This window comes from Pituophis catenifer, unplaced genomic scaffold, assembly GCF_029215685.1.
Source record: "Pituophis catenifer annectens isolate HBS135680 unplaced genomic scaffold, rPitCat1.0.hap2 SCAF_13, whole genome shotgun sequence".
Lineage (NCBI taxonomy): Eukaryota > Metazoa > Chordata > Lepidosauria > Squamata > Colubridae > Pituophis > Pituophis catenifer.
Window position 1 is genome coordinate 8,349,260 of NW_027256893.1, and position 67,100 is coordinate 8,416,359.

Below are 67,100 nucleotides of genomic sequence, written 5' to 3' on the forward strand. Positions count from 1 at the left end.
AAACACCATTCCACAGTTTATCACTGACCTTGGGATAATTAGGCAAACTGCCAAAGGCTTTTCTTGGCAAAAGTTCAGAAGCAGAAGATGCCAACAAGAAATGAATACAGTGAAACAAGAAGCAAATCTCTCAACGTCGTTTTCCGGCAAAGAGCCCAAGAGCCGTTGCTGGTCTTTTAAGCCTTATGGGAGGGGCCAATCATCTCTTGACCCTGCTCCCGAGTCGTCCTCTCTGCTTTATCTGCTCCTGCCTTCTGGCGGCTCTTCTCATACGTGCATTAGCAACAGGCTCCTCCTATTCCTCTGCCTCTCTACTGTCAGCCTCTGGAGGCTCCGAAGTCCGTGCATCACTCCCCGATGGCCCTGGCCCCATCTCTGCCTCCGACGCAGAGCCCTCGTCCGGGCCTTCCCCAGCCTCCAAGACTGGCCCATGTTCTTCCTCAGCCTCATCGCTGTCCGACTCCACTGCCAGCTCCGCAGACTGCGGGCGGACCACAACAGCTCCTTACTATACTTGTTGAATTAGCGAGGCACTCGCATTTAATAGTTTGAAACGAATGAACTCCGACCTCTTTGAATTCTCAAGGAAAGCAAGAAAAGACCCTTCCTGACATCATTCAGTTCAAAGTCTTGTTTTTATAGGTACACCTGGGCAACAATCACTTGCAAGAATCAGGAGAGAGCTTGCATGGGGAAAAGAGAAGAGAGCTTTGAGTCAAAGGAATAATAATATAAAGCTAGCTTCTCCATCTGCTCTTGCTGGGGGCTTCCAATGGAGGGGAGACAATTAATCCCCCCAAAAAAATTAACTTAAAAATGGCAGACTTGAAAACACACATTTCCCATCCAAAAAGGGAAACTGCCAATAAAAAGCAGAAACTGAACACCGAATGGATGAGCACCAACATTTCTTGACGAATGTATCTTTTATGTACACCGAGAGCGTATGCACCAAGGCAAATTCCTTGTGTGTCCAATCACACTTGGCCAATAAAGAATTCTATTCTATTCTGTTTCTATTCAATTCTATTCAGCTCATTTCTGCAAACTAAGCAGGTGACAAATGCTTCTCCTTTTCTTCTTCCTTTTATGCTTTCCAATCTGTTGTTCTTATTTTGCTCCCATCGGAATGGAATCATACTGGAGGGAATCCCAAAGAAAGACAATGAACGAAGATCCAACTGGATGATTCTCTATGTTTTGGATATTAGAAGGTCACGAGATAAAAAGAGAATATTTGTGTAGCTCAGGGTGGAAAGGAGGGGTCCTTGGTGCTCTCTGAGCTTGGCTGTTTTCTTGCAGGCGTTTCATGGCCCAACTAAGTAACATCATCAGTGCTAGTAGGGAGTGATGGCCTCTCTCAGATTATATTCTGGTGGTTTACCCTGTCAAGTGTTGGTGAGGGTGACCTCAGGGGTTCTTTGGCTGGGCTGTTTACTGTCGATTTATGTGGCACTTCCTTGATTGGGGTATTGCTTACTTCAATTGTTTAGATTAGGGGTTGGCAATCCATGGCTCTGGAGCCGCATGTGGCTCTTCTGTTGCGGCTCCCTCTCGCCAGTTGGCACCACAATTTTGAGAGGAGCTTCCGTTTAGGGAGAGGAAAAGCATGGCACGCCAGGAGGAGACTCGATGGCAAGGGGCGGGTTTTCTAGTCAGCTCCACAATTGATAGGGTTTTTGGTTAGGACAGGTAGAGGAAAAAGAACACCGCGCTAGGAGGAGACTCTATGGTGGGGGAACCGGACTGCTAGCCTGCTCCAGAAATGAACGGGAGGCTTCCGGTTAGGACCTTTGTGGTTCTTTGAGTGTTTAAGGTTGTGGATCCCTAGTTTAGATCAAGAGAGCCAGAAGCATCTCAAGGGAAGCTTTGAAGAATGTCCTTTGCATTAAATTGCCAGGTAAAGTGGCTGGGGATTGTAAGGAGGGGAAATAGCTGAAGGAAAGGACCCCTATTCCACTAAGACACAGAGAACCATTAGAAGACTTGAGGATAGAGGAGTCCAACCTTGGCAACTTTTAAGACTCGTGGGCTTCAACTCCCAGAATTCCCCAGCACAAGTCTTAAAAGTTGCCAAAGTTGGACTCCCCTGCTGTAGAAGAAGGTGGAGCAGCTACTCAAACCTTCCAAAATACTTCCGACATCGAAAAAAAGCAAAACTTGGGGAACCATATTTGCAGCCACTGTGACCTAAATGTGTATCTTTTATCTAAATGTTTGCACGAGTTTGTCTTTTTGAAAGAAGAACAAGATCTGGCTAACACGCGGAGAAATACGGTAAGCCTGTGCTTCTGATGTGAAAACAAGCCCTCAACAATTGGATCGTTGTAGATCTGTGAGTAGATCTACGAAGGAATGCATAGCAGATCTGTACTCGCAACAGAAACAAAACTTTTAAAATGTGCTTAGGATTTGCTCTTTAACCCCAGATGTTGTAGTCTTACTGTTTGTGTACCGATGACAGCCTTCCTGTCAAAATATGGACTTTCTAAGATCAGGTGGAGAAAGGCCCACAAATCTGGAGGCCTATATTCCTCCTCCAGAAGGAATGGGGGTCTTTGCATTCTGGATCCACAAACGCTGAAGCCCCAACCTTCGAGGGCACGAAGGATGATGGGAGCTGTATTCCAGGAACACCTGGCAGCCCTGAGATGTGCTCCAAGACATCCACATAAATTCCATTGGATTCACGTTACTGTAAACATCTGGCCCAATAATATGCATTACTGGGCACACACATTCAATGGAAAACAACGCCATTGTTGGAACAGCGCCATTTCCAGAATCTGCAGCGCAAGAACATGGAATATTTCAACAGTGTGACCTCTTTTTTTTTTTTTTTTGTTTATAGAGCTTCATTAACAAGGTGTAACAAAATAACGCTTAAGTAGAAAGGTAAAACAGTATTGTGACTAGCAAATTATCTATAGTCTAATTAAATATTAATATTTATGATCAAAAAAATAAACTTATAAAACGGAAAATAAAAATAAAACCTTCACTGTAATAAGTATCAACAATATTCAGCACAATGTTCTGAGAAAGAGGTAATTTTTACACCAAACGTTGGATTCCCCCCATATAATTCTCCAGACAGTGACTGAAATGTATTAATAATTTCACCGCCCCTTCCCCCACTTTACAAGAAGATTAAAAAAAGAAAAAAGTTATCTTCTGAGCCTTTCATCCGTAATACAACCGTTTAGGAATATATTTTTTTTACTCCTGAAAACTTGCATTTTTTAATTCATCATGTTTGGAAATATTCTCCTTGTATTAATTGCTCTTCTGCCCCCCACCCCACTCCCACCCCAAATACCTGCCCCGTTCATAATAATGTATGGCACTTCTGACATTCATTCTCACCCATCTCATTCATTGAGATCCATTCCTGAAGTCCAAAATACCTTTAAGGTCAACCACAAATAATAAAAGACCTATAGTATGTAATCATATTTAGTTCCCTTTTTTTTTTTAACGGCACAACGCTGAGCTTAGTTTTAGAGATTAGTCCATTTCGTTTAAAAAAAAAAAATTCCTAGGAATAAAAAAAAGTGTGAAAGATGGCTTTACGTGTCATTCCGGGCAGAGGCCTCCCAATTGCAAAGAAAGCTGTGAAAATAAAAATTCACCTGCCCATTTTTCTCCTCCTCCCAGTGGATCTTAAAAAAAAGTCTCTTTTGGCATGAGAGAGAGAGAGAGAGAGAGAGAGAGAGAGGAGAGAGAGAAGAGAGAGATTGATTTTCATTCAGTATATTGCCTGCCAGCCGGGCTTCCCCAGCTCACCACAACATTGTTACTCACAACCATTCCCCCTTGGTGAAAACACATCCTGCAGATGCTGCCCCATTTTTCCGTAAGTTTTCTTTTGACACTATTGTTCTTCGTTGGAAACCAAGGGACGGCCTCCAGCCGCATGGCTTAACACGTGTTAAGTAACGGGACCTCTTCCATTTTTCTCCCGTGAGCTCCTCCAGAGACAGGCCGAGGCTTAAGCGTTTTGAGCAACGAAAGGAAAGTTAGAATGGTTATCATACCAAAAGCCGAGTATACGGTTTAAATGTCTGCTTGCAGGACGTTGTTGGCTTCTCCGTTTACATAAAGCGGGTTTTATCAGTACAGTGGCCTTTCCCCGGACGCTCTTGCCGGGCCGCTGCGTGAAGGACGGTCAAGGAGAAGGGACGCGGGCGCGGAGGGAGAGGAGCAGCCCCTGCTGGAGTTGGAGGCGGAAGAGTTTGCAGTTGGCGATGCGCAAAGCGGCGCATCCGGTGTGGCGAAGGTAGGACGGGAAGAGTGGTTTCGTCGGGTGCCACGTTCCGGTGCTTCTTCGGAATTCCCGAACGTAATCGTAACTGGTACCTAATCGCAACGGCAGGGTTAGTTTGGGAAGTTGGGAGAAGCAGCTTTGAAGACGGAAAGCCAAAATACCGAATTCAACAGCAAGGCATGCAGTAAAAGAAGCATTTGACATCTTTTAGAAAAGGAAGGCATTAGATGTGTTTAAAGATGAGAGTCACCTTGCTGAACACCTAATTCCCCCTGAAATGTCTTAGGCCTAAAGATATTTACTCATGGAAGTAGGCTGTATTGCTATTATCCTTCTCATCTTCTCATTTTTCTATCTTTCCTAATACCTTCTCCTATTGGTAGCTATGATTTATCACTTCAGTTCAACTTATTACATTCATAGACCAGAGACCAGTGGGTGTGGCTTGGTGGGCGTGGCAGGGGAAGGATACTGTAAAATCTCCATTCCCTCCCCACTCCAGGGGAAGGTTACTGCAAAATCCCCATTTCCTCCCAATCAGCTGGGATTTGGGAGGCAGAGAATAGATGGGGGGCGGGGCCAGTCAGAATTTTTACTACCGGTTCTCCCAACTACTCAAAATTTCCGCTACCGGTTCTCCAGAACTGGTCAGAACCTGTTGAAACCCACTCTGGTGTGTTACCATGCTTCAGTAAGCCAAAAAAACAGGGGGATGAGATTGTGGGTTACTGTGATGTGTCAAATAAAAACAGATCAACTTGGTTGTAAAGGGGGAATATTTAACATGTTAAGGGCAGCACCTGTAGGTCAGTGTAGCTTTCCAAAAGACGCTAAACTGGAGTAGTTGGAGTAATAACAACCTTCTTGTGAGCCAGGATATATTTGCAGCTTGATTACAGAAGAGAAGCTTACGTTTTTAAACAAAAAAATAATTGTTTTTCACTTATCCAGCGGAGTTATTAAACTCAAGATGTGAAGCCCCCTGAAAGCCCCCTTTTTAATTCTGAATTTTAAACATTTTCTACTTGTTTTAATCTGCCTTTATTGTTTCTATATCTTATTTGTAGTTGCGGAAGGACTACAGGAAGGTGGGCAGTTTCTAAACGTGATAAATAAATAAAAAACAAGATGACCCTTGAAAAGTTTGACAAGCCTATCTTGTAGCAATGTGATGTTTGATTAGAAAAACAACAATCATGTTACTACTGGTTTAGGCACTAACCTGTATCCAGATCCCCGATCACATATATGCTGGCCCCAATGGGCACAGCTCCGTACACAAACGAGGAACTGGCTGGGATGCATAAATTCTGATCACTCAGATAGATCCATCTGCAAAGAAAGGCAACATTTTAGGAGGTGAACATATGTTCATTAACGAGTAGAAAGACCTAAAAAGACATTCGCAAATGGCTCACACGGCACACTAAAATCCTTTGAAGGAGTTTAAAACTGATGCTATATTTCCCACTGAGGTGACTTATCCCGTGGACACGTTTCTCACAATGTTTCTCAAATATTCTCAAAATTCAACCTTCTCAAAACCCCTGCAGGCAAGCCATTTCACATTGCAGAAACAGGTGGATGCGGCTCTTATAGAATTTGCAGCCGAAAGCACCAGAAATAGATTACATGCTTCCTGTTTTGGCTAATGCTGCACAACGTTTTGTTTAATAGCTGCCGACATTCATATGCTGGGTGAATCAGTGACAGAATGCAAGTTCTGTACACAGAGGGTTTGGCATTCAATTTCCTGTACCTCCTGATCGAAGTGTTTCAGGAAGCATCTCTGGCAAATATTTCTAGCTTGAATCTCAAAGAATCGCCATCAGGTACAATAAACAGGGCTAGACCAAGCTCGGCAGCAGCATAAAGCAGTGGTGAAATGTAAAATTTGTTATTACTGGTTCTGTGGGCGTGGCTTGGTGGGGGGGGGTGTAATGTGACTGGGTGGGCGTGGCCAACATTTTTTTTTAACTTTTACAACCATTTTTTCTACAACCTCGAAGAGGTTGCAAAAAATGCTTTTAAAAGCCTCTGACGATCCCAGCTGAGTCGAGCGATCATCAGAGGCTTTTTTTTTTCTTTTAAAGCATTTTTTCAGCCGAAGAGGTTGTAGAAAAAGTGTTTTTAAAAATTAAAAAAAAAAAAGCCTCTGATGATTGCGTGGCTCAGCTGAGCATGGGGGAGGGGGTGGTGCAGGGATTTTTGCTACCGGTTCTCCTAACCACCTGCTGCCATCGCTACCGGATCGGGTGATCCGGTCTGAACCGGGAGGATTTCACCCCTGCCGCTTAATACGGCAGTTTAATACGAGAATGCTTTGTTATTTGTTTTCATTACTTTCTTCGTTATTATTTTCTTACCACAACTACAGGTGGACTTCGGGCTTACGATCAGGTTCGAGTCCAAAATTAACCTTGCTAAGCAAAGCAGTTAAGGGAGCTTTGCCCCGTTTTATGACCCTTTGGGGCACAGTTGTTAAACGAATCATGTGGTTATTAAGTGAATCTGGCTTCCCCACCATCCATTGCTTGTTGGAAGCCGGCCGGGAAGCTCGCGAATGATTATCACATGACCCCCCCCCAGACCGTCCGAATGTTGATCTTCCAAATTTTAACTTTGAATGGTCACTAAACGAACGGCCGTAATTTGAGAACTACCTGTATCTACGGAGCCTGGACATGATTCTTTTGAAGAACAGAATACTCCTCCAAAGGCCAGCCCAATCGTGAGACAGGAAGGGCCTGATCACCCCAGGCAAAGAGTTTGGATCGGTATCAGAGGATTGCAAATTATTATTTGTTGCTGCTGTGTATTTTTATGGGAAACAGTCCTTTGTGGCACTGTCGGTCGCCTCTGTTGGTCTGGACCGGAGTATTTCAAGCCCTGAACTAAAGGGTGGGAATTGCAAGTGGTTCGATTCCCCGCTCCCCCAATTTCAGGCAGCAAAGATCAATTCTTCAACATTTCAATTTGAGATCACGTGCTGTGAAGGAAGGAAAACGTATAGCCCTGGTGCAGAGTTTAAGGAGTTACACATCACCACCACCACCACCACCACCCCAAAAAAGTTTGGAATTCAATTACTGTACAGTGAAGCACAAGAGCCACAACACAAGTAGTCGACTGAACAATCCACGGTAACCAACAGAAATAGATCCCTTCTAATAAAGCTTTAGTAGCCATTTCCTATCAATCCTCACAGCCTCTTTTATAGTACAATAGCACCCTCTTCTGGTTAACCGCAGTATAAGTCATATTGCATTGCAGGTACTGATAGTCCTTGAGTTACGACCACAACTGAGCCCAAAATTTCTGTCGTTAAGTGCGACATTTATGAAGTGGGTTTGGCCCCATTTTGCAACCTTTTTTTTTGCCAGGGTTGTTAAGTGAATCACTGCTAAGTTAAATTAGCAACATGGTTGTTAAGTGATTGACTTCCCTGTTGACTGCCTGTCAGAAGGTCACAATAGGTGATCTCATAACCCTGGGATACTGCAACCGTCATAAGTATGAGTCCGTCGCTCATCTGGCCGTGGAGTTGATGCAACAGTTGTTAAGTGGGGAAAACAGTCATTGGTCACTTTTTTCAAGCGTCATTGTTAACTTCGAACGGTTGCTAAATGAACTATTGTAAATCGAGGACTACATGTACTGTAATGCCCACGAACTAGGATTGTGCAAAGAATTCAGAAGAGCTCTTTGCACAAGGCATAAGAGCGGTGGTGCATTCCTCTAGGAGCATGAAAGCAATGGGGTCCTTTCAAGAGGGCCTGACACGGCTGTCTGGCTGTCTTCAGATGCCTGTCAATGTCCAGCAGCTTCATTTCTCGTAACACGTTTGAGGGTGTAAAAGAATTTAGACCTGACACAAGGGTCTCAGACAAGAGGTTATACGGAGATTGCAGCGTTCCGAAGTAGAAGGGAAGACAAGAAAGTATTCAAAATAAACTTGGCATTCATGTTATTTAGTATAAAAGGTAAAGGTTCCCCTCGCACATACGTGCTAGTCATTCCCGACTCTAGGGGGCGGTGCTCATCTCCGTTTCAAAGCCGAAGAGCCAGCGCTGTCCGAAGACGTCTCCGTGGTCATGTGGCTGGCATGACTCAGCGCCAAAGGCGCACGGAACGCTGTTACCTTCCCACCAAAGGTGGTCCCTATTTTCATACTTGCATTTTTTTACGTGCTTTCGAACTGCTAGGTTGGCAGAAGCTGGGACAAATAACGGGAGCTCACCCGTTACGCGGCACTAGGGATTCGAACCGCTGAACTGCCGACCTTTCGATCAACAAGCTCAGCATCTTAGCCACTGAGCCACCGTGTCCCTTTTTATTTAGTATAAGATGGGGCATAAAGGAACGTGGACAAGCTAAGATTCTGCTATTGTACCTTACTACGTGGTGGGGGAATTCTGGGAGTTGAAATCCACAAAGTAGCCAAAGTTTGAAGAGCACTCTTCTTACAATAATATAGTGGCGGTCCAGGAATCCCTGCGGGGTTTGTTTCTCAACCTGGTTGACGCAGGAGGAGGCTTGTCCTTGCATCCTCAGACAATTAGGGACAACCTTTCAAAGGTGTCCTTTCAACCTTTCAAAGCGGCAATGAGCCTTCCAAAAGTTGCAGCAGCTTTCATGCTTCATGCTCTGTCTACAGCCATGTATTCCTCAGTATTCTGTCCTTTATGCTGTAGGATTAACTTTAATTCCCTCTTAAGATAGTTTAGAACCATGATGGCAAACCTATGGCACGTGTGCCAGAGGTGGCACGCAAAGCCCTCTCTGGGGGCACGCATGCCGTCACCAGCTGCTCTTCTGGTTTCCAGCGCGCATGTGGTTTCTGGCACGTATTTCCAGCCAGCTGGTCTTCAGAAAATGGCCAAAAAATGGGCCCTTTTCCAGCCGTTTTTTGAGCCAAAAACAGCCCAAAAAACCAGCCCAAAACCAGGCATGTGCACGCCGGCCAGCTGGCATTCGAGTTTCCGGTGCTGCGGCGTGCGCACATATACACACATGTAGGCGCGTTCCTGTTTGGGCACTCGGTGCCAAAAAGGTTCACCATCATTGATTTTAGAATCTCTCTCTATATATTCCCCCCGTTCTCCCTCTCTCTCCCTCTCTCTCTCCCCCCATCCATCTATCTCCCCCTATTTATCTGCACATTACTTTTCTTTTATATTTCATTTTAATTAAATGTGATTTCTCTACTCTACATTGCTGGTCTACAACCAAATAAAGATTTGATGGATGGATGCTTCCAGGAAGGATGCTGTTCTGGGAAGCTACTGAATGTTTTTTGTACAAGCTGGCTAGTCTATATTAACACTCCTACCCAACTTTCTTTCTAGGAGGGCAGGCTGCACTCAAACGTACAAAATGCCGCAAGATGCCTTTCCTTTGAAGGGAAAGAGCTTTCGCGGTGATTGGCTTCACCCTGGCAAAGATTTCCAGCTTTCCAGCCAACTGAAGATAAACCAAGTGACAAGACTGAGAAGGATTATCTGCAGAGGTAATCAATCAAAGGCGGCTTTATTGGCTAGAGGGAGAGCAACGGAGAATTATTCCCCAGGTGCAGCTCTTAATAATAAATGCTCTTCAGTGAAGTTGCCAGAGTCCAAACAAGATAACAGCCAACCGATTACAGCAGAGGTCTCCAAACTTGGCAGCTTTAAGACTTGTGGACTTCAACTCCCAGAATTCTCCAGCCAGCATTGCTGGCTGGAGAATTCTGGGAGTTGAAGTCCACAAGTCTTAAAGCTGCCAGGTTTGGGGACCCCTGGTTTACAGAGTGGATGAGACTCTGTTACAGAGCAAAGAGTTAGCTACCTCTTGAATTCATCGTGGTAGAATTCTGATTTGCACGTCACCATCTCACTGGTTTGATTGTCGTCGCGGCTTCTCACGCCGCCGAAGACGTAGAGCTCTGAAGCCACGCCACACGCCACGGCCCCAAACCTGAAAAACAGAGGAAGATGAGACAGGGTTAAGCATGGACATTAACTCAGCACGCATGTTAACTAACCCCCTTCCCGTGTTGTCTTAGCGGTTTTCACCCAACCTCATCCAGGCTTGGATAGTGACGTTTCCTTAGCGTAAGCTGCCGCCTTACTATTCCTGCCTCTTATTCCCCTGCATATCTCAGGCGAAGTCTAAAGCAGCGGTCACCACTGGTGGTCTGTGAGAAAATGTTGGTGGTCCGCAGAAAAATTATTTGCATAATTATTTGCATATTATTTGCATAGAGTCAGACATGACTGGTCAGGGGAAAACTTTTACCTTTTTTAAAAATGTGGAAATGTGGCTGTCAGATGCTCATCTTCACTTTCTTTGAAGCTCGCTAGCAACTGCCATAACCAGGGCGGAGGGAGCTTATGGGAGGGGAAAGTGTGCTGGAGGTAAGAAAGAATGCTTTGGGAAATTGGGGAGTATGGACACTAACAGGAATCACATGGTCAGTGGTGGGATGCTGCCGGTTTAACAACCGGTTCTGTGATTGCGCACTTCGCGTGTAAAGTTTTACAAATACTAACCTTCTGTGTTACCACTTGGGAGTAACACAGCTGAGGCATGGCAATCCATTGTGCTGCGATAAAGGTAAGTAAAGTGCAGGGAGGGGCAGGCAGGACGACCTGATTGTCAGAGCGAACCGGTTCGCTCCCAGCTGATCGTTGGAGCAAACCAGCTCGCCCGAACCGATTCGAACCGGTAGAATCCCACCCCTGCACTCGGTGCCAAACGAAGCCATCTGCCGAGTTTCAAGGACGCCAGACCCGGGAAAGGAATTTACACCAACGCCTGAGATGCTGAGTTCCCGAAACACAGGAATGAGATCTGATTGCCCTCACAGGGGATTGCTTTCAATAGATGATTTTCGTGTGATTATTCCTCAGAGCTTGCCTCCTCCATGCTGCACTCAGCATCTGTAGGAAATGTGCCTTTTCTCTAAATCCTATGGAGTCAAGGGTCATTCCTTCCTAGGGAGTAGATGGGGCCAGTCTGACAGTGGCTTTTAAAAAGTAAAAGAACAAAAAAAGAAATCCTAGCCAAAGAGCCTAGATACCACTCATTCTCTCTCCATAGTCTGCAAAGAAATGCAGGAGGCTAGTCTATTGGCAGGCCAGAGGTGAAAATACCTTTTGCCAAAGGACACCTCCCTGCAACAGACGTCTTACTCATCTGAACAAAACCTCCAGCACCTATGACAGCCAGGTTAATGCTTAAATCCAAGACTGATGAAGAAGACGCCAGGTTTAATCTGTGAATCGTCAAATGGCTTGTGAGAGTAATGAAATGGTGGATGGATCTAGTAATCTGGGCAGTAAATCTTAATAACAATGGCAATAGCGCTTAGACTTATATACCGCTTCACAGTGCTTTTACAGCTCTCTCTGAGTGGTTTACAGAGTCAGCCTATTGCCCCCAAACAATTTGGGTCCTCATTTTACCCACCTCGGAAGGATGGGAGGCTGAGTCAACCTGGAGCCTGGTGAGATTTGATCTGCCAAATTGCAGGCAGCCGGCAGTCAGCAGAAGTAGCCTGCAGGACTGCATTCTATCCACTGCACCACCGCAGCTCATCTAAATAACTCTTAATATCTTACTCACCTCCTCTCTTTCAGAGGGCAGATGGCCGTCCACTGCTGAGTCCTCGGGTCGTAACATTCCACAGACTCAAAGAGCTTTCCATAGGAACCACCGCCCATTGCATAGATCTTCTTCTTCATAGCTGCGTAGCAACCAATCTTAAAAAATGAAAATGCACAACATCTGTTACACAGAGCAGGGCATGAGTCAATTCGCCGCAATGTCCCGACAAAAGGCAGCAACACGACAGTAATACAAATGATGAACTCCTGAAAGGGAAAGGGGAAGTCCCCTCACACATTAATCAACAGATGGTTAAAAAAAGATCCCATTCCTGATACAATTCAAAACAAAAAACAAAAGAGTCCTCAAGATTGAGTGCTTTTAAAATCTGGATCTTTATTTGGAACATAGGAAGGCAACTCCAACAGGATGGCTCTGCTGAGATTCAGCTTTTCTCTACACAGGTTTAAGGATTGTTTCTCTTTCTGTAGTGCCTGGAAAGAGTTTAATCAGTTCTATCAGCTCCAGTGTACTTTGTTCTCATTTTCTAAAGGCATTTTCTTGTTCCTTAACACTTGCATCATGTATTATATTAGGTTCACAAAAGATTTTACCTTCTTGTATCATGAAAAGAGGAAGGTGAAGAGCGAGGAGGAGGAGTGGAAGAGGAAGAAGGGGAAGGGGAAGAAGGAGGAGGAGGAGGAGGAGGAGGAAACAGGAAGGGGAAAGGGAATTGCAGACAAATTTCTGTTGTGATCAACATAAACCATAAATCTGACTCTGAGGCCTCCTTGAAGCCAAATTGGCAGAATACAGGAAAAGAAAGGTGCCATAAACCAATTGTCAAACCTGCAGGAGAGGTAGAAGTAGTCTTTCTGCTTTAGATACATGAAAGCAACAGACAGGTGTTGCTTTGATAAAAGAAACCAGCAGGTGTTTCCTCCTAAAGGTAGAATTCCCTAAACTGTTCAAACAGTCTATCTTGAGACAACCAGCCAATTAAAAAGGGCCTTTTTCTATTATTTCTTTTTTTTTCTCCCACGTTGTTTTATTAAGAGTCATACAGGATGATAGAGACCAAAGTTGCATATTTGAAGAGCATCGTAACGATCTGTGGAGCCCATCAAAGTCAGCAAGACTTGGTCCAGCTCAGCATTAAAAGTTCTTTAATGACGCCTTCATTGAGCTCCACTCAAGCCTTCCAGAACAAATTCAACTTCCTGCTTTTGACTATCAAGATTGTTTATATCCAAAGGCAGGGGTCAGCAATCCACGGCTCTGGAGCCGCATGTGGCTCCTTCATCCTACTGCTACGGCTCCGTTACCGGTCGGCACCACAATTTTGACAGGAGTTTACGGTTAGGGGGGAAAAGCACGGTGCGCCAGGAGGAGACTCTATGGCAAGGGACAGGTTTTCCGTTCGGCTCCACAATTGATAAGGCTTTCGGTTTGGACAGATAAAGGGAAAAGGACACCAACTAGGAGGAGACACTATGGTGGGGGAACTGGACTTCTGGTCGGCTTCAAAATTGAACGGGGGGCTTCCAGTTAGGACCTTTGTGGCTCTTTGAGAGTTTAAGGTTGCCGATCCCATCCAAAGGGAACAACCAAGTTCCTTGAATTGCAAGACCTCAAATGCTGCCTCAAAAGACCTTCAAAGCAAAGTTGCCAACATAAAGCTTTAAAGTTTTTCAGGAGAAAGTTAGCAAAGGCACAACGAGACAGAAATCATAACAGGGACACCGATTAATTTAAAATACCAAGGAAATCAAGTGGATTTCTTGGCCCGATTACCATTCAAGGTGGCAGCCCTTGCATATTGGGTTTTTTTCCCCCATTTTTAAAGCTTTTGTTAATTTTATATGAGTATTAGATTGTGTCTGTCTGTCTGTCTGTCTGTCGACAGGACAGGGTGGTCAGCGAAGAACTTACTCTCCGGGAATCCATCTAAGTAAGAATTCTTCTAGAACCACCAAAGGAGCTTTTGAGATGAGCTTTTTGATGCAATTGGGAGTTCTGAGGCTGTTTTTTTAAAGAGCCTGCACTCTTTCGCTGCCCTTTTAGTGGCTTTTTAAAAGTTGTTCAGAAGTTGAGTCATGGCAACTGGGAAAAAAAAATCGTTTTGATTGGAAACGTTCCACTGCTTATGCAAGTATGTTCTTCGGTTCACTCTTCACTGAAGAAACGACTCGGATAAGTGGCGAAACGTTTCAAACCAAAAGGAAAAAGAAGCCCAGTTGCCATGACTCACCTTCCAGCCAAGTCTACTTGGATGACTGTCTTCATTGACTTTTCAAAAGTGCTTCTGAGAAGCACGTAGATCCTGTTTCGAGGCTGAAAAACAACACGAAGTGAACAAAATAAACCTCTTCCTCTTATTTTTTGTATTTAAACTGGCTGGCGCAAGGTCTTTCCTCTGAAGCTTCTACCGCCGGTAGCTTTTCAAAAGACGTTATAAAACCTCACATGGCTATTTAGATGATAGGAGCAGATCTGGATGGAACAAACATTGATATTATTTCCCTTGCTGGGTTTAGGATAATCTACAAGCAACAGCATAAATTGCTCAGAAAGTCCATCTGCTGAAGCTTGAACAGCTACCAGAAGATCTGGCCCTCGTCTCTACTTCACTTTTTTTCACAACGGCAACCAACAACCGAAACATCCTTTTACAATATTAATACGTGGTGTAAAGCCTATTGGCAGCTTGCAGCAGCTACATCAACAAACCACTTCTGCAACCTTGCCAAGAAAACTGCAGGGACCAGTCCAGGCAGTTGCCAGGCGTCAACGCTGCCTTGTGTCTCACACAGTCACACAACCAGCTACCTAGCTGAAAGGATTGCTAAGAAAAATTACTAGCTATTTTGAGTCCATTACATGACGCCAATGTGCACAATTCTACAGTATCAAGTCAGGGAAAGATCTGGGGCAGGGGTTGGCAACCTTAAACACTCAAAGAGCCACTAAGGCCCTAACCGGAAGACCCCATTCAATTCTGGAGCCGACCAGAAGTCCGGTTCCCACACCATAGAGTCTCCTCCTAGCGTGGCATCCTTTTTCTTCTGCTGACCGGAGGTCCGGTTCCCCCACCATAGAGTCTCCTCCTAGCGCAGCGTCCTTTTTCCTCTACTTGTCCTAACCGAAAGTCCTATCAATTGTGGAACCGACTGGCAACAGGGAGCTGCAGCAGAGGGATGAAAGAGCTGACCCCCTGATCTGGGGTTTCTGAGACAAGTGAATGAGAATTGCCCGACCAGGAATTGAGAACCTGCAGCCCTTTGAAGACGCAAATGGAGAACTATTGTCATCATCCTTGAATATTAGTGGTTATGGCTGGGATGTATGGATATTGAAGTCCAATAGCATCTAGATCAGTGTTTCTCAACCTTGGAAGCTTGAAGATGGGTGGACTTCAACTCCCAGAATCCCCCAGCCAGCGCTGCTGGCTGGGGGATTCTGGGAGTTGAAGTCCACCCATCTTCAAGCTTCCAAGGTTGAGAAACACTGATCTAGATGGCCATCTAGAGCTGATTGAGATTACACTCCAATTGGTATTGCTAGCCCCTAAACCAAAGTTGTAGCAAGACAACTTTAGGGATTTATATATTTAACTGTGAGGACAGCCAACTCAAACAACTCTGGGAAATTTTATAACTGACTTATAAATTCCTCAATCGGTACTTAATTTTCCTTTATTTCTTTTCTCGTTTACCTTTTTCCTTCTTGTCTCTTGTTTAGTAGATACTGTAATTCTTGCAGAAGCAATTGCTCTGTTTGGTTTTCAATCTGTTTAATGGCAGTTAGTACATTACGGTCTCTTTTAAGATAAATTTGGCAATAATCCCCAAAGAGATTTAAAACCTCTTAATTCAAGTGCATCTTTTTTTTTTTTTTTTAAATAGCTTCTTGAGGGTTGGGGAAAGGTACAGAAAGGAAAACTGAGGAAACCAGAGCTTATTGTTTTATGCTTATAATTGGTAAGAATCTTTTATTTTTTATTTTTTTTTAAAAAAAACCCCATCACATGGAGAAAAGGAGTGGGAAAAGAGAGAGAGAGATTGCAGTAGTTTCAGAAAGAAATATGACCAGCTTGCTTTTTTCCTTTTGCTTGCTTTTTACCTTCCTAATCATGGTTAAATCTGGTTGCTTTGTCCATGTCCTATTGTAAATGTCATAGGACTCCATGGAAGTGAGCACCTGTTCTCCATCCTCGCCTCCCAAAACGTATAGGACCCCATCAATCTCGACCAGACCAAAATTGTGCCGGGCCTATTGGAAAGATGAAATGTAAGAATGAACTCTTAAATCAAGACAGTTCTGCAAATTTTCTTAGGTTGCAATACAAGCTATGGAGTACATAGGCAACTACAATACACCATTCACAGAAACGGAAAGCTACCTCAGTCATTGGTGGCAAGGGGCTCCACGTATTTGTATCTGGATCGTACTTTTCGCCCGAATTTAGCGTGGCTTTATTTTCATCTTGACCTCCCAGGACAAACAGGAATCCCTCTGAGAAACAGGCCATAAAAATATATTTCAAAACACAAATTATAAGGATGGCACATCGAGCTAGCGTATGCATTTTGTAAGAACGATCAACAATTGGCGAGAGAAAGAAGCGCTGGAATTAAATTACAGAAACTATTACAAGTGCTACATCTTCAGGTTTTAATAACAGAGTTGAAGGGACCTTAGACAGCTTCTCATCCTATCTCCAGCTCAGGCAGGAAACAAATAGCTGTCCAATCTCTTCTTAGAAACCACCCACAGCTTCTGGAGGCAAAGCCATTCCACTGATTAATTGTTCTCACTGACAGAAAATGTCTCCTTAGTTCTAGGTTGCATTTCTCTTGATAAAGATTCCATCCATTACTCTTTGTCCTACCTTCAGGTGCTCTGGAGAATACGCACTTCTTCCTAGCTGGCAATATGATTCCTGTCTAGCCATACCACGTTGTGTATGATAAGTGTAGCTTGAGTCTGACTTTACTGCCTAATGAAGTTGGGCAACGTTTTGCCCAGATCTTCTCATGAACATGACAATTGATACTCTGGACTACATCTGCAATTATTTCAAGTAGATTATTCATTGAGTGAATAATCCAGCAGATATAGCTAAGGTAAAGGTTCCCCTCGCACATATGTGCTAGTCGTTCCTGACTCTAGGGGGCGGTGCTCATCTCCGTTTCAAAGCCGAAAACCCAGTGCTATCTGAAGACGTCTCCGTGGTCATGTGGTCGGCATGACTCAATGCCAAAGACACATGGAATGCTGTTACCAAAGATGGTCCCTATTTTTCTACTTGCATTTTTTACTGCTTTCGAACTGCTAGGTTGGAAGAAGGTGGGACAAGTAACAGGAGCTCACCCCATTACACGGCACTAGGGATTCGAACCGCTGAACTACCGACCTTTCGATCAACAAGCTCAGCATTTTAGCCACCACATCCCTACTTATGCAAGTATATAGTGGACACCAAAATGAACACCAGACTAAGCTATTCATTTATCTTCTTGGCTTAGTATGTTTTGTGAACATAGTAATAGCAATAGCAGTTAAAACTTTAGTGCTTTACAGCCCTAAGCGGTTTACAGAGTCCGCCTCTTGCCCCCAACAATTTGGGTCCTCGTTTTACCGACCTTGGAAGGATGGAAGGCTGAGTCAACCTTGAGCCTGGTGAGATTCGAACTGCCAAATTGCAGGCAGCTGGCAGTCTGCAGAAGTAGCCTGCTGTACTGCACTCTAACCACTGCGCCACCACGGCTCGTAACCACAAACAAAGCCACTGTAGTTTGTTAAACATAGTTAAAGAAACTATGGTTGACTATAATGTATATGTATCTAATTACTGGCTCTAAGATGTTTAACAAGTTTCTATTAGGCAGCAAAGAAAATGTATCAGGCCAAAAGGATTACATCAAAAGAGTAAAAGAACCAGTTTAGTGTAGTAATGATGAGCTGGCCTAGGAGACTGAGTTCTAAGCTCCCCCTTAGGCATGGGCTGAGGCGACTCCAAATGCTGGCTGAGGCGACTCCAGTCACTCTCTCTCAGCCCAACTCAACTCAGAGAGTTGTTGTTGAGGGGAATATAGGAGGGAGGAGGAGTAATAGGGATATTTGGTGTCTTGAGTTACATGTAAAAAAAGGCAGGAAAGAAAGTGCGTGTTATTAAAAAAAAGATGTTGAGATCCTAGAAAGAGTGCAGAGAAGAGCAACCAAGATGATTAGGGGACTGGAGGCTAAAACATACGAAGAATGGTTGCAGGAACTGGGTGTGTCTACGTCTAGTGAATTGGACGACGAGGGGGGTGACATGATAACGGTCTTCCGATATCTGAGGAGCTGCCACAAAAAGGGGGGGGGTGTCAACCTATTCTCCAAAGCACCTGAGAGCAGGATAGGAAACAATGGATGGAAGCCAATCAAGGAAAGAGGCAGCCTGGAATTAAGGAGAAAATTCCCAACTTTGAGAACAATTAATCAGTGGAACGGTTTGCCTTCAGAAGCTGTGGGTGCTTCACCACTGCAGGCCTTTAAGAAGAGACTGGACAGCCATTTGTATGAAATGGTATAGGGCCGTGATGGTGAACCTATGGCACGTGTGCCACCATATCAGTCGGCACACGAGCTCAGCTCCAGCTGATTTCCGGGCCTTCTGGGCCCACCAGAAGTAGGGAAACAGGCTGTTTCCTGCCTCCGGAGGGCCTTGGGGGGGGGGGGGGGAGGTGAGGAAGGCCCGTTTTTCTTTCTCACCTGGCTCCAGAACCTCTCTATGAGTCTGGGGAGGGAGAAAACAGCCTTCCCCACCCCCTCGGAGGTCCTCCAGAGCCTTCTATGAAGACAGCAAAAAATGTCACTTCCTGCCCAACCGGAAGTTGGGAAACGGGCTATGTCTGGCCTCCGGAGGGCTTCTGAGGGGGTGGGGAAGGCCGTTTTCGCCATCCCCAGACTCATAGAGAGGATCTGGAGCCAGGTGAGACAGACAAATGGGCCTACTGGGCCATCACGTGCCAGGAGTGGGGGGGAGAGGGGGGGTCATGTGCACATGTGCGGGGCACATAGAATTATGGGTGTGGGCACGCGGGCGCGCAAACCCCCCCCTTCCTGGCATGCAATGGCAAAAAGGTTAGCCATCACTGGTATAAGGTCTCTTGCTTAAGCAGGGAGTTGGACTAGAAGACCTCCAAATTATCTTTCAACTCTTGTTATTCTGTATTCTGATTATATTCATAGTCAATGAAGAAAAAAAAAAAAAAGCAAAATATATACAATATGACTGGGTTCCTAAGACAAGGATGTATGTATTGATAGCACTTCCTTGTACACAATGTCTAGGTGGGAAATGACAACATCTCCAAAATGGCCAGATAGTTCACCATATTGCAATTCTAAGCCGCAACCCTTTTATATATGCACCTACATCATATAAAATGTCAGGGATCAAATTGTGATGCTGTGTCTACAATCTTGCCTGTTCTAACTTCCACAAATATGTGGCCCCTGAAGATGCTGCCAGAGGAAATGGAAGCAAAGAAAATTTATTTTGGTAAAAACCTACGATACCTCTTAGAATACAATAGCAAGAGGATAAACTTTAGAAAAGCTATGAATACAATAACATTTCCCACTGATCTCTTTTGAATATTGCCTTGTATTTATTAGACAAAAACCAGTCACCTCATCAAATATTTATTTAATTGATATACCAGACGGGTATAATTGAAAGACGCTTGCTCCTGGGGAGGAAAGCTATGGCAAAGTTAGACAGCATTCTAAAAACCAGAGACATCACCCTGCCAATAAAAGTGCGTATAGTCAAGGCTATGGTTTTCCTAATTGCAATGGATGGCTGTGAAAGTTGGACCATAAGAAAGGCTGAGCGCCAAAGAATTTAGACCTTTGAACTATGGTGCTGAAGAAGACTCCTGCAAGTCCCTTGGACTGCAAGGCGATCAAACCGGTCAGTCCTAGAGGAGATCAACCCTGACTGCTCTTTAGAAGGCCAGATCCTGAAGATGAAACTCAAATGCTTTGGCCACCTAATGAGAAGGAAGGACTCCCTGGAGAAGAGCCTAATGCTGGGAACGATTGAGGGCAAAAGAAGAAGGGGACGACAGAGAAAGAGATGGCTGGATGGAGTCACTGAAGCAGTCGGCGTGAGCTTAAATGGACTCTGGGGGATATTAGAGGACAGGAAGGCCTGGAGGAACGTTGTCCATGGGGTCGCGATGGGTCAGACACGACTTCACAACTAACAACCACCACCACATGGGTCTGGTGAAACTAATATTTCCTCCTTCCTCCCTCCCTCCCTCTATGTTTTTTTTCCCTCTAAACTAGAGATAAGTTAATTATTTACAGGTTAATACTTGCCCAGGTTCTGATCGACAGTACCTAAAAGCTGATTTGACTTTGTAAATATTTAAAAGATTTGTATCCTTTTTTATTCAAGGGAAGGAGGGAAGTTTCCTACCTGCAGAAAGCACACTGTGGTTTATCCTGGCAGTACTCATAGGAGCCAGCTCTATCCACAATTGCCTGTGACGATCGTACAAAGGGCACATGCATCGCACTGCGGCTGAGGGCTTCCTGGAGCTGAACAGAAAGAAAAAGCAGAAATTAACTCGTCGCATAGGACAATTCATTTTTAAACGCTTTAAAAAGTGCTCAGCGCTCTCTCTTAAATATTTCAGAAAGACTTGGCCTCCAATATGCTGCACAAACTACCGTATTTTTCGGAGTATAAGACACATCAGAGTATAAGACACACCTTAATTTTTGGGGAGGAAAATAAGAAAAAAGCTGATTGGCAGGCAGATCGGCCTCCCGGAATACCCCCAATCAGCTGTTCCCAGAGGTGAATTTTAGCAACAGGTTCCTTGGTTGTGAGCTCTGGGCCTTGTTTCTTTTTTGCTTTTTTTTCTGCCTCTGAAACTTCTGAAACTCTGTTTCAGAAAAAACTTTTTTTCCTGCCTCTGAAAGCTCCGAAACAGCTTCAGAAAAAAAGCGTCTGAAGCTCTGTTTGGAGGCTTCTTTTCTGAAGCTTCGTTTCTGATGCCTTTTTTCAGCCTCTGAAACCTCTGTTTCAGAGGCTGGGCGGGGCTACATTCGGAGTATAAGACGCACCCAGATTTTCACCCTCTTTTTTGGGGGGAAAAAGGTGTGTCTTATACTCCGAAAAATACGGTAATCAGTACTGGGAAAGACAGTAAGAAGCTGAGATAAACCAATCCCAAATAAACCTTTATTTTATTTTTTGGAGAAAAAGATTATAATTTGATTTCTGGCTATAAAACAAGAATCAGAACACAACACTTTTCTTTGCGATGGAGGGAATAAAGAAAGAAAATCCAGGAGAAGAACTCAATTATTTTGATATGAAAGTATTCCTATCTTGACACTTTGGTTAGTAAATTAATCTATTTTGGGGTGTGTGTGAGAAAGGGAAGGATAGGGTAGATTACAATTTACCTTGTGGATCTTGGTCATAAATATAACCCAGCAAGGAACCAGTTCAGGCTACAACTAATCATCCTTTATAGTTTTCTATAAAGGTTTACAGGGTCAATTTAAACCTTTTCTGGGAATAGAATATGACACTTTGGCTACAACGTGGCATTTCACCATCTTTAAAATTACTTCAATATAAAAAGTGAGACAAGCCAACTTGACTGGTAGCTGCCAAGAAACTCTCCCAGATCTTAGCTTGACAGCAGAGATGAAGCTAGGCCCCTGGGTTGAATGATAACTGTTGTGGCCAGCCAGCGGACAGCAGAGCTGGTAGCAGATTCGAACAGTGATAAGGTTGGGGAGGAACCTGGGCCAGTCCTGGAGTCTGGGGAAGACTCTGATGAGGGCTCTGCGTCGGAGGCAGAAAGGGGGCCAGGACCGTATGCCAGTTATCAGCTGCCTTCAGAGTCAGACATCAGTGAGGGAGACGAACAGCTGGAGCCTGTTCCCAGTGTGTGCATGCATAGAGTTGCCAGACGAAGGGAACAGCTAAGGAACAAGGGTCGACTTGGGAGTAAGGCCACAGTTGGACAATGAATGGCCCCTCCCAGATGGAATAAAAGAGGAGCGAAAGGGAATTTGCAGGAGACAATTAGTTCGCTTAATTGGTTCATGACTCTCTGAGACATCTTGCCAAGTTTTGAAGATATCGGCCTGGCAGCTCCCCAAGCCAGATAAGATCTGTGACTATAAATTCTCCCTTGAAAGACTTTGCTGGATGCGAATGAGAGGAATTTACAGTAACTTAATAAAAAGGGTTTTTTATCTGCTTCATGCTCTTGGGAAGCCTAGGTCAGAACAATAACTGTCTCAAAGCAATCCATAATTCTCAAACTCATGAGATTCTTGGTCTTTTCCAGTCTTGCTTTTCTTCTTGCAGATGTTTGGTTACCAAGCCAGGTGACATCAGTAGTCTACCCGATGATGGACTTAGCTTGATAATGAAACATTTTTGCAGGAAAAGTAAGGTCAGGCCACCAAGAACCCAACCATTTGACCCTTAAGCTCCATTTATTCTCTACTACTGCAATCTCAAACATTTCTTGGATGGTGTGTTTGACCTTTATGTCAAATTTATGGCGTCATCTTTCTGATTCCTTCTCTTGCCAAATGAGCTCCATAGCTACTTTCATTAATTACTTACACTCTTTCTTCACCCCCGACGGTCACGATGCACTCAGAGTATCCCCGGGGTTTAAAAGAAGCCAGCATCGCCTCTTCTTGCTGGGGTGGAGTGAGTGGAATGTTGTTACATTCTTTGACAATCTCCCGAACCAATGGCTCATTCATCATTTGTTCACGCAAGTAGGTAGAGTCCAATCCAGTGACCCACACAGCTGACATAACATCCTTCATATGAACCTGGAGAGCCGCAAAGATAACGGAAATCACAAAATGACCTTAACTCCACAAGCTTTATAGACAAGTTTGTGCTTAAACTTTTCTTGTTAAAAAGACTTTCTGTCAGGTTTCGATGTCATCTCAAATAAATTACACTCCCAAACAATTAATCTTTGCTGAAATATTCCATTTATTGAGTATGACAGATCTGGCCCCGACTTCGTCGTAGCCGATACTAACCCTCTGACCCCCAAACCCTTCCCTTTCCATTCCCCAATTCTTATCTTCCCATTGGCCATCTTCCAAGCCAGTCTCCCCAGCTTCTGACCTCACCCCACAGGAATGTTCCCCCCTCCCATCCCATCTCCTAGGGGATATTATCTACAGAGAAAATAAGTAGGTGAAAAGTCAAGCCTCGTCTTTTTTATGGCAGCATCAGAATGCTGACACTTTCTCAGGAAGAGAGGCAACTTCGGAGGGGGGAAGCAGTGGCAGGGTAAGGACTATATTTGCAGGAGACCAATGCTGCTATGAACCACCTCGGCATGGCAGGAAATCCTAGACCAGGTTTCAGCAATTGTAGGCCAAAGCAGGGGTCTTATCCAAATTAGAGAATAAATTGGGTGTGATGCTACTTTGCCTCCTCATGGTGCATCCTGGATAGCACGGTAGTGTGAACCAAACGACTTAGCAACAAGTGGCAGCCAGACTACATCGAAGAATTGGAAGTTAACGACAGCTGGCAGTCAGGCATCTTTGTAGAACTCCTGGCTCTCTAAATACATGGCAACAGATAAACACCAGCTTTCGTCAGATCAGGTGCTGAGTCTAACAGGACATATCGAGGCTGGTTTCCAGCGAGGCTTAATAACCACAGCTGTGTTCATCGACCTTACTGCAGCATACGATACTGCGTGGAAGAAGGGTCTGCCAGGTTTTGACCTTCCTCGCCAGCATTGGTCAACTCTGAACAGAATCCGTACCCAACACGGTGTCTGCCTGGACTCATTGTTTTAGTGGGGTCTTGTCTGTGTGTGACTGTCGTGCTCCTCGACGAAATATCCACCACATTGTGTCCAAATGTCCATCATCACAGCGGCCCAATGTCTGATTTTTTTTCAACAAGCTGAGCGGACTGGACATTAATATTTAAACTACTATAAGTTCATATATTTGCCATACGCTAAATAAATAGAGAATAAATGGTTCCAACGACTAAGTCTTGTAATGAATGAAGGCAACGGGGGCAGGGGTGTGCCTAAAGAAAAAAAAGCAATGACAAGAAATACTACAGTCTATTTACAAGTTGAATAATACATATGGTTGCAATAAATGTTTCAATTCTGCCAAAATGGAGAATATGATGTTAGGACAAAATTTAGCTTTCTTTTATTCCTACTCCTGAGTTTTTAGATAAACAACTGTTCTTGATTGTGCAGCTAAGATGGTGAATTCGACAGTGAATAATGCCTGCTGATATCCTGGAGGTCAGGTAGTCCTCAATTTAACAGCAGTTCGTTTAGTGACTGTTCAAAGTCACAGCGGCACTCAAAAAAGTGACTTATGACTGTTTTTCACACTTACAACCATTGCGGCATCCCCATGTTCAGTGGATCAAAATTCAGGCGCTTGGCAACCGACTCATATTTATGACGGTTAAGAGTGTCTCAAGGTCACGTGATCACTTTTTGTGACCTTCTAATGAACAAAATCAATGGGGAGGGCCAGGTTTGCTTAACAACCGTGTTGCTAACTTCACAACTGCGGCGATTCACTTAACAAGTGTGGCAAGAAAGGTTACAGAATGGGGCAAAACTCACTTAACAAATGTCTCGCTTAGCAACAGAAATCTCGGGCTCAGTTTTGGTCGTAAGTTGAGGACTACCTGTATGGGATGACGTAGGAACTACAGGAGCAAGGAGAATCGAAGCAGAGCAAACATTGAATGACCATGTTCCAAAGCAGGGAGCCAAACATCCAACATTAGAAGCATCCGAATAAACCAACACGAGCAAATAACCGTACGTTTTATCCAAACATCTTAAAAGTTAACTTTTGGACTCTGTACCTTTCTTAATTCGGGATCGTGGGAAATCCACCGAATGACCGCTTCAAAAATATGTTTTTCATCCCCGACGTTTAACTTCTCCAAGGAGAGGACTTCTTTTAGTCTTTGAGGACTGAGTTCTAGGAATTCTTCTGTGCTGCTGACATCCCGGAAGTGTGTTTCAAGATACTCTGAGGCCAGGTAGTGAACGTGGAGGAGACAGTAGTGTAGTGCAAAGTCCCGAATGCCAATACAGTTCTCAGCAGCAATGCAACCCTCCAGAAACTCACAACAGAGCTTTTTCAGGTCCGTAAGCAGCAACAGGTCAGCAGCTTGTACCACATCCTGGATGGTTTCTTCGCTTAGCTTGATCTAGGGTTCAAGGGCAGAAAAGTACAGCCAAGTTATGACGAAGGCATGAGTCAGACTCCAGATACCTTGCTATATGTTAGCACCTTAGATTAATAAACAAGTAAAAGTGGAGTGCTAGAAAAATACAAAAGGTGTTATGGCCAGCCAGCAGGGGATTGGACTAGAAGACCTCCAAGGTCCCTTCCAACTCTTTTATTCTATTTCTATTTCTAACTTGGCTTTCAGAGTCACAGAACACATAGCAGATGTTTTGATTTTCTTTGGGGTTTGCAACTTTCGGCAAAGTGTTTGGCTGGCTGCTGCAGAAGTGAGATTCCCCATTTGGACTTCCAATCTCCTCCAGCTGCATTTTCTTAATGGATGCTAGAGTATATTCAGAATTCAATAGATAAAAAACCATAATCTCTTTGAACAATCACATGATGCTTAAGAATGAAATGAGCGTTTGACAAACTGGGGCAAAGTCTATTTTAACTTTGTGAAGTTTTTATTGATCCATCAGGAGATCCATCAGAAACTGGCCAGGATTCATTGTGGAATACTTCTGTTTTATGAACTTATTTCGTAAGAGATTTAACTTACATCTCTAGACTTACTTTTGAGCGCACATGGTCAGAATTGCGACTGGATACACATATGTGCACACAGAATATTCCTGAAGACATTATGGAGGATTAGGATTAGTAACACATACCTGGCCACTGAAGATGTAGTCCAGAATCTCTTTCATGGTATCCACAGATATCCCTTCAAGTTCAATTTTATACACGGATCCATCATCCTTGGGAGAGTTATAGTTCAGTTTTGTTCTGTAAAGGACAGAATAGGGCAAAACGTCTCAGAAAATCACACATGAAAAACATTCCAGTTTCCGGATTCTTTTCAATAATAACATCTTCTATGATTGTTCTCAAAAATTCCAAGAGCACAAGTAGAAAATTCTTAAGTTAATAAATATTAACATTTCATGGCAATAATTATTTAGACGTTCAGTGAAATTTCGTGGCATTTAGTATTCTACTTAATGATAAAAATTATCCCTTTTCATTTAATTTCTTAAATCTCAGATAGGTTGTACATTTGTCAGGTCCATATGGATACCTGAGCATTTGTACAGAATAATTCCAGATGATGTAATGATACATTTCTCCAAATGCAACAAATATAAGTAAGTCCATGACTGCGAAACAAGGCCCGGTGACAGGACAGGACAGGACAGGACAGGACAGGACAGAATAGAATTCTTTATTGGCCAAGTGTGATTGGACACACAAGGAATTTGTCTTGGTGCATATGCTCTCAGTGTACATAAAATGAAAAAATACATTCGTCAAGAATCATAATGTACAACACTTAATGATAGTCATAGGGAACAGATAAGCAATCAAATCATATTAGGAAACAGTCAATATAAATCTTAAGGATACCAGCAACAAGGTTACAGTCATACAGTCATAAGTGGGAGGAGATGGGTGATAGGAACGATGAGAAGATTAATAGTAATGCAGACTTAGTGAATAGTTTGACAGTGTTGAGGGAATTATTTGTTTAGCAGAGTGATGGCGTTTGGGAAAAAACTGTCCTTGTGCCTAGTTGTTTTGGTGTGCAGTGCTCTATAGCGTCGTTTTGAGGGTAGGAGTTGAAACAATTTATGTCCAGGATGCAAGGGGTCTGTAGATATTTGCACAGCCCTCTTTTTGACTCATGCAGTATACAGGTCCTCAACGGAAGGCAGGTTGGTAGCCATTGGTTTTTCTGCAGTTCTAACTATCCGTTGAAGTCTGTGTCTGTCTTGTTGGGTTGCAGAACCAAACCAGACAGTTATAGAGGTGCAGATGACAGACTCATCAATGTGAAGCAAGGTCATGGCTCTTTATCAGGTATTGCATGAAATGTCCAATTAAGCCAAATAATTAAAAGAAACACCCCACATCAATGTTTAAACTTCAGGGACTCACAATTTGTCAGAATCACAGGAATAGCAGAAGCTATTGTTAAGTATTACAAACGACAGAAACAACAGAATCAATCAAGCAAAATTTGAATTATTTGACTTGACAGCTAGATTCATATGAAACCTTGGACACCGGGCCTTGCCTTGCTCGCCGCCATTTAAACTAGACAAGGTTAATATCATAGCCGTGTCTCTGTTAAGAACTGGGCAAAAGGCCAAAATGCTGAATGTTCTGTCTTGTCAATGAGATCGTGGCACAACTTTGCTGTGGTCTTCATTAAAAGAAAAGGATGCTTTGCAAAACATGTCAGCGTGTGGGAAACTCTCTTCCTTCAAGCCAACCAGCTGACTTGAAGCCTTCCTGATGGGAGCCCCAGCAGAATTGTTCTCTTCGCCACATACATGCACGCACACGCAACCAGGAACAGCTTTTGTGTGCAAGATTACAAAGGATGTGTTTACACAGCACGTTTTATACAGACGAGCCTTTTCTGGTTCAGCCTTTTATGTAATTTTCCACTTAAAAACTTGAACTTACACACAGGATCAAGAAACTTCCAATTCGAACAGTGTTTCTCAACCTTGGCTGCTGGACGATGTGTGGACTTCAACTCCCAGAATTCCCCAGCCAGCTCTGCTGGCTGGGGAATTCTGGGAGTTGAAGTCCACACATCGTCCAGCAGCCAAGGTTGAGAAACACTGAATTAGAAAGTTTGTAGAGATGTTATGAGTCATCCAGGCCATGGTTGTCCCAAAGGGATTTTTCATTCCCATCCATTCCCCAGTGTCCTGTCAAGAGCTGAAGAAGCTTCTTGGATGAGAAGCGAAACGTCTTCAAAAGAAAAAAATGAGAAAGTCCAGTTGCCCTCCTGAAAAAGCACCTTTGGGACTTTCAATTAGAAACACTCTTTCCTTCAGAATAGATAAGGGAGAGCGAGCAAATGAAGCAAGAACAGCAGTAGAAATAAATGTCCTTATTTCTTTCGGTTTTGTTTAAGACAGAAACAGATCTAACTTGCTGTCGACTTTTTTTATTAAAGGGTACCAAGCTTTAAAATGTACCGCATTTCCCCGAAAATAAGACCGGGTCTTATATTAATTTTTGCTCCCAAAGACGCATTAGGGCTTATTTTCTGGTTAGGTCTTATTTTGGGGGAAATACGGGACAAAATGCACCCATCTGGCTGACAATCTTAACTGGGGCTTATTTTGGGGATAGGGCTTATATTATGAGCATCCTGAAAAATCATGCCAGGCCTTGTTTTCTGGTTGGGTCTTATTTTCGGGGGGAAACAAGATAGGCGAGAAAGTTTATTGATGAGTTGCTCAAGTCACCAGTAAGAAACTCGTATGCTTTTCCAAACAGCAAACATAGAAGGAGGTAATATATATACTGGCAAGGAGAGAGAAGATGGGAGAATGTAATTCTCAACTGTCAACTAAAAGTGAATCCTCGGTGAGAATTTATTAGAAATAAAATGCAGATGGCCATAGCTATTCCCAGGACTTGTTTCGAGATATACATTTACATGCATGAAATATGCAATAAGCTCCGAAGCACCAAATACCACTGAGCATCAGTTATGCAGGATGCAGAGGGAGAGTCATAAATTTATCCAGTGACCTCAATTTAATGGAATTTAAAGGCTTGCTCACTGTCAAAAACGGCCCTCTTTCAACCCCTGACGCTATTATATCCGTGTGTCAGCCTGTTAACTATTTGGTGATTTGATTATATATACAGAGCTGTAAGCTGCTTAAACGGTTTGTTTAGACAATTTATCTCTCTGTGTTCTTGTATATACATTTATCTACTTGTGTGCACAGGTAGATGAATCTATAGCGGATTCACGGAGAAGCATAAAACACAAAGAGTTTAATCTACGGAAACTATACAGCAAATGTAGCTCAGGACACGTTTCTCAGAGCCCTGAGTCAGCATTAAGCTTTTATTAAACGTGGCAGAAAACAAGGGGGAATTTTTTTTCAGCGGACACCTTAGTCCAATCCCTTCCCTGTGGTCAAAGTTGGGATCACTGCTGATATGGATAGCACACGCACACAGAGAGAGGGGGGGAGAGAGAAAAAGGGAGAGAAAAAGGGAGAGAGAGGGGGGGAGAGAGAGGGAGGAAGGGGGAGAGAGACAAAGAGAGAGAGAAAAAGGGAGAGAGAGGGGGGGAGAGTGAGGGAGGGAGAGAGAGGGAGGAAGGGAGGGAGGGAGAGGGAGAGAGGGAGAGAGAGGGAGAGGGGGAGAGAGGGGGAGAGAGAGATTCTGTTCAGGTCTTACAGGAGAAGTTTTAGTTCGGCATTCATTTTACTAAATTCAAGACATAAGACATAATGGAAAGAGTTTCTTGAGTCACTCTGCCCCTGAGTTACTCATTATGCAGATAAGAAGGAAGGTGCTTTTCCTTGTTTATTTTCCTCTCCCCCCCCCCCCCCCGGCCACTAGAAGGGAACTGACATCAAAGCAAAGATCCTCAAATGGGAAAAAGACTGCAGGGAGAACCAGGAGTCTATGCTCCTCCCTGCTTATGCATTTTTTTCCAGCTTTTTATAATTCCCTTGAGATGTGTCTGGGGTGAATCAATGTTTAAAGAGGCGCATATATAGCCTCTTTGCCCTGCGGAAGCAACCGTATAGATTTCATTACTTCCTAAATCTCACCTACAGCTACTGACCCAAAGCAACATCCCAGTGCCAAAACACAGCTGAATCATCGTACTTCTTTCCTAAATAAATCCTATATGAAAATTTGTGGGCTGGCGGAATGATTTCCCCATGTTCACCCTAATTAAATCTTGCTTAATTATGTAATATATACAAGGCGGCTTTAATGTGGTGCATTTTTATTCTATAGCTGTAATGTTATCCCCTTGTTCTTCTAATTTGATTTCATTAAAAATGCATTTTAGGGGGTTTTGTGTTACAGAGTTGAGACAATGAAACCCTAAAATCAGTTCCTGCCCCCCCCACCTCCAAAAAACAAACAAACAAGGCTTTATTATTATTTTTCTGCATGTCATACCTTAGCCCTTTGGCAGCACAAATTAAAAGATATAAGCTTTAACCACACCCTGTTCCCACTGCCAATTTTCTGAGAGTTTTGGTTGTGTGTTTTGTTTTCAGGTGCTCTGCACAAGAGCCACTTAAAATAAAAACAAACACTCTGTGTAAAAAAAAAAAAAAACCCAAGGGACTCTACCCTTCCATTTACAGAAGGAGCTACTACAATATTTATACTTAAACTTTATGAACTATTTCTATTCCCCTATCCACTCACGTATTCTCCCCTAAGTGCACTAGTAGGTCAATGGTATCCTGAAAACTGGACCAGACCTCACTCACAAAAGGACCGCAGGAGAAGAATCTTCTGTTTGGAAGTAATTTCTATGTGAACTTCGAAGCTGATCTGGAGGTAAGAAAACGGGGATGGAAAATCCCTATTAGAAGATAGCAGGAGATGAAGTAGCAACACAAGATATCTGGCTATACTCTCCCTATTTCTGATAAGACTTATTGTATTTCTAGAATAGGAATGCAGTGGCTCAGTGGCTAAGACGCTGAGCTTGTCGATTGAAAGGTCGGCAGTTCAAGCGGTTCGAATCCCTAGTGCCGCGTAACGGGGTGAGCTCCCGTTCCTTGTCCCAGCTTCTGCCAACCTAGCAGTTCGAAAGCATGTTAAAAAAATGCAAGTGGAAAAATAGGGACCACATTTGATGTGTTCTATGCGCCTTTGGTGTTGAGTCATGCCGGCCACATGACCACGGAGACGTCTTCGGACAGCGCTGGCTCTTTGGCTTTGAAACGGAGATGAGCACTGCCCCCTAAGAGTCGGGAACGACTAGCACATATGTGCGAGGGAAACCTTTACCTTTACCTTTATTTCTATAATGTTGTAGCCCAAACAGTTTCAGGGTGAAGGCCTCTTTATTGAAAGTTATGTCCCATAATCTATCATACTGGCCCATAGACAGACAGATGTTGGTAGATAGATGTTTTTCAACTTCCCAGTCTACAGCTGAGTGTTAAGCACTTAGCCCAAAGTTACCCAGGCAGTTTCTGTGCCTGGGGAGGACTCCCTAGAACATAGGCCTCTTTGCATTTGGTCTGGCACCTTAACTATTACACAACACCGGCTCTTGTATATACAATAGACACACATGGAGGATGAATGTAAATCTGTGCTTGGTTTGCTTTCCTTGATAACGTATTTCTCTTTTTGGACCAATGCATAAATGGTAACTTTTGAAAACATGCTTTACTTGGGAGGCCACTTTCAGAACCAAATCTGGAGCACTAGACTTCTTTTGGTTTCCAAACTCTATGTAAGTCAACTATTGAACTTTAAAATAATGACCAAGGTGACATTGGGCCAGTCGCTCTCTCAGCTCAACCCACTTTACAGAGTTGATACTGTGGACAAAACAGGAGGACGGAAGGAGTTACTGTAAAGGTAAAGGTTCCCCTCGCACATATTACGATCATCATGTACAACAGCTTTTTTTTTTTTTAATTTGATTTATATGCCACCCTTCTCCGGAGACTCAGGGTGGCTTACAGTGCACTAAGCAATAGCCTTCATACTTTTTGTATATTTTATACAAAGTCAGCTTATTGCCCCCACAAACTGGGTCCTCATTTCACCTATCTTAGAAAGGATGGAAGGCTGAGTCAACCTTGAGCCTTGGAGAGATTCGAACCAGCTTCATTTCTCGTAACACATTCGAGGGTGTAAAAGAATTTAGACCTGACCCAAAGGACTGAGACAAGAGGTTATACGGAGATTGGAGGGTTTTGAGGTAGAAGGGAAGACAATAAAGTATTCAAAATAAACTTTGCATTGATGTTATTTAATATAAAAGATAAAGGTTCCCCTCGCACATATGTGCTAGTTGTACCTGACTCTAGGGGGCGGTGCTCATCTCCGTTTCAAAGCCGAAGAGCCAGCGCAGTCCGAAGTCGTCTCCGTGGTCATGTAGCCAGCATGACTCAACGCCAAAGGCGCACGGAACGCTGTTATCTTCCCACCAAAGGTGGTCCCTATTTTTCTGCTTGCATTTTTTTTTTACGTGCTTTTGAACTGCTAGGTTGGCAGAAACTGGGACAAGTAACAGGAGCTCAACCCATTACACGGCACTAAGGATTCGAACAGCTGAACTGCCGACCTTTCGATCGACAAGCTCAGCGTGTACAAAGTAACAAAAGGAGGATTTTAAAAAATTAAAACACAACAAATAGGTCAGTAACATTTAGATACTTAAAACAGTATCTAAAAAAACTTAGGGTAGATTTTGTTGTTGTTGCATGGATAGTGTCTAAATATTCTATATTGTAAATATGTAACCATGCTGCAGGACGCAAAGTAAGCAAACTAGGGATAGGATGCAGGGCTTCTGAAGTTTCCTCCAAGCTTCTTAACTGCAGTTCCATTCTGGTTCAGGTGACCAGAAAGGAGAAGAAGAGAAGCTTCCAAGGGGAGTTGCTGCCCAATTTTCTCTCCCATAGGAATGTACTGTGGGATTATTCCTAGCATTCTTTTTTTAAAAAAAATCTGGCCCCCTTTTAAAGCTTGATTTTTCTTTGCTTTGCTTCTCCCTTTCCTTCAAAGTTTTGTTGTATTTTGCAGAGCTATTCCCTTGCTGATGGACAAGGAGAGACATTCAGAGTTCTAAGCCCAGTTATTCCCAACGTACCTTTGGGTGGAAAAGAATAAAAATGAGTCACCTCCTGAATTCTAAGTTTTAAGTTTTGAATTCTGAGTTCTAAGATTTTTCTTTTGGGGATGTTAGCAAAAAAGGGTCCAAATCTGGGGGTGGCTACAGGGGACTTCAGATTAATTCTACCCATCCAACAACCCTACAACATTTTTCAAAGTAAAAAAAAAAAAAAAAAAAAACCTCTGCAATTATTTGCTATAATTTTTAAGGGAAATAGCAACTGCAGGAAAGACAATTCGAAATGGTGGAATGGCTACTCTATTAATTCAAGACTGAGGATTTGGATACTAGGCACGTCTATGTCCAGTGCTAGCTTAGATAGCAGCTTAAAAGAAAGTATGATTCAGTCTTAATAATAATAATACAGATCTATGCTCTCACTCTTTCTCTAATTACCTTTCATCTGATAAAAAAAAATGCATGAGTCAGTTACATGCACACTCCCATCTCCATACAGAAATGAACTGAATTATTTTTCATCTACCGGTACTGTTAATCCTCAAGGACAGATAGAAATATATGTTGGCATCTATCTCCAAACTCTTTATTTTACACGTTGTGGATTAAATGTATGTGAATATTTATATTATTTGAAAACATTCCATCCATTAAAGAGAACCTGTTCCAAGGATTTAATAATGTTCCAATGGGCCTGAACTATATGCTAAAATGATAAACTAGTTCAGCTAGATACAAAACATGTAAGATTACATAAAAACAGATGATAAAAAAGCACCTGAATTGTAACTATGGCTGACAATCCACTTTAGAGCTCTTAAACAGCAGTGCGTGTGCATGTGTGCGTACACACACACACACATCTCAGTATATCTTACATGTAAACTAATAAAAAAGGAATAATCTACATACTGCCATTGCCAGGTGGGAAAATGACAGCTGTCAAACAACTGCTATATAACATTTATTATAGCACTTGGAATAATGATGTGTGACTTTTACAAGTTACCATATTTTTCAGAGTATAAGACGCACCGGAGTATAAGATGCAGCTTAGTTTTTGGGAAGGAAAATGGGGGGGGGGGAATCTGTCTACAAGGTATTCATCTGGCTAGCATCCTTAGTCTGGTCAACTTCAGCACATTAGTTTGCTGGTTTTTATTCCTTACTAGGGGATAAAAAAACAGCTTCTAAAGCACAGCTGATCTTCGGAGAGAGAAGCTATGAGAAAAGCAGGCAAACCACGGAGATCTCGCTAGTGCCTCATTAGGGCTGGGAAAAAAAGCTTCTACATTCGGAGTATAAGGCGCACCCAAATTTTCAGCCTCTTTTAGGAGGGAAAAAAGTGCATCTTAATACTCCGAAATATACGGTACCTTGATTTGGAACTTATCCTACACAGTGGAGAAGCAGATCTTCACATGGAAGAAAATAGTGTAATAAATCACTGCTCTCTTTCCAAGAGTGTCACAACATTATGAAAACACTAATTGCATCCTATAATAAGGACCTTTAAATACCCAGGCATCTTTTAGATAAGAGTGTTCTGTTGCTTTATTTAAAATGAGTATTTAAATAATGTATTTAGAGTTGAAGAAGGGAAGAAGAACTACAGTTTAAATTATATGTGACACATCTTCAGTTTCTTATTTGAGAAATATTTATGTAATCAGTTGTGAAATTCCTATCTCAGCTGTTTACTGCCATTCTTTATTCCCAGAGTTAACATGCTTTCTAGCATTTAAACTATATAAATCAGAGGCCTTCAAACTTGGCAGTTTTAAGACTTGTGGACTTCAACTCCCAGAATTCTCCAGCCAGCATAGGAGATGAAGTCCACAAGTCTTAAAGCTGCCTGGTTTGGGGATCCCTGATATAAATCCTCCAAGAAAAGGCTCTTTAATTACTTGACAGTCAGCAGTTTCATAACTCTTCTTCACCATAAAAAAATGCCTCTTTGATTTTCACAAAGGCGCTGATAGCTCTTAACTACCAATATTACCCACTGAAGTCTTGGTAAACAACAGAGGCTCTGCCTCTTTTTGCATGAATGATACACCTGAATGTGTCAGTAATTTTCCCACCACTCCACCCATCCATCCAGATGCAAGAGGCATATATTCTAAACTTCTTCCTACCTGTCTTAATGAGGAAGTCAGCAATTTTCTCCTGTTCACAGCACAAAGAAAGGACTGGTTTTAAGGGGCACTGACGATTAACAGAAGGGTTGCCCATGAAAAGAGGTCAACCTAGGAATCTCCTGTTATCTATCTGAGAGGTTTGTTTACACTTTTAAAGCTACGATAGTGCCTTTCTTATGCTGGAGAAGTGGGAAATGGCAGGAAGAAGGAAGAAATAGGGGGGTTTGGTAACTAACTGGGCAAGCAAGAAGCAAAAAAGAAATCAAAAGAACAGAAAAAGAAACCCCCTGAATCCATAATGTGGTTGCTCATACATAATTTTACCTTTGTTACCAGTTGCTCTAAATTTTAAATTAAGCAGCATGAGACTTCTCATCTGGTTGTTCTTAGAGCTAGTCTGCTCTCGTGGTTTGAAGGCACACAAATATTTTCTTGATGTTAAGAACCTGGATGGTTAAGAACATGGACAGTACCTGGATGAACAGCCCTGCAGAGATGGCCAGGTGAGCAACTGGTATCAGTTTCATATTAGAAGCTAAGATACAAAATGAACTTAAAGCTAATTTCAACAATCCCTTTCCCGTGACATGACTTCATACTTCAGGCTTTCTCGTCGAGTTCAGTAAACGCCTTAGTTGAAGAACTGATGCTTAATTTTTCAATGAGAACAGGACATCATTAGAGCGCAAAAATGGGAGAGGGGGACTCTGCACATGCTCAGAGTTACCTTCCTTCCTAGTTTAGAAGAATTATTTAAAGACATTATATAAAGGACACGCCAGCATCAAAAAATGATTCTCTTATTTGTTGGGCTCAATAATCTGTGAAAGCAGAGATTCAGCCACCTTACTTTCAAAATTATTTCTTATCGTTTAGCCGTGTGAGTAAACCAAGCTGTTCTGGCTTGTTCGGCACAAAGTTGAACAAGTGAAGGTTACACGCAAAGCCAGACACCACCTAGCAGGCAACTCATGGAAAAATGTTGTCAACAATTGTCAAGAAGCTATGCAACTCTTTCAAACTCACAGGCAGGAACTTGTTTAAAAAAAGAAAAGAAAAGAATCCGAGGCCTGTTGGAAGGCTGCCAGTTCAGCCAATGCTTACTAAGCATATTTGAATAGCCTGCTAAAGCAGGCCACGAGATCGTCCCATTCCATTGTCCAATAATGGCTAACTTTTAACCAATCACTGGATTTCAACATTAAATATTGCACCCTGGAGCAATCGCTATTTATTTTATTTAATCAATATATTAGCCACCTCGATTGCTGAAGGAGCTCAAAATGCTTTTTTTTTTTTTTTTAACAAAGGAAAAAATAATTTAAAATTTTAATTTAGACTACAAGAAGCAAATAAAAACCACTCTTGTTCGAAAACAAGAATACAAACATACACCATAAGGAACATAGATCTTCCAGTCCTACCGCCGGTTTAAAAAAAGCCAAGACTTCCCAGTGTTCCTAAAAGGATAACTGAATTACAACTAGATGAGGGATGTTCCACAGGGCAGAGATCGTCACAAAGAGAGGACCTCTCCAGGATCCCCTTGCCCAAATGCCATTGCTTTTCTTTTGAGACCCAGATCATGCCAACCTGTTAGGAGGGAGTTGAATGCTTCTTCACTGTGCATCTCTCAACCCCTTTAATTGCTATAAAAGATTATCTGAACCGGAAAACTAAATCCTGGCACAGTCTCTCTAACCACCGGTGCCTTTACTGACTCAACTGGAAACATCCAAGTCCTGTGGGAGGACGTGAAGTGAGACCATTTAATCCTGCTCTCTGGTTTCCAACAAGTCAGTCAGGGAGTTTCTCAACCATATCTGATTGGCCTCTGTTTACCGGTAATGTATTATGGTGCTACTCTTCTGGCACCCTTAAAAACCGTGCCAAATTTAACTTGAAAACTCTCATCCCACAAACCCCAAATAAATTTAAACAAAAACAAGCTCCTATAGAAAATGTTTTTGGGGCCGGGGGGGCGGAGAGAATCTGAATAATAAAAGAAAAACTGGTTTTTCCCAAGCCAGCATCCCTGCAACATCTCTTTATGGCTATTACAAGCTAGGTAGGGATTTGTAAGAGTCTATCACAAAGAAACAGAAGGTTTACCACATGCCTGTCCCTTGTATCATCTTTGCTACTAACTTAATGCATGCCTATTTAATAAACAAACTACTCTGCTGAGTAATTTACATTCATCTTGAATGGTGGATCCTTGGGAAATGAATTTGGGACCAACCATAAAAGACTAGATTTCTGAATCTCTCATCACATTGGGTCACATCTGGACCAAGAAGCCCTGGTGGGGTTGAGCCAGTGGAAATGGAGCATGGGTTGTCACGATGCCATAGTGAGAAGAGTATGATATGTTTATGTCATTTGTTTATTGACTTTGTGGTGAGTCACCTAGGATTAGTGTATAAGATAGGCTGCTATAGACTCCTTATAAATCAATAAACTGCCTTCTATTTAATCCTCTAAGGCATTTATGTAATAGAATGTTAAGAATTTAGGCACATTATATACAATTATTGAAACTAAAATAGCTTATTTTATTACAACTGAGAAGATAGAGCAATAGATGGCCTATATAGCTAGATTTAATAATATATTAAAAGAATGAGCCGGTGTTAGCATTTTATAGATATTCTTTTAGCTTCTAAGAATGCTACTGCTCCCTTATTCATTATCTTCCATCAGAGAGATAGAGATAGAGAGATAGAGAGATAGATATGGACCGTAATCTATCATGCTGGATGAGTGCAGGTTGGCACAAGATGTTTTTCTACTTGACAGTTAGGACAGAGAGGGGGGAGAGGGGAGAGGGAGGGAGGGAGAGATGATAGATAGATAAATAGATGGATAGATAGATGGATAGATAGATGTGGGGGGGGGGAGATGATAGTTTATGCTTTCCTAATCTACTTTCTTATTTTGTTCTACTTCTCTTAACCCTACCCTACTCCGAGTGGGAGGTGAACACCTTCACCACTAGCCCACCACGCTACTCAGATATACTCTGTATAATATATATAGATATAGATATATAAATGATCTATAGATGAGATGGAGAGACAGACTTTATTGTCCCTTTGAATGTACACTAATTGGCATACGTTAAAATGAAATTTCGTTGCCTACTGGTCTCAAAGGGCCACCCGCCTTCCACATACGCTACACCAACATGAAACATACATACAAAATCATGCCTATTAACCACATTGCAGAAAAATATGACTTTAGCCACAGGGCGGTCAACGCCTAGAATGCCCTACCCGACTCTGTGGTTTCTTCCCCAAATCCCCATAACTTTAACCTTAAGACTGTTTATTGTTGATCTCACCCCATTCCTAAGAGGTCTGTAAGGGGCATGCATAAGCGCACCTGCGTGCCTTTCCCTGTCCTACTGTCCCCATTTATTCATATCCATTTCATGTATTCATAATCATGTTTATACTTATATCTGTTATCTAACACATGCTTGACAAAATAAAATAAAAATGTCCTATGACACAAGATAAGAGCACCAGCGTGCCTACCATCCTCGTCCTAATATTTTCTTTTATTCGTATCCTTTTCATGTATTTATAATTATGTTTATATCCATTTCTGTTATCTAATAGGTGCTTGACAAAATAAAATAAAATAACAATGTCATATGACACAAGATAAGAGCACCAGCGTGCCTACCGTCCCTGTCCTAATGTTTTCTTTTATTCGTATCCTTTTCATGTATTTTTAAATTATGTTTACAAACTATTCTAAAAATACGAACTCCAGGTATATTAGTAAAGAAAGCAGCAAACATCCTGCGAGCTCCGGAACTTAAAATTTTAAAATTTTAACTAAATGCTTACTTAAATAAAATTTTAATTATTTTAAAATTTTAACTAAACGCTTACTTAAGTAAAATTTTAATTATTTTAAAATTTTAACTAAACGCTTACTTAAGTAAAATTTTAATTACATTTTAAAATTTTAACTAAAAGCTTAGTTAAATAAAATTTTAATTACATTTTAAAATTTTAAAAAGTTTCCGAGCTCGCCGGATGTCTGCTTCTTTAATAATTATGTTTACATCCATTTCTGTTATCCAATAGGCACTTGACGAAATAAAATAACATAAAAATAATGTCTTATGACACAAGAGAAGCAATGAGGTCTGGGGGAAAACAGACCACCCCCCAACCCCCCCCCTAGCAACCACCAAGAGGCTCCTCTTTGCTTCATAATCACCAAGTTTTTTTGTTTGTCAAGCATATATAATGGCGCAGTCCTGGAAGAAGGAAGATCTACCTACTATTGAAGAATGGACACTAAAAGTAGTGAATTTAGCGGAGATGGCTAAAATTTCAGCATATTTGAAGGATCATTCAAATGAAAGATATATATTGGAATGGAGAAGATGGATTGACTATATTCAAAATAAATATGGGACTAAAAAGTTTCAGATAGCTTATGAGTGAAAAAAAAAAGATATTTAAGGGAATTCTTATATTTAGTCATGTAAAGGGGAGTTAAAGTGCAAGAGGGAGATAGGAGTTTATAGACAGTCTGCATATGTTAGCTTATGTTTGTTAAATGCTATACCCTGTATTTTGCTCTGGGAAGTCCAAGGGGGGGGGAAGAGGGGGGGGAATTGTTTGTAAAAAAAATTTTTTTTTAAACTTTTCAATAAAAAAAAAGCATATATAAGATAACAGGGTAAAAGCATAAATCAGGGGTGGGCAACGGTGGCCCTTTGACCTGTGGACTTCAACTCCCAGAATTCCTGAGACAGCGAAGCTGTCTCAGGAATTCTGGGAGTTGAAGTCCACAGGTGGTCAAAGGGCCACCGTTGCCCACCCCTGGCATAAATGTACCATTTGAATCCATGAAAAGAGTAAAGAAAGGAAGATTAGGACAGGGACGGCTTCCCTCCCTCACGGCCTGGCCCGGGCTCCGCTGACCCACCTGACGTAGGGGCTGGCGGCGGCCAGGATGTTGGTCTGCACCGGGATCTCCTGCCCGTCCAGTACCAGGTTGGCGTCGCAGAAGCGGCCCTCCTGACGGAAGGAGCTCAGCGCCCTCAGCAGCCGCGCCGCGTGCTGCGGGTCGGAGACGGAGCTGCCCGGAGCCCCGCTCGACATGGCGGCGGCTTCGACCCCCCACCGCGCGCTTTGCGCCTTCGCCTCGACTCGAACCTCACTTCTTCAACGCCGGCCGGGAACCGCCATCCTGCCGCGCCGCGCCGGCGACGCCTGACCTCATCTCCGCGCGACGGAAACACGCCCACCCGGGGGCGGGGCGGCGAGGGTGACGCCGCCCCCCCCTCCCGAGAGGGGAGGGGCGCTCGCTCCCCTCCTCCTCCTCCTCCCCTCGTGGGGGCGGGGCTTCGGCCGCGCCTAGCACGTGCTGCAAAAAAAAAGAAGAAAAGCCAGAGGCGGCAGGGAAGCCGCCTTTTCCTCCCCCGCCCCCCCGGACTACAATGCCCCTCGTTCCCAGCCGGGAAGCGGAAGGAGCGAGGCTGGCCTGACTTTTCCTCCTTTTAATGTTGTTGATAACGGAAGGGCCTGGCTTTCTGGATATGCTCAGAAGGAAGATGGGCTGCAGACCTGAGTTTCCAGCCCAATGGGATGTGTGGGACTACAGTTCCCAGGCTTCCCAGCCCAAAAATAGGGTCTCTGGTGTTATGGCTTACTTCCTCTGGAGCAGAGGTCTCCAACCTTGGCAACTTTAAGCCTGGCGGACTTCAACTCCCAGAATTCCCTGTCCGCTGGGCTTAAAGGAGTTCTGGGAGTTGAAGTCCGCCAGGCTTAAAGGAATTCTGGGAGTTGAAGTCCGCCAGGCTTAAAGGAATTCTGGGTGTTGAAGTCCACCAGGCTTAAAGGAATTCTGGGACTTGAAGTCCACCAGGCTTAAAGGAATTCTGGGAGTTGAAGTCCGCCAGGCTTAAAGGAATTCTGGGAGTTGAAGTCCACAGGCTTAAATCAATTCTGGGAGTTGAAGTCCACCAGGCTTAAAGGAATTCTGGGAGTTGAAGTCCGCCAGGCTTAAAGTTGCCAAGGTTGGAGACCCCTGCTCTGGAGGACACCCAATTAGGGAAGACTGACAGGGTGCAAAGGAGCAGTGATGGTCTGTGCGCAAGACAGATATGATAAATCACACCAAAATATGGATTTTTTTTTCAGGCTAAAATGCCCAGTGTTGGAATTTTATTACTCTTCTCAAGGAGGACCCAATGGCTCAGTGATTAAAGACCCTGAGCTTTTCAGCTTGGAGATCTGACAGCCTTGGGTTCAAGATCCCATCTCCATTTCTGCCCACCTAGCAAATTTGAAAGCAAGCAAAGTGCGAGGAGATAAATAGGTAGCACTTCCGATGGGAAGGTAACAGCGTTCCATGGGCCTTTGGGGAAATAACCATGATGGCTACATGACCATAGTCGTTGTCTTCGGACAACATTGACTCTGTTGGCTAAGAAACGGAGATGAGCACCGTGCCCTATAGTCGGATATGATGGGGACACCTTTTCCTTTTCATTCTTCTCAAGGAGTTCCTGTCCAGGAAGGTGGGCATTATTACACCACCACTTAACTTACAGCAGGGACTTCTGGGAAGACTCTTCGGCCACAGGTGGAGAAGAAAATAATATGTCACAACACTAAGCCCAAATTAAACATCCTCCTGGTTCGGATTTATTCCAGTATTTAGAACATTTGATCCAAGGGCAGTCTTGGGTAGCACCGACGCTTGCAAATGTCTTCACAAAAATCAGAATGAGCCCCATTACTCCATGCATTCCACAAAACAGGCACCAGGCCCAGAAATCTGTTATCGCTAAGTGTCACAAAAGTCTCTGGCAGCATAGTTGCAACAGACTATTGCAACAGACAATAATCAGCCTATATAAGATACTAAAGTTTCCAGATTTGCATTCTTGAGAAGCGTCCAATATCCAGAATTGGGCAATGCTTTTATTGGGGTCAAATTAGTTGGGTTTGGAGATTTCCAGATCTTTTCAGTAGTCATGTTTGGTGTGTACTGTTCATTCACCTACTTGATGAAATCTCAAAACTGAATGACGTCTCGCTGAGTCAGCTCCCATCTATTTAAGCCAATCTCTTCTCCTGATAGCAGAAACTTGCAATCTTTTATTGCTTTTCCCTTTTTTGATGAAATTTATAGAGAGATCCCAAACACACTTTGTTCATCATCATCATCTTTTAATGACCCCATAATCCCTTGCGGGGTGGAGTTTGGGCAACTGATGGAGCCGAGTGTTTCCTGGCCAGATGCCTTTCCTGTTGCCAATGCGGAGTTATATTCAGCAGATATATTCTCATCGTGCCCAGATGTGTCTCTACCTAGGATTGAACTCACAGTCTCCTGATTGTGAGGTGAGAGTTCCACCACTAAGCCACTGCAGCGTTCTCCCAAAAACACTTTGTTGCCCCTAAGAAAAGTATTGGCTGGTCATGGATATATATATATATATATTTAATGGAATAAACTTGACTACAGTTTCTGGTAATCTCCTCCAGCAAAGCTTTTGTTGTTGTATTCATTCATTAAATTTGATAGTGACATCTATCTCACTATCAAGTGATTGGGTGGTTTACAATGCTATGATAGCATAATAAAACAAAAAATTAAAAACACTAAATCATTGGGACCTTAAAGTTAAAACATTAATATTCAAGCAGATAAAAAGAATCAATGCATAGATGAGGTGGAGTTGAGATCTATTAACCAGCCCTCTAAAATGGGATTCCTCCAAGCCAGTTAGGGTAGTTGTATGCCAATCTTCCAACTTTCTATTTTATTCTCTCTAATTTTAGTTTGATAAGGCTCTCTTTTCGTTGGGGGGGGGCGCGGAGGAAGCATTCAGAGTGGTTTAGAAGTAAACAAACAGAATGTCCTTAAATAAAACTGTCAACAATAATAAACCAATTTTTCTAAAATAAACGCAAAAAAAGACTGGCTATTTAAAAGAAAAAAAAACCAGTGTAATAAAAAAAAGAGAAAATCATCCTTGAGTTTAGTGCTTATATAGACAGTGTGATTTTCTTAGCAATCTCGTCTTGTCTTGTGGTCAGAAATGTAGGAACTACCGTAGAAAGGGGGGAAATATTAATTTAATTTTTAAGAAATTAAAAACTTTCATAAAAACATAAATGTATATAATTCTAGCCCAAAGCTGGGCCATATTGATGGCAGGGATATTTCTGATCAGCAAGTCATTGTATCTGTGTGTTTGTCCCAGGGGACACTGTAAAATATGGATAATTGTTGGAATAGTGTCATATTTACAACAATATATTGGCAATAATATGATAATAGTTGGCCAGGATTCTCTTCTCCAGAAGATTTTTCAATTTCACATCTTGTTTACGCCCTGGGTTTGCCAATGGCCTCTCATAAGGTACAAGCATGTTTACGTTCCAAGCCCAAACAAAGCTGACATCATAAAAGTATTTATTTTATTAAACATGTAAGGCTTTCCAACTCTAGATTGACTCCGGGTGGCATATACAATAAAACCATTACTAAAACAGAGAAGCTATCTGAAAACAATATATTGCATAGAATCCATTGACCTTCAACTCATTGTTTTTCAAACGTGGCAACTTGAAGATGTGTGGATTTTAATTCCCACAATTCTCCAGCTAGCTATGTTTGAAAATGCTTGAACCAGGGTTTGAAAATAAAACACTAGTTTAAAGTGAAGCCGGAGAGATGAGCCTAATTTTCAGAATATAAGACCGCTTCTGGACTGCTAAATCTTGAATAATTTTGAGAGATTGGATAGTTGCCTTTTTCCCCCTAGATTTATTTTTTCAATCTTACTTTTACTTGTTTTCTTCCTCTCCCTTATGTGTTTATGGCTTTGACTTACGTTTTTTTTTTTAATGCGTATTATCTTAACTGGCCATCATTGTTATGTTGTTGTTAGATGCAAAGTCGTGTCCAACCCATCGCGATCCCATGGACAACATTCCTCCAGGTCTTCCTGTCCTCTACCATCCTCTGGAGTCCATTTAAGTTCACGCCGACTGCTTCAGTGACTCCATCCAGCCACCTCGTTCTCTGCCGTCCCCTTCTTCTTTTGCCCTCAATCGTTCCCAGCATTAGGCTCTTCTCCAGTGAGTCCTTCCTTCTCATTAGGTAGCCAAAGTATTTGAGTTTCATCTTCAGGATCTGGCCTTCTAAAGAGCAGTCAGGGTTGATCTCCTCCAGGACTGATCGTCTTGCAGTCCAAGGGACTCTCAGGAACATCATCTTATACCTTCTACATAAATTTGTGACCAGTTGTAAAGCCTTTACAAAATGAATAATTTTAACAACGGCTTCTTTCGAAAACCTCTGCCACCTGGAGCCTTGCAGAAAACAATATTCGGACAAAAACAATCTTGGAGGTGACAAACTGGCTTGTGAGATTTGTGAAGCTAAAAGCGCAAGGTCTGTTGATCAACACTATCTGAAAACATAGGCGTCTGTAGTGAATAGGGGAAAGTGTACCAGGTAAGCATGAAATAATTGCAGAGGACGTGAGTTATGCAAATGTTGTCAATCATCACACAATTTGCCTGATGATATCATGGCACATGTGACTTTATCTTGGCTTCTTTGCCCAGAAGCAAGACTCTGTATTCTTCCTTCGCTGTGTTATTAGTGTTTATTTGAGGTACGTTCTAGCAAATCTCGAATTACGAGGGAATGTCTGATTCAATGCTTGGCTTAGGAATTGTTTTCAGCATCAAAGGGGGAATTCACAATTGATCCAACACCACCTCCACATCCTCCTCCAGGTGTCCAGCTGTGGCTTCATAAGATAGGCTGACAACTTCTCCCACATCCCACGGCTATAATAAACTGCTGAGTCAGACAAGGCTCACTTGTATTATGCCAGAATGGGTGAAGCTTAGCACACTGGGTGAATGCAGCTACGGCTTACAGCTTATAGTTTCCTACCATAACTTGTTTGTTCAACCACGAGAAGCCCAACTCATGGCTTGGTGCAAAGCGAAAACCGTTCCTAGTCCTTCGGCCAACTTCTTAGCCTGAGATTTTTTTTTCAATAGTTCCATTTGTGACCAAGAATAGAATAAATTAATTCTTTATAATGGTCCGAGATTAGTTTAGAGCGGTGTTTTCCCAACCGTAGCCATTTTAAGGTGTGTGGAATTCAAATCCCAGAATATCCCAGACAGTGTTGTTGGCTGATGTATTCCTGGGAGTTGAAGTCAACGCATTTTAAAGTGGTGAAATTCTCCAAGTTCGTTGTGCGCGCTTGTGCAGTGCATGCCAAACACATGCTGTGTGCGCTGCCTGCTCAGTGCGTGCCAAATGCACGCTTTGCACGCATGTGTGGTGCGTGCCAGATGCACACTGCACGCTCAGATGCACCGCAGGCGCTACTGCGCAGCACGGAAAAAGGAGGCTTAAGTAGGTAAGTAGAACAGCGGATGGGAGAATGGCTGCGCCGCGCGATTTAGATTTCCTGCTTTCTAGCGAATCTAAATCGCGCGGCACAGCTGATAGTTGGAAAAACTGGTTTGGATGGACTGGTAGCATTTTTTTACTACCGGTTCGCTTGAACTGGTAGCTTTACTACCAGTTTGCCCAAACCGGTGAGAACCGGTAGCATTTCACCCCTGGGTTAAGGTAACATTGCTCTAGATTTTGTGGTATTTTGGAAGAAAAGAACCAGATGATGCAATCAGGACCAGCAATAAGCGAATATTGGGGTGGAGCATTATCATGGCCACCATCCTGATTTTTTTTGACACACCTTTGTTGAAGAAAATGGGAATAGTCCAAGAATTTAGGGAGAATTCCTGAGGCGTTCTGCCTTTCCATCTGTTCTCTCCCTCCCCCACCTTCGTCAGCAATGGTTACAGATTCATCCTTTTCTCTGTCTAATGTTAGGGCCAACCTGGAAAATAACAGCCGGGAAAAAAGGAAAGACAAATAAGATTTGGTAATCCATTCTGCACCCCTGCTTCAGGCCTAAGCTTTACATGTTGATTTGACTTAAAGCTATACTCAAGCACTTAGCTTGGATTTGAGCTTCTCGCTTTAATAAAGAGGTGGCCGAACTGGAAAAGTTGCCTTGGTGTGAAAGAAGAGTGTTCAGCTGGTGGAATATATCTGGATATTTCTAATCCTACGTGGATTAGAAGAGAAACAGAGATCCAAACTAGTGCAGATTTGAGTCTTTCTGCTCTCTGAGAACAGAGCCAAACCTCGCCATCCAATAGGGCAGGGGTGGACTTCAAAAATGTTAGCAAGGCGTTCTCTGCCCGGTTGCTGGGTGGGCGTGGAAGGTGTGGCCTAGCCAGCCTTCTGCACCATGGAGGGGGGGAGTTGCCCTCCCTGGACTCCGGAGGTTTTCCTTGAGCCTCCGGGAGGTCAAAAATGGCCTCCCCAGGCTCCAGAGGCCCTCTGGAGGCCAGAAACGGCCCCGTTTCTGGCCTTCCCGAACTTCTGGTAGGCCCGTTTTTTGCCCTCCCCGAGCCTCTGTGCACGCCCTGTACTTACCTGCATCCAAAACGGGCCGCGTGGGGACTCCTGGGAGGGGCGGGGTGGGGTGGGCAGGGCAAGCCAAGCCAACAGTGGGATTTGGGAGTTCTCCAAACTGCACAGAATCTTAGCTAGAGGTTCTCCCGAACCCTTGCGAACCCCCAGCAGCCCATCACTGCAATAGGGGAGTGGGGTTTGGACCTTCTCTTATCAAAGAGAGAGCCAACCTAGAATTTAAGGAGGAATTTCCCAATAGTGAGAACAATTAATCAGTGGAACAGAAGTTGCCTTCAGAAGTTATGGGTGCTCCAACACTGGAGGTTTTTAAGAGTCTGGACAGCCATTTGTCTGGAATGGTATAAGGTCCCCTGCTAGAGCAAGGGGCTGGACTAGAGGACCTCTAAGGTCTCTTCCAAGAGTATTATCCCGTTGCTCTTTTGGCAGAGAAATGCCATAAACAGCAAAGATGAAGACCCAAACAGCAGTCATAGTTCAGTAGCATATAGGTAGTCCTTTGTTTTACAACCATTCGTCGAATGAACCTTCAAAGTTACGACGGTGCTGAAAAAAGTGACTTACAACTGATCCTCGCACTTATGATGGTCACAGAGTCCTTGTAGTCATGTGCTCAAAATTCAGGCACCTGTATTTACAAACAGTTGCAGCATCGTGAAGTCACGAGATCACTATTTGAGATTTCCCTGCCAGTTTCCAACAAATAAAGTCGACGGAGGATGCCAGGTTCACTTAACAACTTATTCATTCACTTATGTCACCCAAAATTGCCTGTGACTTACTTAACAACGGTCTTGCTTCGCAATTGCAAAGCTGGTCGCCATTGTGGTCATAGGTCGAGGACAGTGGTGGGTTGCTCCTGGATCTCCCCGGTTCTTGCAAACCGGTAGTGGAAATTTTGAGTAGTTCAGAGAACCGGTAAATACCACCTCTGCCTGGCCCCGCCCCCAATCTATTCGCTGCCTTCCGAGTCCCAGCTGATCAGTTAGAAGGAAAAAAAATCAGGGCTCACTTGACAAAGAAGAGAGAGAGAAAAAACAAGACACTGCAGCTTTAAATTGAGAAGCCTCCGAACTGATCGACCAGATCAGTTCTGCTCCTTGTAAACCGCTCAGTGGTGGTAGATTGGCATTTGAGGCCAAGCTGCCTGAAAACAGTTTCCGATGCTCTCGGTGGTGGCAGAGCGGCAAAAAACTGTTTAAACTATTGCCACGGCACTTCAAAGGGCCGCCCTACAGCTGATCAGCGGTAAAAGGCAGTGTGGTAGTAGACCAGTGCACTCCAAAAACAAATGGGTAGACCGGTACGGCTCTGCAAGCAGTTAAAAGCCTGGTAGACCTGTACCTCTGCTAAATCCTAAAGAATTGTTTGTCACATGACCATTAAACCACGCCCACAAAATAAGCCACACCCATAGAATAGTAAAAAAATTTAGAACCCACCCCTGGTCGAGGACTACCTGTATGTTGATAAAAACCATTTCATTGTTGCCAGTGGTGGGTTTCACATTATGCTACTACCAGTTCCCCACATGCGCACGCTCCCTTCCACGCATGCGCCCAGCCTCAAAAACGTGCCTAAATAAGATGCCCTAGAGCCGGAGCGGGGGGGGGGCAGGGGGGAGCAGGCTCACCCACGATTTCTGCTACCGGTTCGGGTAAACCGGTTCAAACCAGCTGAATACCACCTCTGATTGTTGCCCTGGTCACTTCCTGTTTCACCCTGTGAAGTTATTTTGAACATCAGCAAGAAGAGAACAGAAACAGCGATGGTGAAAGATGGCTGGAATTCAGTCCAATGTGTCCAGATTTGCTAAGCAGAACCTGGTGTTTTTGATGTCGCAATTATTTGTTGCACGACCCATTTCTGTAAAAATATGGTTGGCCGCATCATTCTAGGTCAGTGTTTTTCACAACCTTGGCAAAGGTTGGACTTCAATTCCCAGAATTCTCCAGCCAGCCTGACTGGTTAGGGAATTCTGGGATTTGAAATTCACACGTCTTACGGTTGTCAAAGTTGAGAAACACTGTTCTACGTGTTGATTATTGTCTAGACGAAGGATAGGGAGCCCAACGTATTTTTGTACGTACCTCCCTTGGCACAAATTGTAGTATTTTTTTAATTAATACACGGGGAAGTGCCATGTTGAAAAGTAAAGCACCAGTAATCAACATTGATTTTTGTCTCCAGCGATGCCTCTGGGCCTTGTGTAGGATCCATAGGCAATATATTACAAATTAAAATACCTCTGACTTGTTGCTATCCAGTGCAGAAGACAAAATTTGGGGCTTTGCAACCAGCCATTGTGGCTATTTCAATATATGAATTCAGCCCAGTGTCTGGAAACCTTTTGTGGACTTTGGGCTGAAGACACATACATAAAAAATAACTTGTGATTGATGAGTTTGGTGATTAGAAAAAGTAGAATAGGGCAGTGGTGGAATTCATTTTTTTTACTACCGGTTCTGTTGGCATGGTTTGGTGGGCGTGGCTTGGTGGGCATGGCAGGGGAACAATACTGCAAAATCTCCATTCCCTCCCCATTCCTGGGGGAAGGATATTGCAAAATTTCCATTCCCACCCCACTCTGGGGCCAGCCAGTGGTGGTATTTGCCGGTTCTCTGAACTACTCAAAATATCCGCTACTGGTTTTCCAGAACCTGTCAGAACTGGCTGCATAGCACCCCTGGAATATTGGGGGGGGGAGTAAAAATGTAACTCTAGAGTGGGAGGGGATAAAATAAAAGGATAAAAGCAAAACTAAGTACTACAAAATCTGGGAACAATTTTATGATTGGATAGATAACAAGAGGGTAGCCAAGACAAATGTATAGTGTTAGAACAAAAATATAGATGTTATTATAGATAAATGTATGTTTAAGAGATGAATAAATATGCAGAAATAAGGGAAAAAGTATTAATATCATATTATGTTTAAATAATGAACAAAGCTTAAGAGCTATATGTTTATATGAGTACTAATATTATTGTAAAGTGACGCAAGATATTTGGAACCAGTGATGTCATATTTATGTCCAATGTTTTTTAATTTTGTATTATTAATAAAAAACATATATATATATATATATATATATATATATATATATATATATATATATATATGTATATATATATGCATTTACTCCTGCTGTAAACTTAGGAGCCACTTCTTTGTATCTTTTTTCATTCTCTTGCTTTGTGTTTTTTCTTTCATTTCCTTCCTATTATCACTTTTCCTTAGTTTCTTTCTTTAAACTTGCATCCTTTTACTTAGTAAAAAAAAACTTTCAATAAAACGTTGTTAGCTTTACTTGGGACAGTCCACATCCTGCGATGATATCTGCAACATCATTAAACATCCACCTCTGCCTATCTCAGGTCCTTGGGAAGGAATTGATAGGTGGACCAAAATCTAGTTTGGACAACTGACCGATGTGTGCAATGAAATAAATATGACTTATTATCAATTGTCAATAAGAAAGACAGAAAAGCCTGCATCGTGGTCGTGGCAGCAACTGGAGCAGGGGTGGGTTCTACTAGAGCGGGGCCGCCTGTGTGTACTCGTTTCGCTCGCGCAGAAGCTTCTGCACCAGGGATGAAATGCTCCCGGTTCGGACTGGATCACCTGATCCGGTAGCAATGGTGGCGGGTGGTTCGGAGAACCGGTAGCAAAAATCCCTGCGTCCCCCCCACCATGTCCAGCTGAGCCGCACGATCATCAGAGGCTTTTTTTGTTTTTTACTTTTAAAAGCATTTTTTCTACAATCTCTTCTGATGAAAAAATGCTTTTAAAAGTAAAAGAAAAGCCTCTGATGATCGCACGGCTCAGCTGGGATCATCAGAGGCTTTTCAAAGCATTTTTTTCAGCAACCTCTTGGCCGAAGAGGTGGTAAAAAAAAAAATGCTTTGAAAAGTCTCTGACGATCCCAGCTGAGTTCCCTGATCGGCAGAGAGGCTTTTTAAAGCATTAGAAAAAAATGCTTTGAAAAGTTTTTTTTTTAAAAAAGTTGGCCACGCCCACCCAGTCACATTACCACCACCCCCACCAAACCACGCCCACAGAACCGGTAGTAACAGATTTTACATTTCACCCCTGTTCTGCACATGCACAGAAGCATTTTGATGACGTCGGAGTTGGTGGGCGGAGCCTCCCGCCGGTTTTACTACCAGTTCTGTAGAACCGGTGCGAACCGGGGGCAACCCACCACTGAACTGGAGAAAGCGGAATAGGAGAGAAAGAACGGGAGAAAATCATAAAATACAAAGATCTCCAAACAGAAGTGGAACAACTGTGGCAAAAGAAAGCAAAGACAGTACTAGTAGTAATAGCGCCTTGGGTGCCATCCCAAAACAACTGGACCACCACTTTAACGCCATCCGTATTGACAAAAAAACTCCATCAGTCTATTGGTCAAGCAATGATAGCTTTAACACCAACAAATAGCAACATCTGCTCACCTCAGAAAAAGAAATTAAGATGGACATCGAATCAAACAATTCTAAATGAAAAAGAATTTTTACAGCATATGGGGAAAGAGTTGGTTTTCTTTTCTTAAAGAGAGCAGAAAAGAAGAAACTTTATTACAAAATGTATGGGACACAGCCAAAGCAGAGGTGGGTTCTACTTATCTTTATTACCGGTTTGCAACGCAAAGCTTCTGTGCATGCGCTGATCATCCTTGACGATATCGGGGCAGGTGGGCGGAGCCTCCTGCCGGTTCTACTACCAGTTCTATAGAACCAGACTGAACCAGGAGCGACCCAGGGGTGGGTTCTACTTACCTTTACTACCGGTTCGCAACGGGCCCGATGATGTCGGGGTCGGTGGGCGGAGCTTCCCGCCGGTTTTACTACTGGCCTCCTGCCGGTTTTACTACTGGTTCTATAGAACCGGTGTGAACCGGGGGCAACCCACCACTGAGCCAAAGCATATATCAGAGGACTGGCAATAACATATGTGGGAAATAAAAAGAAAAGGCAAGCTCAAAAAAAAAACTAGAGGAGGAGTATAAGAAGTTAGAGATGGAATCACAAAAAGATCCACAAAAAAAGAATATAAGAAATCAAATGGATTTGGGAAGGACTCAATATGTGGACAAAAATGCTAAATCCCATCAGAACATATACCGGTAGTTGACTATATGACCAACCATAATAATATACGAGGGACCCAACTTGCCCCATCCCTTCTGGCAGAAGGGGTATACTCTGGGGTCCATCTACAAAAAAGTGTCATCTAGCAAGACCCACACCTTTTGGAATACCTTCCCCCCTAAGCTTAGACTGTTCCCGACTCTATTGGTCTCCTGAAAAGTTCTCCCTGGCTTGGAGGTCAAGAGGATAGCTGAGCAGAACTAGGAATTGGAACGATGAACAAGGTGGGGAAAAAATGAGTCCATCACAAAAGCAAGAACTATTTCTATGTGCTTTTACACATTCTGAACTTCTGAATAAAGGACAGGTATACAACTCTCAGAAAGAGACACGGTGGCTCAGTGGCTAAGACGCTGAGCTTGTCAATCGAAAGGCCGGCAGTTCAGCGGTTTGAATCCCTAATGCCGCGTAACAGGGGTGAGCTCCCATTACTTGTCCCAGCTTCTGCCAACCTAGCAGTTCGAAAGCACGTATAAAAAAAATGCAAGTAGAAAAATAGGGACCACCTTTGGTGGGAAGGTCCCCGTAGAGTCGGGAACAACTAGCACATATGTGCGAAGGGAACCTTTACCTATACAGCTCTCAAGGTCAGCTTCAATAGGTGAAGTCTGCTAATCATACACAAGGAAAATTCTATTGCCCAGGATTGGGTAGACTCCAGCTATTATGATCTTTTAGAGATCCAATGACCAGTCAGTCTAGAATCTAGAAAGTTTGGTTAGAGGTCAACATTGTGTAGCATAACCCAGAAAAATGGGTTCACTCCGTCATCAGATTGGGCGTGTTTGTGTCAACAGAGACTTTCAGGATAGTCTATTTCCAGCTGATCCGAAGGAGTGAAAAAAGTAATTTTATAGCCAAAACTCTCTTGGTTGCTGAGAACGTGCAGCAAAAAAGCACTCAGTGCATTTGGCCTGTTCTTACAGCGGCTTCGTGGCCAAGGGAAATGCTCTTTAACTCTAAAAATCATGTGAAAACCAATAATTAAGTGACTCAATTATTTCAAGAGGAGTAATTGGCTTGCTTTTGCCGCCATCTGCGCATGGACACGGTGCAGAAAAAGAGAAATGTCATTTTGCTTTGGCCTTGCAAACAATGACTCCGTTTCCGCAAACAGCCTATTCAGGTCAATAGAAGCAGCAACAAATGATGTAATAGACCAAACCAGGAAGGGCAGGCTCGAACGCAGAAAAGTTGAAAGCCATCTGCTGAAACTAAAACAGGAAATGGCACCATCTCTCTTTTTCCCCCGTCTGACTTCTGGCTCTTGTCCCAATGGGGAAAAACAGAATAGCAAGTCAATCTTCCTTAACCTTTTCCAACCTTATTTATCCCCCAATTTTAAACACAACAGAGTCTTTGTTGTTCAAACTTGATGACTTGAAGAGATGTGTGGATTTCAACTCCCAGGATTCCCCAGCCAACTGTGCTTCAACTTGTCAAGTCTGAAAAACACTGCAATAGAGCAGGAGTCTCCAACCTTGGCAACTTTACGACTTGTGGACTTCAACTCCCAGAATTCCTCAGCCAGTGCCAGTGAGGAATTCTGGGAGTTGAGGTCCACAAGTCGTAAAGTTGCCAAGGTTGGAGACCCCTGCAATAGACAATCCACCTTTGTTACCAAATCTCTATTTATCCCAAAGGAAGGTGAATTGAAAACAACCCCCCCCACACACACAATATTAGACTAATAAAATAGGGTTGTTTTATTAAAACAGACCCACACATGTAGTCTACATAATGCTTTTCTGCCTTATTAACAACATTGGCTAATTCCCACCGAAAACAATACTGGAGATTTTTGTTTTGTTTTCCTAAAATTGTGTGCATGTGACAAGCAAAATTGCACAAATGCATTCTGTGTATTTGTATATAGATATACTGGCCAGAAGCTACATTCCACTAAAGGGCAGTGCCACAAGAAACACATAAATGAATATTAATTGCTTTTAATGACAACTGACTCAAATTGACTTTCCAAATTAGCACCCCATTTGCAAAATTAATTCCTCCTCCATTTGCATAGGTACACACACAAACCAGTCGTTCACACACAAGGACACAAACAGATTCCAGAGAAATCTAGCCCCATTCCAGCTCAAGATGGGGATGCCTCCTCATTACGTGTGGCCCATTGAGTTCAATGGCTTTTACTTCTAAGAACGTATAAACAGCAGCTATATTGGCTTGCCTGGTTTATCCTGTATAAGTCATGGTGGAACCTGCGAGGAGATCATTGGGACCTTGAGCAGTTTGCAAAATGGGAGTGTTTAACAGAGAATTTTTTTTGCTGGGTTAGAATCTATGGATGCTTCTAATGTCATAAGCCATACTCTTCCTACCAGGTAGGTATGCTTAGAACTTCTAGTTTTCTATGAAGATTCTGCCATCTAGGTAGAGTTGTCTGAAAGTTGACTCAAATCAACTGGACCTCTTTTCTTTTTGGTTTGGGCAGCAATATGTCTCGAGCCAAAAGGAAAAGAAGTCCAGTTGCCATGATTCAACTTCCAGACTATGTTAGCCTCAGTTTTCTCTTATTTTTTTTCTATACATCACTTGTGTTTAAGAAGGATCCTGGCTACTCACGGATTGAAGAATTGAATGAATGAACTGATGAATTGAAGGAGCATCTTAGATGGGAAGCAAATCGTTTTCAAAGGAAAGAAACCAAGAAAATCTGATTGTCTTTTGGAAAAAGCACCTTTTGGGCAACCAATATCATCATCACCTTCATTTAATGCCCCATATGGGGGTGGAGTCTGGGCAACTGAGTGGAGCTAGCAGAGTGTTTACTGGCCAGATGCCCTTCCTATCGCCAATGCGGAGTTTTGTTCAGCAGGCATATTCTCATTGTGCCCAGAAAGAGAAATATCTGCCTCTACCTAGGATCGAACTCACAGCCCCCTAATTGTGAGGTGAGAACTCCACCTCTAGGCCACCGCACCGCTCACCTTTGGGGCAACCATGACTTGGATAATTGAGAATCTCCATAGATACTACTCACAGAGATTCCATAGATAGAAAAGGATTTCCAATGCAAACACCAGAATTTTTTCAGCAAGATGGCAGCCCTACAAGGCAGACCAGACCAAGAAACAGACACTATGTAGACCGACTGCTACTTTTAGTAAAATGGTTACAAGTCTGGATATGTCAGAATTTTTTAAGACCGAATGTGCTTTCCCACCCTTTCTGTCTTCATATGAACAGGGAGAGGAGAGGGGCGTCTGAAGCATTTTCATAAGTCTCTCTTTTGGTTAGGACTCAAACCATGTTCATCTGATCATTGCCTTGGTAATGGATCTTCTCTCTGTCCTTTAAGGCCACCCGCTGAACTCCCCACTGTTGGATCAGATGGTTCAAATTCAAAGGAGGCATTTTGAGCTTGAAATGCTTCGAATTCAAAACATTTCAAACTCAGCCTGTTTGCAGACCTCTGGTAAATAGACCATCACATATCATATCCACATCAGCAGTGAAATGCACTTACCTTCGCTACTGGTTTGGGAGTGTGAGTGCATGTGCACACTATGCTTGCGTGCACCTTTTTTGCGCATGTGCAGAGGGTCAATAACGGGACGTAATGATGTCCTGGAGAGTGGGTGGAGCCTCCCGCTGCCGGCGCTACCGGTTCGCGCGACTCAGATTGATCCGGCTAGATTTTACTGCTGATCCACATATCCACGTATCAAGACACCACATATCCAGTTCTGTCCTTATTGGGACTCCTTGGATTTGGGTAGCCAGATGTTGTTCTGTGAGATTCAAGATACAAGGAATAAACTTTTTTAAAAAAATATCATTTTAGTTTAGTTCAGATGTATATCCTGTTTTTCTTCCAAAGCTCTTTAGAATAGAATAGAATAGAATAGAATAGAATAGAATAGAATAGAATAGAATAGAATAGAATAGAATAGAATAGAATAGAATAGATAGAATAGACAGAATGGAATGGAATGGAATGGAATAGAATAATAGAATAGAATAGAATAGAATAGAATAGAATAGAATAGAATGGAATGGAATGGAATGGAATGGAATGGAATAGAATAGAATAGAATAGAATAGAATAGAATAGAATAGAATAGAATAGAATAGAATAGAATAGAATAGAATAGAATTCTTTATTGGCCAAGTGTGATTGGACACACAAGTAATTTGTCTTTGGTGCATATGTGCATAAAAAGAGAAGATACATTTGTCAAGAATCATAAGGTACAACACTTAGTGATAGTCAAGGTTACTAATAAGCTATCAAATCGTACTAGGAAACAAAAACAATATAAATTGAAAAATACAAACAACACGGTTATAATAATAAGTGGGAAGAGATAGATACTAGTAAGGAAGAGAAGAATAATAGTAATACAGTCTTAGTAAATTATTTGACAGTCTTGTGGGAATCAGTTGTTAAGCAGAGAGATGGCATTCGGGGAAAAACTGTCCTTGCATCTAGTTGTTTTGGTGTTTATTATTAACATTTTGCAAAGTTTTAGCTGGCAGGGCCAAGAATTCCAGTTTACCATTACACACAAAACAGAGCCAATGTCCATTATAAACACAGGCATCGCACGTGGAACAGGTTGTTGGTTGTGTTTTTGTTTTCACAGAACTGAAAAACATCACACATCAAATTACTTCTACTGGAAAGGCAGGCTGGTATTTGGGTCAGGAGGAGAATCAAATCTTCCTGTTTTATTCATGCAGGTTAATGGCTGTGTTACTGACTGGCTCAGTCATCACAATAGCACAGATGTGGGGTTAAGCAGATTAACCCAACAGGGAAATTAGAGAGGCTTGCCTTGCCTCACAAACACACCTACACCCTTTTATACAAGTGACAGTGCGTTGCCAACTTCACCCTGATTGTAATCTGCAGTCAATTTCTTCCAGGATATTGGTGTCTGGTACAACTTCTGGAGTGGTTTCATTGATTTGAATTCAGGCCACATCCTGACTTTGAAGCTTAAGGCACTTGGCCCCGAAACTTAGGAGGGGGCAATGGAAATGGAAACAACGTGCCAAAACTGATCCAAATCAAGATGGCCAGACATAAATGTCCAGGAGAAACAGGGTGTTCCTGAAAGAAGGCATTTTGACGTGACTCAGATGGTTGCTGGGAATTTCTTCAGGATAATCATAATCCCAGGACAGGATCTTGCACTGAATCTGTTTTATGTTAATAAGGTTGTCGGCGGAGAGCTGACATTGTAATTTCTCACAGTACACCACTATGTAGCACATTTGAGCATTAACTTTGTTGAACAGTGTTCCTCACACATGGCCACTTTAAGTTGGGTGGACTTCAGCATCCAGAATTCCCGGTTCAGAGTGGAGGTCTTAAAAGCGGCCAAGTTGTGAGAAACACTGAAAATGTTCCCACCAAACCGATTCTAATGATGAAGGAAATGATTAAGCAGGTGGGAAAGCATGCTCAGTGAAATTAATGCCATCTTAATTAATGTTAAATCAAATGCATATTTATTCCTGAGCTTGCTGACTTTTTTAATCCAACCCCATCTACTTTTTGAAGTATATCAACTGGTTCCCTTCTCAAAGGCCAAAGATGGTTGATTTGAAAAAAAAAAAGTTATGTATTCTTTGTTTATGGTTTAATTTTATTAGGGTTATACTAATCTAATTTTCTAAAATTCAAAACGATGTTGAAATAAAGTAGAGCGTAGGGGCAATGAGCAAGCTTAGCCAACATGCTGCTATTGATAACCTTCATATTTAATGAACATGGTATTTAAGCAGTGATGAAATTCAGATTTTTTTTTTTACTACCAGTTCTGTGGGCGTGGCTTGGTGGGCTTGGTGTGGCTTGGTGGGCGTGGCTTGGTGGGTGTGGCAGGGGAACGATACTGCAAAATCTCCATTCCCTCCCCACTCCAGGGGAAGGATACTGCAAAATCTCCATTCCCACCCCACTCCTGGGGAAAGGATATTGCAAAATCTCCATTCCCACCCCACTCTGGGGCCAGCCAGAGGAGGTATTTACCGGTTCTCCGAACTACTCAAAATTTCTGCTACCGGTTCTCCAGAACCTGTCAGAACCTGCTGGATTTCACCCCTGTATTTAAGGATGAATATCTTTTCAACAATGTTACCATGGACAAGCTTTTAAAATACAACTCAGCATGTGTTGACCGGAGACTAAGTTGATTCTAGGTTGGTTGATCATCTCAAAGGCAAATCTGATGCCTTTCAAGTGTATTCAGCTCCTGTAACCTCAACCAGCCTGGCCCAACTGGTTGAAGGATTTCTACTCCCAAACATCTGGAGATGATCAAGTTGAGGAGGCTGATCTAAAAGAAACAGGAAGGCTTGTGGTAAACCTAGATGGATTTTTATTCCACCCCACCCCTGGGAGTCTCTGTAGCAGAGACTATATATTAGACATTTTCAAATTCATCAAAATAATTGAGGAGGCAAATGAAAATTGATAAACATGACAGCAGTTTTCAAGACACTTTCCCTTCAAGGATTAAATCAAAAATCATTTATGGAGTTCTAGATGAAGCAGAACACAAAGCAAAATTAAAATCAAAAGGAAGGATTAAGCTCTGACAGGCTGATTATAATCTCTTTGCATTATATCAAGTTCCTTGTCAAGGGAAAAACCAGGTATGATATCAAAATATTAGCTGAATTCAGACAGAGTCATAAAAGAGGCTTTTATATCACAATGAGCTATAAAAACAGGATTTATAAAGCATGGCGGCTGGCCTCACACACAACAGCAAGCAACATTCAAAATAAATAAACATTTAATATGAATCAGAGCCATCCTTAGATTAGTTTAGCAAACGCTTCTAAACTGTAACCACTGTAAACAGATCCATGCAACAGGTATAGGGCAGCCTACATCCTGGTTGAGTTCCTGTGAATCAAATCTTAGGATAAACCCAAAAATTTACAATTTACTTGCAATAGAAATGCAATGAATGTCAGTGGGTCTATTCATTGGTAAGAGATAAGCAATGATGATGCTCTTGAATACAGCATGCTACTCTAACCCATCCAATTTTTTTTTTTAAATACAGGAAGTTGAAATGCTCTAAAGCAGTGTTTGTCAACCTTTGGCATGCTGGCTGGGGAATTGTGGGAATTAAAACTCCACACAATTTAAAGTTCTTAAGGTTATGAAACACCACTCTAAAGGAATTCACCATCTTCTAACCATTTTTATATCAAATTTATATTTCGCTGATAAAGAAATAAAGGGAGATTAGTATAGATCTATTTCAAGCTATTTAGCTCTCATCAGCTAGCCATACCCTTATTCGAATTCAAACTATATCAAATTTATATTTGCTGATAAAGAAAGGCGAAAGGGAAACAGTATGCTCCCTCCCATATTGGGGTAGACCAGGTGCTTCGACAGAAAAACACTATATATATAGAAAAAAGGGAAGAGATGCTGAGAGTGCCGGCGTTTTATACCCTATCTGGGCTTTTGAATGTGAGCTTGTATTCTGATTGGTTGTCAGACTCCCATGGGGCCAAGCAGGGGCAACTCTGTAGGGTGTCCTGTGTCCCAGGCTTGGTTGAGCCTTGCCGGGTGATGTAATCTTCCCAGGTGCCATGTGGCGAGTTCTGTTGCTAGATGGGTAGAGGGCTAATCCTACCTTTGTTGGATCTTAGGTAAGGGCATTTGCCTATGGATAGACCTAGCTATCTCTTTATCTCTTAAGTGCGGACATCTGCTGTGGGCTATTGAGGAGGGTGGGGGCTATTAAGAGTGAGTCTGTTTCCTGCCTAAAAACATGTTTCTCCATTTCTCATCCATATTTATAAAATCCCATTATATCAGGGGTGAAATGCTCCCGGTTCGGACCGGCTCGGGTGAGTAGGTAGCGATTATGGCTGGTGGTTCAGAGAACCGGTAGCAATGGCAGCTGGAGGCTCCGCCCACCTGCCCCATTCCCCGGAGTCAGGGAATGCACCATTCCCCGACTCCGGCCTTGCCGCGGAGCTGCTGCCTGCTCACCCTTCGCCACTCACCTTTCTCCCGCGGCTGGCTGTCAGAGAAGGCAAGAGCCCGAAAGTTACTGGAGTCGCTCACTCTCCTTCTTGAATGAGCTGCTCTGGTCCACACGCCGGCTGCATAAGCGTACACTGTTTTTTTAATTCAGCCACAGGTTGGGTATGCGCTTGCGCAGCCTGCGCGTGGACCAGAGTGGGTCATTCAAGAAGGAGAGTGAGCGACTCCGGTATCTTTCGGGCGTTTGCCTTCCCTGACAGCCAGTCGCGGGAGAAAGGTGAGCAGTAGGAGTTGGGGAATGGTTCATTCCCCGACTCCAGGGAATGGGGTGGGTGGGTGGAGCGGTGTGGCGAAGGGCAAGCAGGCAGCGGCTCCGCGGCAAGGCCGGAGTCGGGGAATGGTGCATTCCCCGACTCCGGGGAATCGGGCAGGTGGGCGGAGCTGCAGGAGAAAGGTAAGGACACACCGGCAGAATAAAAATTTAAAGTTTTCCTACCGGGTTCTGTGGGCATGGCTTGATGGGAGGGGATCTTGTGACTGAGTGGGCGTAGCTGTGAGTGACATCGAGTTGGCCACGCCCACTCAGTCACAGGACACCCCCCCCACCAAGCCACGCCCACAGAACCGGTAGGGAAAAAATTTAGATTTCACCCCTTCATTTTATATATAATGGGATATTATATATATATATATATATAATATCCCATTGAACTGATATTTGACATTCCTGAACATAGGTAGTTGAAAGAAAACAAATTTGTTGGAAATAAGAAGAAAATAGCATTTGAAACAATGTACTGAATTCTACTGAATTTGAATTGATCGTTAACAATTCTGTTTAGAAAGAGAACAGACTTGGGGGAAAATGTGATGCCACAATTTTTTTTTTAAAAAAAAATCTGTTGATAAATCTGTGTACGCATGTATTAAAAGTATTTCAATATTTTTAATGTTTCACTTTGGTTATCAGATTTAGGAAGTTAAGCACCAACATAATAAACAGATAACACGAATTGCAATTCTGACAGATCATATAAAGATACGGGTTGTTTGGCTGATTGCACACAGTTCTGTGATCATTTGTGTTGATTACATAAAGTGTTGTGCAAAGGCTGAGTGAACAGACTTGCTCAACACTACCTATTAAGTCTCTCCAATTCCTGTATGTTGTTGATGTTGGTTGTTGACTTCTGGCCACAAGAGAAGCAATTTGGCTGCAGCACACTTTTGAAAAGATACTTCATCAAACTCCTGTTGGGTTTTAAGTGCTTCTGATTGGAGGCTGTTTATGGGACATTTGACTTCAACAACAGGATGCCATTATATGCTTTTTATTTTATTTTAACTCTTCCCCTCAAGTGCAGTTTAGAAGGGAAAACATTGTTCTAAAACCACGGAAGATCTTAGCGCTTCCTTAAGAGCTTCAGAGGAAAAACAGGATATACATCTGAACTAAACTAAAATGATTTTAAAAAAAAAAAGTTTCTTCCTTGGCGTAGAGGCTAGAAAGCCTCTGGAACCTGGGGAGGGCAAAAAACAGGCCTACTGGGCCACCAGGCCATTACATGCCAAAAGCAAGGGGAGCACGGGGGGGGGGGGGTGTCATGTGTGGATGCGTGGGAGGGCAGGGCGCATAGAATTATGGGTGTTGGCATGCATGCGCGCAACCACCCCGCACTCCCCCAGCTTTTGGCACGCGATGGCAAAAAGGTTAGCCATCACTGGGCTAAACCATTGCGGTAATAAATAGCAATTATACCTATAACTGGTGGAGTATCACCAGTACGCTGACGACACCCAGCTGTACATCTCCACCCCAGACCACCCCAACAATGCCCTTGAAGTGATGTCCCAGTGCCTGGAGGCTGTATGGATCTGGATGGGGAGAACAGGCTCAGGCTCAACCCATCCAAGACCGAGTGGCTGTGGTTTCCGATGTCCCGATATAGTCAGCTGGTGCCATCGCTGACTATTGGGGGTGAATCATTGGCCCCCACGGAAAGGGCTCGCAACTTGGGTGTCCTCCTGGATTCACGGCTGTCTTTAGAAGAGCACCTGTCGGCCGTGACCGGGAGGATTTTTCATCAGGTTCACCTGATCCGCCAGTTGCGTCCCTTTCTAGATCGGGACTCCTTACGCACGGTCACTCATGCCCTCGTCACCTCCCGTCTGGACTATTGTAACGCTCTCTACATGGGGCTCCCCTTGAGGAGCACTCGGAGGCTCCAACTGGCGCAGAGTGCGGCCGCACGGGTGGTGATGGGAGCGACATGGCGCTCCCATGTAACACCCCTCCTGTGCGAGCTGCACTGGCTCCTGGTGGTCTTCCAAGTGCGCTTCAAGGTTTTGGTTCTCATCTTTAGAGCGCTCCATGGCCTAGGACCTGGTTATTTACGGGACCGCCTGCTATCACCAATAGCCCCCCACCGACCAGTACGCTCCCATAGAGAGGGGGCTCCTCCGGGTGCTGTCGGCCAAACAATGTCGATTGGCGGCCCCCAGGGGGAGAGCCTTCTCTGTGGGGGCACCTACTATCTGGAATGAGCTCCCCCCGGAGATACGGAGGATCCCGGATCTGCATACCTTCTGTCATGCGCTCAAGACTTTCTTATTTCATCAAGCTGGCCTGACCTAAGTCTTTCCCCTTTTTAAATGGAAATTTTAAATTTGGTTTTAAATTATTGGGGTTTTAAATTTGTTCAGCCAAATTATTTAACTCGTTTTAGTTTATTTTAAATTTTGTATCTATATGTTTTATTCTATGGCTGTTCACCGCCCTGAGTCCTTTCGGGAGTAGGGCAGTATACAAATTCAATAAAATAAAAATAAAATAAAATAAAATAAAAAATAAAATAAAATAAAATACTTAGGACCAGTGGTGGGATTCAAATAATTTAACAACCAGTTCCCTGCACTAATGATTTCTTCCAACAACCAGTTCTCTAAAATTGCTCAGAAAGTTAACAACCGGTTCTCTCGAAGTGGTGCAAACTGGCTGAATCCCACCACTGCCTAGGACTACAATATTTGACTGGTTAAAAGCTAAGTCCTAAAAGACAGTTGCAGATCATTCAGACACAAGATGAAAGTAACTAAATGGGTTAATAATACTTACACACCACTTCATATGTCACCCTAAATCATAATGTAATTTGGGATCTGTGACCCAGCTATTGTTGTTTGTGGAAGAGGAAACCCTATTTATTTCTTAAATTTATGTGTCACCCATCTCTCTATCCAGAGAGATTCTTGGTATGCCAATTTACAATGGCATAAAAGCAGGTTCAGTAGGTTCTGGAGAACCGGTAGCGGAAATTTTTAGTAAATTCGGAGAACTGGCAAATACCATTTCTGGCTGGCCCCAGAGTGGGGTGGGAATGGAGATTTTGCAATATCCTTCCCCAGGGAGGGAATGGGAATTTTGTAGTATCCTCCCCCTGGAGTGGGGTGGGAATGGAGATTTTGCAGTATCTTTCCCTGCCACGCCCACCAAGCCACGCCACGCCCACAGAACCGGTAGTAAAAAAATTTGGATTTCACCACTGCATAAAAGCATAAAAAATGTAAAAAAATTAAAAGCATTAAAGTAAACAATGAAGGACAGGTTAAAACCTATCATCTCCAGCAGAGCACATCCCATCACAATCCCAAGCCAACTAGCAGAACCGGGTTTTAAAGCCCTTCTAGAAGACCAGAAAGGTGGAGGTAAATCTCACCTCTGGAGGCAAGATGTTCCAGAGCATGGGTCTTCAACCTTGGCAATTTTAAGACTTGTGGACTTCAACTCCCAGAATTCCTCAACCAGCACTGGCTGAGGAATTCTGGGAGTTGAAGTCCACAAGTCTTAAAGCTGCCAAGGTTGGAGACCCCTGTTCCAGAGGATGGGGAAGGGGACAGCAGAGAAGGCTCTTCTCCTTGACTCTGCTAGCCAAAATTCCTTGATCAACAGGATCTGAAGAAGGCCTCTTCTGCTTCAGCGAGTGGGAGAGGCCAATCTCATTGGAGCAAGACTACGCCTTTGGTTTGGTGGAGTCTTGGAATATTTATTCAACTTGCAGTTACCAAATCCCCAAAGATTATCAGCAACTAATGGTATTGTGCAGACCCAGGGTTAATTTCAATAACAAGAAACAGAACATCTCCACTATGGTTATGGCTTTCCCAGTTGCAATGTATGGCTGTGAAAGCTGGACCATAAGGAAGGCTGAGCGTCAAAGAATTGAGGCCTTTGAATTCTGGTGCTGGAGAAGACTCCTGCAAGTCCCTTGGACTGCAAGGCGATCCAACTGGTCAGTCCTAGAGGAGATCAACCCTGACTGCTCTTTAGAAGGCCAGATCCTGAAGAGGAAACTCAGATACTTTGGCCACCTAATGAGAAGGAAGGACTCCCTGGAGAAGAGCCGAATGCTGGGGAAGATTGAGGGCAAAAGAAGAAGGGGACGCCAGAGAAGGAGGTGGCTGGATGGAGTCACTGAAGCAGTCGGCGTGAGCTTAAATGGACTCCAGAGGATGGTAGAGGACAGGAAGGCCTGGAGAAACGTTGTCCATGGGGTCGCGATGGGTCGGACACGACTTCACAACTAACAACAACAACAAAGATGGTGCTAATGGTTGGTGCTTAATTTTATGCACGTGCTCTTCCTTTTTTGAGAAAGGCATTACAAAGGATGTTAAGAGTCCTATGCTGCGTCAGCTATAATTGAGGAAACCGCCTACCTTCTCTTGCCTAAATCTTAGACATTCTTACTCTTCGTCGTCTAACTTACATCGCCCAAAGAATTGTTATAGCTGAGATAAAACATGAGTAACAACACCCAGATTTTCTTTTCTTTTCTTTTTTCAGAAGGAGATTAGGACACAGTTGTGGTAAATTGATGCAACAGGACTTCATGACAAAAGAAAGTGACACACGTCTAAAGATAAAATGTAAAGATGGCAACACCTCCAACCCACACTACTTAACAGGAGAAACAGTCACAGGTGTGCAAAGATTATGCGCATCCTGAGCTAAGAATGTGGCCTGGTCTATAAACAGATTCAGGACTTTCCCCTCATGTCAACAGCACACAAAAATGCCACAGCATCTATTGTTGTGTCCTTGTGATGTCACCTCTGCTTCGTCTGTGAAGGCAGGTTAGATTCTGTAGTTGTTTTGCTATTAAAATGGAGTTTTGCCTCTATACACCTTGCTGTATAGATGCTCTATGACATGGGTGTCAAACTGGCTGCATCACGTTGGAGTCACATGACGTTTTGTGATGTTTTCCCTATTCACGGAGTTGGGGTGGGCGTGGCCTGCGTGTTGATGCATCCGGCCCGTGGGCCGCCAGTTTGACACCCCTGCTCTATGACATCTTGTCAATGGCTGTCAGGAGCTGGGTGTTCCAATTAGCTACTTAACAGAGTAACAAAGTTGGAAGGGGATTTGGAGGTCTTCCAGTACAACCTCCTGATCAGGAAGAAGATCCTCCGAAAAATGGCTGTCCAATGTCTCCTTAAAAATCTCCAATGATCCATGCTAGCATTGTTTCCATTAGTTCCTCTTCTTCCATTTTAATGCTCAATAGGTAGTTACACATTTTTTTAAAATTAGTTTTTCATCTGTCCCTGTTAATATCTGGTCCAGTTCTGTTGGTCCTTTATAGAAACCATACATTTTAACATCTTTTTCATATCTTGATTGTATTTGCACATGTGGCCACCATGCCAAATCAGTCTCTTGACTATTCAGTTCTTGCTTAGTTTTAAGTTCCCCTTTTTCATTCAAGATGTCCTGAGATCTTATAATGTTTTCCATGTTAACCACATTCAGATGTCTCAGTTGCCTCCATTGTGGAGAGCCAGACTGGCATTTTCAAATAGTGTTTTTCTTTCATTTTTGCCCACATTAACAATAATGCATTTCTAACATAATGTCTTTGAAAATATCCATGTATTTTATTTTTCCCATACCATAAAAAGGCGTGTCACCCCAGTTGCAGACCATGCCCCTCCAGGGTTAATAATCGTCTATGCCTCAAATTTATCCATTGTTTTCCTTAGTTCCTGGATCTCTCTTTGATTAGTTTCCATCCATTGCCTCTTGTCCTGCCTTCAGGTGCTTCGGAGAAAAGGTTGATCCTGTCTTGTTTGTGGCAGCCCCTCAAATATTGAAAGACTGCTATCATGTCACCCCTAGTCCTTCTTTTTATTAAATTAGGTAAAGGTAAAGGCTCCCCTCGCACATATGTGCTAGTCGTTCCCGATTCTAGGAGGCGGTGCTCATCTCCGTTTCAAAGTCGAAGAGCCAGCGCTGTCCGAAGACGTCTCCGTGGTCATGTGGCCGGCATGACTAAAGGCCAAAGGCGCACAGAACGCTGTTACCTTCCCACCAAAGGTGGTCTCTATTTTTCTAATTGCATTTTTTACGTGCTTTCAAACTGCTAGGTTGGGCAGAAGCTGGGATAAGTAACGGGAGCTTACCCTGTTACGCGGCATTAGGGATTCAAACCTCTGAACTGCCGACCTTTCAACCGACAAGCTCAGCGTCTTAGCCATTGAGCCACTATGTCCCTTTCATTAGACTACACATACCCAATTCCAGCAACTGTTCTTTTCACCTCCAGTCCTCTAATCATCTTTGTTTTTTCTTCTCTGCATTCTTTTTAGAGTCATATGTTTGTATATCACAGCAAAACTGGAGACATACTCCGAGTGTGGTTTTACCAATGCATTATAAAGCAGTACATTGTAAAGTGGTACTTCAGCCTGTTCAGGGACAAAAGAAAATATCTTTTTAAAAAAAAAACCTGGAAACTTTTTATGGACATTTTCCTGAAAATAGAGAGAAATGAAATGATATTTTCGATTTCCTTGAGGTTCTTAAGCTTCTGTTGTTTGAAGTTTGAAGTTTATTAGATTTCTATACCGCCCTTCTCCCGAAGGACTCAGGGCGGTGTACAGCCATATTAAAACACATAGATTTATATAATTTAAAACCAATTAAAATTGAATATATAAAATTTGACCCACGAACTAAAACACACATACACCCATAATAAAATTCGTACTAGGCCAGTTGTGATTCTGCAGTAATATTCTAAGAACTCCCAGCTGGCCTATCCTGAAATATTTTGTAGTTTACAATGAGCCAGAAAAAAACACCTTTTCTCGCAGCCGAGATACAAAGAACTTCCAAAAATTTCTTCCTGCAAGGAACGATAATTAAACTAACAATTTGTTGTCATTTTACAACATCTAAGGCATCTAAAAATCAGGGTTTTGTATATTAGCATTGCTAGGACTACGGCACCTTATCTTATTTTCCAGCTCCTGAGGGCCATCGCGAAAACAGCCATGTCAAAAAAAATGACATCTTGTCACATTTTGGGTTTTTTTCCTCTGATTTTAAAATAATTTTCACATTAATAGAAACTTCACACGGGTGCCTTATTTATTCTAACTATGCAGATGGCATCTTGAGATCTTCCAACATGTTAAAATAATGCTAAAGTTGTAGAAGATCTCGAGATGCCATCAACGTATTTGCAATTA

General features: G+C 42.9%; 1 protein-coding gene across 1 annotated transcript; it reads right to left on the reverse strand.

The window, feature by feature from the left end:
* Positions 1–3,538: 3,538 nt before the first annotated feature.
* GAN (gigaxonin) lies at positions 3,539–40,035 on the reverse strand. The gene is made up of 11 exons (XM_070953239.1): positions 39,860–40,035; positions 25,825–25,939; positions 24,780–25,130; positions 22,515–22,732; positions 20,334–20,455; positions 16,257–16,369; positions 15,977–16,126; positions 11,873–12,009; positions 10,094–10,222; positions 5,490–5,599; positions 3,539–4,359 (listed from the first exon to the last, which is right to left on the reverse strand). Exons 1-11 carry the CDS (start codon positions 40,033–40,035, stop codon positions 4,169–4,171), a joined length of 1,812 nt encoding a protein of 603 aa, XP_070809340.1. The 3' UTR covers positions 3,539–4,168.
* Positions 40,036–67,100: the final 27,065 nt, after the last annotated feature.

Coding starts and splice junctions, on each gene's coding strand:
- GAN (XM_070953239.1), bottom strand. CDS start 40,035: ATGTCGAGCGGGGCTCCGGGCAGCTCCGTCTCCGACCCGCAGCACGCG. Junction 25,131..25,824: donor ACTACATCTTCAGTGGCCAG/GTATGTGTTACT, acceptor CTTGAACCCTAG/ATCAAGCTAAGCGAAGAAAC. Junction 22,733..24,779: donor ACGATCCCGAATTAAGAAAG/GTACAGAGTCCA, acceptor GCGGCTCTCCAG/GTTCATATGAAGGATGTTAT.